Consider the following 71,861-nt stretch of genomic DNA (forward strand, 5'->3'; position numbering starts at 1 on the left):
GCCCAGATTGTCCTGTAGTGTGAATGAGTGGTACAAAGTTCCAATGTTAACGATCTGCTCAGCAATCGTAGGGGACGCCCTGATTTATTTCAAACATGTTTTATTTTTAGTATCTAAAATCTTGATGATTACAAAATAAAAGTCGTGCACGACAACAATATAATCATCATATTATGCAACCTCTAATTCTCTTTGCAAAATGCACGCCTACAGTCCTCGTCACCTCATCCACCTGTGAGTCCATATACGCCAGCGTTTCTTTTTTAGGTTTCGGTATACAGGATGCCACAGATTATCACTTTTCTGAAGCATTGTATTCAGATAGCTACAATTGTATCAACTTTCCTTTATCCTACAGCAACTTCCACTTCCTTCTCTTTCACCAGCCGTCCCGTGAAATGAAACTTTGTACTCATAATGATAATAATACATTAGTTTTATATAGTGCTTTTCTAAATACCCAAAGAGGCTTTGACAAAAAACAAACAAAAAAAAGACAACAACCAATAAACAAAACAAAAACGATCAATGTAAGGGGGGATTATGGGAGTTAGTGATTGTAGGCAGTGTTGAAGAGATGAGTTTTTAGAGATTTCTTGAAGGACGCAAGTGTTGGGGAGTCTCAAATGTTTTTGGGAGAAAGTTCCAGAGGGTGAGAGCAGCAACAGAGAAGGCCCTGTCCACCCAGGACCGATAGTTTGTCCTGCAGGGGGGGGGGGACAGGAGGTTTGCATCGGCAGATCTGAGGGTGCGGGTTGGGGTTATCCAGTGGAGAAACTCAGACAGGAAGGGGTGGAGACAGGTTATGGAGGGTTTTGTGGGTGAGGATGAGGAGTGTGAAGTAGATACGCAGGGGGATGGGGAGCCAGTGGAGGTTGTGAAGGATGAGGATGATGTGGTCTCTGGTGCAGGAGTGTGTAAGGAGACGAGCAGCAGAGTTCTGAAAGTGTTGACGTTTCTTGAGTAATTTTGATGATGATCTGTAGAGGAGACCGTTTAAATAGTGTAGTCTGGAGGTGATGAATGCGTGGTTGAGGGTCTCTGCAGCTGTCGATGAACAGTCTGTTCATCACCCAAACTTTGGGTGGAGGTGTGCAATGTTTCAAAAATTAGAAGAAAGCTGTTTTGGTGATTTGTTTGGTGTTTGTCAAAGGAGAGGGTTCGGTCAAAGAGGTTACGGATGTGGTGGGAACGGAGCACTGCTGAGTCATCGATGGTGAGGGAGAAGTTGTTGGTGGATTTGATGATGGATTTGGGGCCGATCATGATAACTCCTGATTTATCGCAGTTCAGTTTGAGAAAGTTGGTTTGGTGCCAGGATTTTATTTCAGTGAAGCAGTCGGTGAGGATTGAGTGAGTGGCAGTAGTGATGGTTTTGGTGGCGATGTGGAGCTGGATGCCATTGGCAAAGCAGTGAAACTGGAGTTCATGGCGACGGATGATGCGACCAAGAGGGAGCATGAACAGTACATGATGAATAGGAGGGTCAGAGAACTGAACCTTGGGGAACACCTTGGGAGAGAGGAGCGGTGGGGGATTTACAGTGGTTTATGCTGATGAATTGTGTCTGCGGAAAGGTATGATTTGAGCCAGGAGAGAGCAGTGCCGGTTTTCTTAAAAGTGGTTTCAAGGTGGGAAAAAAGGATGAAGTGGTTGATGGTGTCAAACGCTACGCTTAGGTCCAATAGGAAAAGGATGTTTCCGGAATCAGAGAGAAGAAGGTTGTTCGTGATTTTGAGGAGAGCTGTTTCTATGCTGTGGTGGGGACGGAAACCAGATTGGAATGATTCATGGATGGCAGGCCTTGACAGGACTGGTAGGGATGGGGTCCAGAAGGCAGATGGAGGTTTTTATTCCTGTCATGAGGTCTTGGAGCTCTGCAGGGGAGACGGGGGGGGGGGGGGGGGGGAACTGAGACATGGATTGACAGGTTAAGGGGGGGCAGTTCAAAAGAAGGTGGCACAGATAAAGGAGGGACTGGGTTGTTGTAGATGGAGGTGCATTTGTTTGCTGTGAAGGATTGGGAGCCATTGTCTAGACTAGAGGGTTAAGGAGCCTGTTGATTGTGGAGAATAATGACCTAGTAGGTGGATCAGAGGTGGGAGAGGGCATCTTTGGGAAAAGTTGGAAGTGGTCTGTCTATGCTTGGGCGTGTACATTGAGTCAAGTTCCAAGAGTCTTTCCAGTTGAAGGGTGATCATGTGGTAGAGGTCTGGAGTGAACCAAGGAGCAGAGTGGGTGAAGTAGATTGTTTTGGTTTTAGTTGGTGTGAGCTGGTCAAGGTAGGTGGAATGAGTGCAGTCGTATTAGTAAGTGAGGTCAGAGGGAGCGATAAGGTCAGGGGGAGGGGAGGCAGACATTTTGTCCATAAGGGCAGATGACAGGGCAGAAGGAGCGACAGTGTTGAGTTTGACTTTTTGTTTTGGTGGGGGATAGGAATGTCAATGTTCAAGGTAATAGCGAGGTGGTCAGAAATGGTGAGATCTGTACCTGAGATGTGATTCATGGAGAGACCAGTGGAACAGACTATAGATCCAGAATTTGACCACAGTTGTGGGTGGGGAAGTTGACATGTTGAGTGAAGCTGAAGCAGTTCAGTATTTCAGTTAATTCAGTGGTCATCGTCAACATTATTAACAATTAACAATTGTCGATGCTCCATCTCAATTTTAACTCATACAGTGTGAGCTCTCAGGTCAGGTTGTGTCTGACAATTGGGTAAGGTCTGGTCTTGTGTTGTAAACCATTCAGTTGTACAATGTGAGCTGACATGCCACCCTTTTGATCAGGGAAACATAGTACAGTGTGAGCCAGACTTAAATGTGTGTGCTAATAATAAAGTGACTTACCTCAAGCTCTCAGTGCATCACTGTATCCCAATTTGGTATCTTTTATCTAACCATGACCATGTCCACGGATCTCTCTTTGGCCACTTTTTTCTTTTTTGGTCTATGCACATTAATACCACAATAGCAAGAGCTTGCCTTCTGCTAGCGTGGCAACCTCAATTCAGTTAAGCTGACGATGCATGTTGACTTGTCTTGCAGCCTTCCCTGTGTACCTCATTGCACAAAGTACATGTGGTGTCAACATTACTAGATCTAGACAATTATGGGAGGACTGCTCCAAAGGTTCTCCCTCACCTAACCATTCACAGCTTGAGACTATCCCTCTCAGACCAGAGGGGGGGGAAGGGGATTTTCTGAGGTAAGACATGACGAAAAAAAACAATGCGGAATTAGAAGACACTATAGTCCACTACACAACTCTATAATTACAATATTTGCCTTTATATCAATGCTATGTGTCGTCAAATGGAATGACAACATAAGGGGGAAGCGGAGAACAAAATGACGAACAACAAACATAATGCAGATGCGGATCTTACATTTATGTGAACAGAAATCGTAGTGGTCACATGCAGACACTATGCGCAATGCAGCAGTAGCAGTGTAGAAACTTCACTCCCCCTCCTATTGGCTCAAGGTGAATTATCCAGAGAATATGCTGCTGTATTCTCATATCAGCCCACTCGGAGATTTAGCGAAAAAAATAGTAGGGGTCTGGCATGAAAATGTGGCTGTTTGCGTTCCCATATACAGCCCCTCCGGGTAATCTCCAGAGTTTGTTTCAGGAGATTTCCGTATGTGTGAAAAGGGTTTGAGAGTTTCTTTGTTTATGCTTTTTACAGCTGTCCAGATCGATCATTTGCTCTGCGTACGTGTAGCATAGCCCTGCTGTTGATGAGCTACCGTTCACTGTCTAATATTAGCTGCTCTACATAAACATTCATTATTTATTCTGGTAAACGTTTTCTCATCTCTCGCTCACTCCATTTTCTTTTTCTCTACCTCACTCTCTGTTCCTCCAAGAAAGTGTGCTCATCTCTCCAGAGACCCACCTGATGTTTCTGACAGAAGGTGAGCACAAGAGACAAGTTGTACTCTCAAAGATATTGTTTTCACTTTGCCATACCATGTGCTACACACACACACACACACACACACACACACACACACCTACACACACACACACACCTACACACACACACACACACACACACACACACACACACACACACACACACACACACACACACACACACACACACACACACACACACACACACACACAGTACGCACACACATTCCTCTGCCTTGCTTCATTCTTTAAAGCCTTGAACAGACACCATCCAAACCACCAAATGACTGATCTGTTGCTTTTGTGCTGCATTCAAACCGCAACAAGTGGTCAAACATCCTCACAAAGAGACACAAAACATAAACTTTGTGTACACACATTACCTCACCAACTGGATATCTGGTTTGTTGCTGAGGATGCCTCAAAGTCCATATGAATCACAGATGTTTTACCTATTGAAGCAAACAAGGTGAATGACTGTCTCTTACATTGTGCCACGGACAAATATTCAGGATGTGGTATCACTTACCTGAATCTGCATCAACACTTTTCATAGTTCTATGAACAGACGGAGAAAGGGGCTGAAACAGATGGAGAAATTGAAAGGGAACATTGATGAGGAAGTAAAGATGAGGCAAAATGTGAGAAGAACAACATGATAATGATAAAGTTAGAGAGCTTGAGAGCAACTATCAGAGGGTGAAAGAGCAATGTATGAGCTAACCCACCCCCACCCCTTTATTACAGACAAAGCAAATGTACCAAAGACCTCTGTTGGGGATTTGAAAATGCTGCTAATGTGGCCTGAGGTGGCTAAACATACTGTACAGTATTAGCAGACATCACTTCTGGGAAGCTGCACTTCCATCTGACATGTTTTTTTCAGACTTTTTAGGTCGACCTAAAGTTGACTCAAGCGACATCACTTGAGGACATTTATCAGAATTTGCTCACCTGTACCATTGAGGACACAGAGGAGCTTTCATGGGTGTTTTACATTTGTATGCGAGTGTGTTTATAGCACTCACCAAGATCTGAAATAACTTTAAATAAAGTTTAAAGTTTTCTTTTAAATTGTGCTAACACATTTCAGCAAGGCTCAACATGATTTCGGCCACTTTTCTTGTCTCCCAGTACAGTTTTTGACATTGAAATATGGTGGCAATTAAAGTGAAGGTATGTTTCAGCAGAAGTATTTTGTAATACATTGAAATGAAGGGAGCATATTTGGCTCACACTGTCATATTGTGGCCATGACAGCAGTGAGTGGATTTCCTGCAGAGATTTCTTAAACTATGATCTTGTACCAAAACAGCTCCTGTCATGCAACTAAACTCCCCTGCAAGAGAAATACTCTTTGCCCAGTTAAAATATCTTTTTTTTATTGTCTGTCAGAACAAGTCCATCACTGTGGCAGCTCAGTGTTATTTGAGAACAGTTCATTGCACAATACTGTGTTTGCCTCCACAGTAAAACTCAGCCAACGTATGGAGAGGCTAAAACCTGGCACAGTCCCACACATCACTGAATGCTGATTGTAGAGTTATTGCAGACTGTCTATCTCTCCCAAAGACAACGATGTGAGGACATAAAGAAGTTCAAGAGCCAACAGTGTTTGTAAAAAGCAGCCAAATCCAGGTTGAGGATTTCAGATCAGATTAACAGACATCCTACTGCAGCCTCCAAGGGAAACGAGCTCTGCTGTGATGAGGAGACATATCCAGTCCCACAGAGCCCGGCCAAAGAAAACGTGGAGAATGAGAGAGGATGCACAGTGAGTGGAGGACATATATAAAGAGAAAAGACGGGTAGGAAGGAGAGAAGGAAGGAATGTTGTCCAACTGACAATTAATCTCTTGGCACAATGTAATAACAGCAGTGCCTCAAGATGACAAATAAGTATTTATTGTACAAGTACAATTGTATGCAAATGATTGTTTAAATTAGCACTACACATCATTTTCTTAATACACAATCCTCCTTTTAAATATATAAAGGTTTTAATTATGAGAAATTAAATGTATTCAAAAAAACTATACATTTCAGGCATGATCTAAAGTCAAATGCTGATGCTGTTAACAGGCTATACTGCATATAAAGTTGCTAGTGATGGCTATAACTTCTGTTTATATGCACAATTAAAAGGAATAGAAAACACAGTCAAACAAAACACAACAACTATAGTAATAAAAACAATGGCAGGAGCACACTTTTTTAGGTTGTGCTTCTGCTTTACATCAGGACATAAAAGGTGACATTAAGATGAACAGATAAGATCATGTGTGGAGCAATGTAAACATGAACGTTACGAGTAATACTCTCAAACCCTGACATAAATGAAACGTGGGGGAATTTGCAGGCACCTTAACATGGTTGAATATAATGTTCTAAAATGCTTGCATATTTAGTACAGCTTATAAACAGACATTGAAATACCCTTTAATAGTCTACAGCGGTTAGTGTATTGTGTGACTCGTAGAAGCTTTAGTCCTTGATGCAGAGGCCATCGGTTCTTATCTGACCTCAGCTCTTTGATGCATGTCATTCCTCACTCTCGCCTCGCAAAATTTGTCTCCGTCTCTCTCCAGCTGTCCAATCCAATAAATGCAAAAATTCCATTTCATAATGACAGGCAATTCAATGAATTCAAATTGTCTTTTCTTTATTTTTGAGGACATTTTATGAAAAGCCCATACTTTGTTTAAAGTTTTTCAAAAGAAACATTTACTACCTTTTTTTCCAAATGATTTCCTCCATGCCAAGCTATCCTGCCTGGACTCTTACCTTTAGTGGTCATTGTCAACATTTCGGTAACCTTTAGCTATTTTTGTGCTTTGGAAAGTTTTGGAAATGCTGTGAGTCTAAGTTCTGCGCAAAGTTTGATATCATCTCCTATCATCCACATCATCCTTTCATTTTATTTTCCACAGAATTCTTAAAGGTTGATCGGCCATAAAAAATAATTGTTGTAATGAATGTTTTAACTTTGTACGCTGTCCCTGCAGGCTCTCTATCCAGACTTTGTGGTTAAGTGATACTAAGCAGCTCTTGGCATGAGTGTGACTCCGCGATTAGTGCCCCTTTAAACACTTATAATTCACAGCCTATGAAAATATTATCAGAGAGGGCCAGCTCTATGCCTGAGGGGTCAGGAGGTTGTTTTAATGCTACCATGGGCTCTGTGTGTTGAACTGTTTGAGCTCACAGCATTAAGGTTGTCTTAAATCACTTCCAGTGGGCTGAGAATGTTATAAAAAGCAAGATATAAAATGGAAGATATAATCATGTGTGTGGAGCTGCATAAACATGAAAATTAAGGATAATACTCAGGCTATTAAAACCCTGACATAGCTGGAACATATGGAAATTATTTTCAAAGTTTGAGTTGAAATGACAAACGGTTTGTTTTTCTAATGTTGTGTATAAGGAAAGCTTGAAATCTCATATGTTCACATCTGCACACACCCACACACACCTCCACTCAGAACTAAATTTCCTGTTAAGTAGAAGTAGGAGGTGAATATGAAAGATTTGTCATTTGGCTAGCAGCTCATTTCAGCTCACAGTTTATATCAGGAAGTCTCAATATCAATAAATACTTTTTTTCTCGCTTCACAGGTGTTTTCCCTTTCCGAGACAAAATCCATGCACGGTGTGTAGAGAAATGAGGAAAAATAACAAAATAATCGCAAATAAAAAAAGCATCAAATATCACTTTAAATTGCAATGGTTTTACATCCTATCATTATTCATAGCAGATAAAAAAAGATACAAAACATTTGCAGACTTTTAGCCCATTTTATAATCTATAGAAATGTTATAAAAGTCCAACCATTATAGCTTAATTCAACTGTCTCTTTTTTCTTGAAATCTCATTAATGTCACATATTTTCTGTTTTAAGTTTTCTTTGAAAGTGTGTAAAGATTCAAATGACAGACGATGTGATATTTGAAATGCAGAGTAAGAAGATTGACCTATTGGATTGCACAGAATACAGAGTGGATTAAAGGGTCTACCTTTAAGTGTGTTGAGACAGTATGAAACCCTGTATGTAACTTACTTAACATTTACATTAATTTAATGGCTGGTTATTTTATTTAATGGCAGCAATCACAGACTTTGGGGGTCTTTTCCAACCCAAACTATATGCAGGGATGAGAAAATGAAGAGTTACTTTGGCATCTGCAAAGCATGGGTCTACTTCTTTATATGGGCTTTGTTACTGTGCTTACATTCTCATCCATATTAGACTCAATTAAGTGAACAAACAACAAATGACCCACAATTAATACTGCCTGTCACAACTGCATTGTATAGTGCAAGTTCGCCCCCTGCTGCTCAAAAATTTAATGGCATGTTAGTTAAAGTATCTCACTGTGCTGTGTCACTGTGACTGTAAAATAAATCTAAGTGGCCTGATTAGTCAAGTTGTAAAGAAATGAATGTGAAGACAATGGATTTTAACATCACCCAGAGCAACACAATGTACAGTATTGTGCTCAGACTGCTTTCTCTACAAATTGCTGTAGGCTATTTGCTTGTTTGAATACTTAAAAGAATGTTTCCATGGATAAATAAAAATGTGTCCAGGGAATTTGGAATCACAAAGTAAGAGTTTCACTTTGAGGGTCATCACAAACCTAAATCTAACAGCCTAAACCATGCAAACAGTCTATGGTTTAAATCAGAGGCCCAAAGAGATGGCAACAATGACTGGAATTGAATTGGAATGAATGGGAATGACTGTGACCTAAATACCCTTATGTGACATCCAAATAAGCAGTGAGTAGGCTATAATATTCTTTTTCTCTAGTCTTTGACTAAAACTGCTTTATATGTATGGCTGTTCATACACATACAAGTTGCGGGCTTCTACTTCCGCCACATCTCGGGTTTTCTTACTAAGTTCAGCGAACAAGAATCTGATGCTCTGGTTTTCTTCATCGAAAAGCTTTGCTCCTCTGTCTTTCTGCTTTAAGCTCAACAGCAAACTTCTCCGGCTGACTTTTTCCGCCTCGTTTGCTTCCTCATTCTCTTGACAGTTTCTGGAGACTGAGCTGATTGTTAAGCTCTTCTAGTGCTTTCAAAAAAGCCTTCTCCTTTTCAAAGGAAATTTGTTAATTTCCTCTGTCTTTAAATGGAGGGCTTCCTGTTCAGCCCTTAGATTAAAAATGAGCTGCTGGTCCTCCAACAACCTGTTTTGGACTGCATTTCCTTCTCAAGTTTTAAGTTAAGTAAATGAAACTTAAGTGTGAGAGCTGGGACCTCAGTATCATACTTAAAGCTGATGTTTTTGTAATCTATTTTAAGATCGTGAAACTCTCCTTGTAGGTCTCTGCTCTTCTCCTTCTCCTGTTGCTCATGACATCTGCATTTGACTGTATGTTCAAAGGTCATAATGTTGCCAATAGGTTAAGGCCTTTAATGCTAATTTATACCCAAAAAAATGGCAGACGCTTCATCATGCCATTCTGCGCTGAAGAGCAATACCAGCAACAGCTTTTTGTAGGACTTGAACAAGTCACGTTCTAATACAGGACATGTCAGGGGGGCCTGATCTGGGGCTTTTGATCAAAACTGCATCATGCTTTAAAATTTGTATAAGACCATTTATGTAAACTGGCTACTTAAAGGCATAAACCATTAATTGAATACGCTATGTCGTGCACAGATCATCATGTACAATCTAAAGAAATGTTATTCTTCAATTGTTGATTTTTTTGTCTATATCATGTTTAATTGTGCTGTTCTGAATTCAATAAGCATCCAACCAGAGTATAGTTCCCCAAAAAATGTGTACATTTTGCCACTCGATATGGCCAGTGGACAAGAGAGACAAGATGTGCAGTGATCTCTGGATTTTTTTCATTTCTGTAATGTTTTTATTTATTTTTTGTATTTAATTTCATTTCTGTAAGCTTCTTTGTTTTATAGATTCAAAATACAACAGAGGTGCTGAAAAAAAACGGGGAAAATTGTGAATGAGAATTGGGAGACCCTCAGTCTAACGCAGACTTATTGTCAAAAAGACAGTTATACATTTTCACTTTCTTTGAGTTCCACAATTTTCAAGGAACATTTTGTTTGAAGTGCCAGTGATGAAGGCCAATTCATTTTGACCTCCTTGAAGGTTTTAGAGGTGTAGTAGTGTTGTGATGCTTTATTACTTTTTGTGAGGAAATGTGCCGTTCTTGACGAATAAACAGCCATAATGGTGCGCAGATCGTGGGTTTGTCCAGAAGATGGCGCTAAAGCTCAGTTTCTGAATTTGAGTCAACACAAGGCTATTGTCAAAGATGCTTGCAGTCAAAAGATACTCCAACAAAATACTTTTTACCACGCTTTATACAACATACAAAGAATAATTGAAACAAATAGCTTAATTACAAATTCTGATGCATGAACGCCGATTTTATCCTAATCTAGACATAGACAAAATGTGTGCATGACCTGAATTATTGTCAAAGATTTTTAAAGATATTTCGTTTTTTGTTCATCTAGATAGATAGATAGATAGATAGATAGATAGATACTTTATTGATCCCGAGGGAAATTCAAGCCTTCTCAATTATTCATTCAATTATGAATAAATCAAAAAAATGCTAGATAGATAGATAGGCCTGCGTTAGAATGCGGAAATGAAACACCAATCAGAGATGACGAAAGACGGGATGTGCTGTATGGTCCAACTCTTCCCCTCGGCCATTGAACTGCACTGCAGGGATTTCCCATGTTGTAGAAATACGCATCATTCCTCACGTAGCCTTGATGTCAGTTTGTCACGTGACGTGTTGTGACGACGAGAGGAGAGGTGAAAAAAGAGGAACAGAATGAAGGCTATTGACAATATAAAAAACACATGTTCAGATAAAACTAACAATTCGTATCACATATATATTTAAATGCTAAGGATCATGTACGTCGGACACTTGTTTCATACACATGTAGGCTTCTAAAGTCATAAAGTTCAATGGTTTGCTGCAGAACACTTAAGACTATGAGATCATGACATGTTAGTTTCATGACTTCTTACATAACGATGGTGCAGCTAAACACAAACGCGCGCACACACACACACACACACACACACACACACACACACACACTCGCCCCTATACATCCATAGGGGATCCAGTCTGCAGTCCTCTAAAGATCGATGCACAATGAATGCCTGCTTATAAAACAGGCCTGTGTAAAGCATGCAACCAAATATGGTAGGCTACCCCAACATGTAAAAACAGACTAGAACACATATTCAATAAATAGTCTAGCCCCCCTTTAAAATAAGGTTGTTTTGCAACAGACACACAGTCGGCTACGTTTCCCCTCTAGGCGAGTTCATTACATCTGACACGTGACTTACTCTGTTAATGGTGGGAATGAGACAAAATGCTTCATCACTTCCACGTTGGCATCCTGCCAGTTTCTTTCTAGCCCTTTTCACTTCGGTTTCAGAAATGTTTTATGTTCTTCTCTGTCTTTTCCTTTAGTGATAAATAAAGCTCTCGTGTGTTTGATGTAGCCTATGATTTGTGAAAAATAAAGAAAACACAAGGGGTTCATCCCCCTGGTTACTATGGTAGCCGTTTGGAGGCCGTGACCAGTCCCTCGTCCCGAATGGAGACCAGCAGCAAAGGATGACATGACGTCACGTCACTAGGGCGACCGGGCTCCCGGAGGCACGTGACTTGTATAAAAGCGGAAGGCGGCTCCATAGACTGCGCACACAGACTCAAGCAGCATCAGCCTAGAGGTAAGCCGAAAGACCGTTTTACCCTTCACTGTAGAGATGCCTTTGTAACCTCAAGGTAACATGGACTCGTAATATTGTCAAACTGAAGACGTTTAATGTATTTTATATGAACTAGACATCACAATAGTCAAAGGTATTAGTTTATTTGATGGTGCAAAAATGTAGGCCTGTCTCTCATCAACTTGGATAATAAAATTGAGCTAACAGACTTTTATTCGCTCCATTATCTCATTCTTACCACTCAATTGTTCGTTTGTTTATTAGATAGGTAATACAGAAAGCCGTCCAAAAAAACACAAGTCCTTACCATCGTGTAAAATGAACTTGTAAAGGTTATGCCGTATACTCTGCATCGTATTGATCCGTTTAATGTAGCATACAAGCGCACGATGTGTGAGTAGTTTTAGCTCAAAGCGCAATGAGCGAGTTTAAGATGTAAAATAAACTCTTTCCACAGCATTCACGCTTTAACAGCACAGGAAGAGACAGTCGAGGATGGGAGGGGATGAAGCCCGGAGAGAGAGAGAGAGAGGCTGGTCGTTGTGTAATCTCTCTGTCGGAGGAAACGAGCACTAAATCAATCAGCTAATGCCGAAATCTAGTCACTCGTACACTCAGCGGATTAAACAAAATGCATTACTATAAGAAAAGGTGCACATGAAAGTGACGGCCCATTCATTCATTTGTGCAGGCAACGTGACGTTAGCAGCTCCCACTGCTGCATCTTTGCGGAAGTGGATTAGTCTCCGTGTTATGTAACACCACGAAAATATACATTTTACTGTCTATTTTATGGACATAATACTAAATCGTAACACATAAGGATACAAGTTTGAAAGAACAAGGGTTTCACAATAAAACATATTGTGATACTGTCTTTGTACTCGGTGTACTATAATGAAGTCGATATTTTACGGGGATTATGTGTGTCCGTGAACGCAGCGGAGGTGAAGCTACGTGCAGCCCCTGCTCTTCATCATGAAGTCTGTGGTCGTTGCAACACCAGATTACAGAGATGATGTGTTGTCTCGTAATGACGGGAAGAAGAGGATGTAGCAACGCAAGGAACCGGAACGCTTCTAACCTTGGCCGTGTGTGTGTGTGTGTGTGTGTGTGTGTGTGATGAGGACGGATGAAACAGTGGCGTGTCCCTGTGCTGCGTTTAGAGGACACACACGGTGCAGTGTCGCATGATTCTGCCGCAGTTTGACTCCAAACTCGACAGACCTGTTGATGCGGTTTGAAAAGAGGCCTGCTCTCTTAAAGTGACGATACGACACAGCAGACGTTCATCTCCATATAAACAAGAAAATCAGCCATGCACTTATCATACATTTAAAACAGTGAACATGCAGCTGGTCAAGCTTCTTTTTAGGAGGCTTATTTCCTTGCAAAACCTCACATTAAAAAACAACAGCTACTGTAGGAATATCCATATCCCATATACTCTCGTTTGTTATTACTATTAATTAATAACATGTCATAATAAAGGCCCACATATTACTGGCTTAGTATATCATGGAGGTTGCATTTTTCCTTACAGCTCTGTTCATTCATCTTGAATAGGCGTGGCACATGCAGGTGCAGCCATGTCTGGCCTTGTTGAAGGTCATCCCTCTGTCAAAGGAAGGTCACAGCAGGCCCAGAGCTGCTGTAGTGATGCTAACGTGCTGCTAATCTTCATCCCTCAAACATCATCATAAAAAACGGACAAAAGGGTTTCACATGTTGTACTCATGGAAGGGGGCTTACACCTTTTTTTTATTTCATCAATAGATAACTGAAGGTCACAAAGAAAAGGCCCAGTGATGCTAAAAAGATGCTAAGTATTCAGTCAAGGCGGTGATTGTTGGCAAAAGTAAAGTGTTAAGAAAATGTGAACTGACAGTGAATGCAGATAGATTACATGGTAAAATTGCTCCTTTGCTCCTCAGTAGTTTTGTCAATACATCCTGGGTATTTTAAATCTTCACTAGATTCCTTACATAAGAGGGCTGAACTATCTTGACATGTCACTCATGATTACTTTGACTTTTTTTAGCTCTTGTTGGAGCTGCAGATTGAGGTGTATAAGCCAGTTGTCTGAAATGTAAATGTCAGTGACTGCTTAAGCAACACGTTCACCTTTGCTGTTTAAGGAGCAAGATAATAGTCAATGAGATTAGCTAGAGCACATTAGCAACACACGGGTCATGTGATTCCATCTGAACAAACTGGAGCCGAGTGAGTCAGAGAATTAAAGAGACATGGACATGCTCTACATTTCCTCAATCTTATGGGTTCCACTGTTACATGCAGATACGTTTAAAACCTCTCACTGCTGGTGAGCCATCACACAAAAAGTGACATTTGTCACAGTTTTCCACATGAAGATTGTGTGGTTGTTTCAGTGTGTATGTGTGAGGATATTGCGGTGCAGCTTGTTTCTCAAGCAGCCATCTTGTCCAGGATGTGTGCAAGAGAGAGAGAGAGGGGACTCAGGAGGAGTGACTCAGCACTCTGCACCTAACGGTAGTTTGATGAAATAAACCACACGCAAAAAGGAGGAAAAACACAACCAGTACACCAAAGACCACTAGTCAAATAATGAAGCAGCTATTTAAAGGTGTTTGCATAGCAAACAAAGTGTAAAAGTACTGTAACTGTAGCCTGAGAGGAGAGGAAGTGACTGACAGGCTCAGCCTTAGGAAATATCTGACTGCTGACACAAACTCAAATATTAGGACTACAAGGACTCTCTCTCTGTGTGTGTGTGTGTGTGTGTGTGTGTGTGTGTGTGTGTGTGTGTGTGTGTGTGTGTGTGTGTGTGTGTGTGTGTGTGTGTGTGTGTGTGTGTGTGTGTGTGTGTGTGTGTGTGTGTGTGTGTGTGTGTGTGTGTGTGTGTGTGTGTGTGTGTGTGTGTGTGATTACCTCTGCAGACGGGTCACATGCCTTCTTTCCCTCCTATTGAGTTCTCTGCAGTTTGATACAGCACACCCTTAACTAATTCATGTGCGTGCAGTGTGTTTGTGTGTACACGATAGTCTGCATGAACACCAAACATCCTGACATGTCTACATTTCTCTGGGGGGAGGGGGGCTTTTCACAATCAAAGTGTCTGATAGAAACAGTGAACTTCTTCACCGTCTGCCGCTGTCAGCAGGACGCCATGTCTGCTGCTGAGCTGGACACACAGGGCGTGTTGTTGTGTGTGTGTGTGTGTGTGTGTGTGTGTGTCTGAGTAGTGATGTGATGGTGTTGGACATTTGACTGGCGAGTTCACGGCTGCAAAGTGACGCTGTCTAAAAAATGAGTCTGTCTTAAGAGGGGAGGTGGGTGTAGTGTTCAGGGAAAAGATGAGCAGAAGAAAAGCTGCAGACAACACAGAAAGTAATACTTCCATCAGTGTGAGCAGTTTAGAGTATTAAAGTGACGTGTATCGTTCCGTCTTATATTTGATTGACACAGGCGGGCAAACAAGGGAACACATTACCTTATTGCATGGTTTGTCTGGCCTGTAGCCAATCAGTTAAATGCAGAGGAAAAACACTGAAGAGAGGGAGGGTGTGACTAAAAGCTGGAGGCCGAGCTGAAAGGAAGGAGGGGGGGAGTGGCAAAGTGTGCAGGAAAAGAGAAGGCCGAGTCAGGAAGTTCATTCATTCACTGATACATTTCCAACAAATGCGTACCAGAGCGCCTTAAAGACTGCGAATGAGTCCAAACCTTCCATCATGGGAGGATTTCTTTCTCAAGTTGTAGTTGAACTTCTCATACTCGGATGAGTAGCATCACTCACACGATCCTAGCCAAAGGCTTGACAGATTACAGAGAAGAGATGAAGCCGCGCTTGTGTGGCAAATTGTCGGTGCTTGACACCTGAGGAAGTGTTGTGGCAGAAGTGAAATGCTTTGTCATGCGCTCCTCTCCTCTGGCCATGTTTGGCCTACTTTATAGTTTTAATGCCCTGAATTTTGAGTTTCGACTTCCTGATGCTGCCTGTTGTCTTTTGTCTTTTTTTTTAATTTATTTTTTTAAGTCGTCTGGTTTTGAGTTATTTTTCCTCTAGTGGTGTCCCTTTAGGGCACACACATGCAGACCCCCCCCCCCCTGTGTCTAGGTTCCGAGATGAAAATGGGTCACAGCTCAGAGGGAGGGTGGGCTCGTGCTAAATGAGGGGGGGTCTGGGCAGACAAAGACTGGCAAGGACAGACAAAGAGGGAGCAGGAGGCAGGGTGCTGAATTTGAAGGATTATTTTTGTGAAATGGGAAGAAGAGGAGGGGGCATGATGTGACGCTCACAGAGCCGAACAAGTTCTGAGCAGATGGTTCAACAGAGCGAAAGACGAGTAGGTAGAGTATGCTAGTGGCTAGATGGATATGTGAACATGTCCTCAATAGAAACTGGCTCACTAGTTCCTTTGTCTAACCAATCAGAAGAGCTGAACGCTGCACCACCCTCAGAAATATGAGAAAACAACTCGTTACCTTGAAGTTCCCTTTAACACAAATAATGCTGTAGGTGCTGTTTGCTCTGTTCGAGGTAAATGTGACTCTTAGCAGTAGTGAAGGTAGAGAGGAGAATGTGAAAGTCTCTGCTCCACTTTATACGTCTGTCCAGTCTTTGGGCTGTTTAATGAGGGTCGGCAGATGACAACATGCAACTCTTTGGTCTGCTCAGCACAATGCTGCTTTTGTGAGCGGCAGTGCTGATTGGGTTACAGTGAAGAGGCAGAAGTGTGATGGAGGACGGAGAAGAGCTGTTTGTGTTAGAGTCGACCTTTGAGTCCATCCAATGAAATGGGGTTCAAAAAGCACCTAAATGTTCTAGCCACAGAAACGATTGTGAGGCAGGGATGTGAACAGACATGTGAGAAGGTTATGTTGCATTAAATGAGGGAGACCGTGCTTTACAACTGTACTTGACACATTTTTACACGTCAAAACTACACAGCAGAGCCTTGTGATGCACGGCAGACTTAATACGAGCAGCAAGGCCAGCACAGTTAAAGCATTACTAACTCAACTTAAAGAGTCGTGCACACTTGAATTCAACCAGAACATTTCCATCAAGGTCAGTGGTTAGTGTTCATCTCAATACACACACACACACACACACACACACACACACACACACACACACACACACACACACACACACACACACACACACACACACACACACACACACACACACACACACACACACACACACACACACACACAAATGACATATACCCAAAGATCATTTCCAAAGTTTAATATGCGTACCTAAAAGAGAAAATATTCACTTTTATGAAGCTGGAATCATTTGTACTGAATTATTACTCAATCATCGATGATGAAACGATTTTGACATTCATTGAGTAGGTATGTTTTTTTATATCACAGTCCTTGTTAAATTCGTCCATGTTCAGCTCCACATAGGTCAAGTCCCTGGTTTTGTATCTTTAAAGTAGTGGTCCAGTCCTCTGTTTACTGAGTGGTACAGCAGCCATTTACTGCTCCAACACCCAGGACGACCGTAGATCACAGAAGATAACAAGAAAAGTGGAAAGGAGAGTTAAAGAGAAGGTGATTGAAATAAAGAAGAAAACTCTCTCTCGCTCTCTCACTCACTCGCTCTCCCTCCCCCTCCATTGATGACCTTGTGTTAGAGAGAGTAACAGAAGGATACAAAATGCCCTTCCCTGATGGGAGCAAGTAATGGGTACGCAGACAAAACGAGGGTCCAAACAAAGAAATGTGGACATTGGATACCAGAGAGTAGGGTTACAGAGGGGTGGAAAGTTTCTGGTAAATTTCCGGAAACCTTCCATGGGAAGATAAGCTTTGGAGTTTTCATGGGAATTAACTGGAAATTGAGGGTCATTTTATTGAACTGTATCATATTCATGCTTACATGTAAACATTTAGTTTTGTCCTGAGCAGACATGCATGCTAAATCAGACAATGAAGACACATTTCAACAGGTTTTCATCACATTTTATTAGCCCATAATATCATCCAAACAGACTTCCCATTATGTTTTACACAGGCTGAAAAGTGTGGCCTTAATAGTGCAGGGTTAGAGTTCTAGAAATCCTCTGTGCATGTGATGGAGGAACCGCATGAAGTCTGACTGTTCATCAAGGTTATGCTAAAATACATTTTCCCGAGCTATATTTAAGTTCCCTATCAAGGGCCAACTTTAATTAACGAGTTTCCAACTTTGAAAATTCACAGGATAGTGGCAGACTGTTCAAATCATCGAGTGTGATTGATAATAACGAAGACTGGATGGTCACTCAACTGGAAAGTAAACGCTCATGTACAGGCGTCAAAACAATAACACACTCAGATGACACGCTGTTTAGATCTCGTCATATCGGCTCATATCTGCAATATAACGACAGTCACTGCATTATGCTGATAATATTGACAGGTTGATTAATCAGTCAGGTTTTAGTCTATTTTAAGTGCTCCCACAATGCATTTCTACAGATCAACAGCCTGCCCTGCTCCCTGCTGAGACACACGCTATAGGACACACGCATACACACAAAACAGATTAGGAGATTACAGTAGTCTAATATGACAACCAACCAGTCTCAAGGACAATCGGAGTTACCTTTACGTACTCTGGCCAGCAACTGTCTCACAACACACACACACACACACACACACACACACACACACACACACACACACACACACACACACACACACACACACACACACAGGTTACCTAAGCTACTCAGAAAATCATGAATGCTCTACGTTTTAAGGATATTCTTTCCCAAACACAGTCAGTGAAAGGATGGAGGGCAGAGATGAAGGAAAGGACGAGAGGTAGAGGAGATTAGAGCCGTATTGTAGGAGGAGAACGAGGGGAGGTCGGACTGATGGTTGTTTTTTGTGCCAATGAGAGGGCAGCTGGGGGAAAAGAGGCCACATAGTTGAATTAAAGCCAGGCTGCGTCTCTCTTCATGCAGACAAGTCTCTATTTGTCTGCATACCTACCCGCTCTCCCCCCCTTCTTATCCCATTGTTTTCTAAACAAGTCGCTGCGTGATGCAACCCCTCCTTTACTCCTGCTGCAGAAACACTCGACGTGTTATTTCACAGCCTGTATTTACTGGTTACAGCATCAACAGAAACACACCCATCACACTAACTTCATGAACATGGCGCTGTATTGTACCCCTCTGGTGTTTAGTTTCAGCTTGGAGTGCTCATGGCTCACACCGCCTCGGTCGACAGCTTTTCACGTTAATGTCGGATGACTTCAGATCTTCCAGCAAATCAGAAGTAGTCAAAGTGTCATCAGAGTCTTCTCAGACACATAACTGCATCACTAAATAATCCTGGGATGTCATGATATCATCGATCATAACTCGATCTTCATTTATTAGCTGAAGTTTCTCTAATGTCGTTTTTCTCTCTCTTTTTTTTCTTCCAGGTTCCTCAGTCCCACTCAAGCAGCAGCAGACATGTCAGACCTTTGTGTTGGAATCAACGGGTGAGTTTGAAACACAAACGCATGCGAACAGGATGGTTCGGACCGAGTGATGAGGATCAGGATATTCTGTCATTGATGCATACATTTTTAAACCAGCGATGGACCAAAACGTTTGTGGTTTAAAGACATTAAGAGGGGGTTAAAATGAATTTAAACGGGGTATTTAAACAGTTCAGAGGGTCATGAATCATTATTACGTCTGTGACGAGAGGAAGTAGAGTTTTGATGCTTTATCACAGGAGTCATGTGAGGTCTCGGGGGCGCTTCAACATCCTGCTGAAGTTTCCCAGCATCTTCCCCAAACAGCTGTTATAAACGTCTCTTTTGTTCTCTCTCTCTCTCTCTCTCTTTCTCTCTCTCTCTCTCTCTCTAACTCTACAGCTTTGGCCGTATTGGCCGTCTTGTCTTGAGGGCTTGCCTCCAGAAAGGCATCAAGGTTGTGGCCATCAACGACCCCTTCATTGACTTACAATACATGGTGAGACAAAGTTTTCAGCGGAGCCTCTGTGTGTGAGCAAAGTGAATAACTTAGGTGATGAGCAGTAAACGATGAATACTTGCAGAGTTTTGCTGACCACATTTGGCCGAAGTACTTGAAGTAGTTTAGTCCACCGGGCTCCAAAGAGACCACGGTGTCAAGAAAGTGACGATGACGTTTTCATTTGTTTGTGATGAAACAACCAGAAGCCACGTGTCCTTTTTAAAGCCCTGCCGTCATATTCCAGGTCTACATGTTCAAGTATGACTCCACCCATGGCCGTTACCACGGCGAAGTCAGCATGGAGGATGGCAAGCTCATGGTTGACGGAAATGCCATCTCTGTCTTCCAGTGGTGAGTGACGATCAGCTTGTTTGTGGCTGCACACCGTATGTGACAGATCAGCATAGAGTGAGGATAAAAACAGTCGAATCAATACAACGTCAACGATAAAAAAGAGTGATTGTCTTCGTAGCTCTGGCTCTGATACCAGCATGACAGTTTCAATGCACTGATCTGATGCTGGTGTTTATAAGCTCCTCAGAACTCGACGCGTTTGTTTTCCTACACAACATTAGTGTGCAATAAAATATCTACCAGCTTACTGTAGCCTCTGACATAGATAAAGTCGATCAACAAACAACAACACCAACGTGGGGCTACTGTAGTATGAACGGTGACGTGGGTCAGAGCTGGAAAAGTGTCAGCCATCTTTTGTCTTAAAAATCGCCCTCGCTCTTTGAACATTATTATTACTCGTTTAAAGGATGTTTTTAAAATAGAGATTATTAAGAGATGTCAAAATGCTAAATGAAGCGCTTTCATTTTCAAAATCACAATCTGTTTGGATGTTTTTGTGTCCTTAGTTTAACAGCCAAAAGTCAAGTCTAGCTCTCAAAGTCAATATAAGGAAGAAAAAAAAAAGGCACCTACCGATCTGTAGTTTAAACATTTACAGACTTAATTTTCTGTTTAACATTTTGAAAAACAATAAATCAATTCTAAAGAAACAGAAAGTTCCTCATAGACACTTAAAAGCTAACTTGATCTCCCAGTTTGGAATAGTTGATCTCAAACCCGGTCGATGAAACTAAGCATTCTGCTGCATTGGACCTCACCCCGTGGCGGCCCCTCCATTGTCCCCATTGTAGTTCTCACGGTTGTTTTAATCCATTGAGTTACGGGCCTCCTCTCTGCAAAGGCAACACCAACACCAAGGGAGGGTTATAGAAGAGACGTTCCTGTTTCTCTGTCAGCAGGGATTTGAGTGTGCGCTGGTTTCACTCCTGTTTTTGCTAACTACTGTTTTTTTGGTGGAGCTCCTAACCTCAAGATCCTGAAGTGTAAATTAGAAAATGAACTTCTGTCCATCACGAGCTTGTCATTACCCAGACATGTTTTGCACACAACCCTTAAAAGCACATACTGTCTGTACGGGGACGTGCTCGCTCTGTTGTGCTCCTGTAATATTTAGGTCTCACATGTGTGACTGACAATGTTCCTTCTCTGACCGCAGCATGAAGCCAGCAGAGATCCCCTGGGGTAATAGTGGTGCCAAATACGTCGTCGAGTCCACTGGAGTCTTCCTCAGTTTGGAGAAGGCCTCAGTATGTAAAGCCATACACACACTGACATTCAAAGAAACAAAAACGCACAACCTGTTTGTTTAACCTGTTTTTTTGTTGTTGTTGTTTTTTTTTTCTCCAACAGTTTCACCTCAGTGGCGGAGCAGAGCGCGTGGTTGTGTCAGCCCCCTCACCGGATGCCCCCATGTTCGTCATGGGAGTTAACGAGGAGAACTACAACCCCTCCTCCATGAAAATTGTCAGGTATTGAAATTCGAGCCCCTTATTTGCTCTCACTCTTCAACTGTGACATTAACTGTGACATCCAGATTCAAATGGAGCAGGCGTAACGCAACGACACACACTTACGTACGGGTCAGATGGAGTCATTTTGAAGTGGATGTGTTTTGGTTTTTCAGCAATGCCTCCTGCACCACCAACTGCCTGGCCCCCCTGGCCAAAGTCATCCATGATAACTTTGGCATTGAGGAGGCTCTCATGGTGAGTGGCAGTAAACATCTTTGCCTCATCTTTGTAGATTTGTGAGTGAAATTTGAACGTTGGAGAAGTGAAACCATTCTATGACATATTTTCTGAACGAAATACACAAACTTGACTTAACGAAAACAAAACCAAAAAAAAGGGTCCCTGGAACACTGTTTGGAGCTAAAAAGCTACCAGGAGAGTAACTGTTTCACTGCCTCCTCCCCCCCCCCCCCTTTCATTTCACTTTATCTTTAAACAGTGTTCCAGGGATCACATCTTCCTCCGAGGACAGTTTTTAGAGTTATGAACATATGCCATAGAATCTGTACATTTCTCTACCAAAACTACACAGCACACCTTTAAAGTAAGATCATTGTCATGTCAAAAGCATTACATTTTTGTCTTATATTAATCATGGATGTTTGCTGATATCCCCCTCCCCCCTGTAGACCACAGTCCATGCCTACACAGCCACCCAGAAGACAGTGGACGGTCCCAGTGCCAAGGCCTGGCGCGACGGCCGCGGTGCCCACCAGAACATCATCCCAGCCTCCACTGGTGCAGCCAAGGCTGTGGGCAAAGTCATCCCTGAACTCAACGGGTGAGAAGAAACACATGTTATCAGTAAGATTACCAGGCAGACAGCGGCAAGGAGGTTCAACAAATGTAAAGACAAAATGTCCAACATGCCTCCTTTGTCTGTCCCCTCTCTGCAGGAAGCTGACTGGCATGGCGTTCAGGGTGCCCGTGAGTGACGTGTCAGTTGTGGACCTGACATGCCGCCTGTCCAAGCCTGCATCCTACGCAGATATCAAGGCAGCCTGCAAGAAGGCTGCAGACGGGCCCATGAAGGGAGTGCTGGGTTACACCGAGGACCAGGTAACACACAAGTGCATTTCACAAATCAGTTCAAATATTTCAACATAAAGCTGTGAGTAAGCAGGAACAGGACGGGTAGAAGAAAGGAGGTTGATGCTATTTGTGTAGGCATAACAAGTAAAAGAAATGGAAAGACCTGGTGGCTAGTGGTTAATCTCATAGACTGTATACAGAAATGAGCCTTCTAAGCAGCTGCTCAGATTCAACTTATACAACTCATCAGAATTTTTGTAATTAGTATTTTAAGGCTTAGCTGTGTTTGGCTTCACTTCACTTTTACTGAATTGTGCATTTGTGTTGCGCAGGTGGTGTCCTCTGACTTCATCGGTGACACCCACTCCTCCATCTTTGATGCTGGCGCTGGCATCTCCCTTAACGACAACTTTGTCAAACTCATTTCCTGGTCAGTTTTTTTTAAGGTCTTGATCAGTTCCACATTTAAAAAAAACAAAAAAAACAAGAAGTGATGTTAATCTTAATCCATTCCCATCTTCTTTTTCCTCCCTCTCTCTCTCTCCAGGTATGATAATGAGTTTGGCTACAGCCACCGTGTCGCCGACCTGCTGCTGTACATGTACTCCAAGGAGTAGATACTTCCTGCCACAAAAGGAAGTCAAGAAAGGGACCACCCCCTCCTCTCCCTCCTCCCTTGTCTTTTACTCACAGGCCCCTTACCATAGCCAAGTCATAGCATCACAGTCCTTAGCTCTACTACAGTTGATGTAGTCAGCAGCAACAGTGTGTTTGAGTGTTCTGAGTTAATCTGTTTTTTCCTTTAAGACAGGATAATCACTAGGTGACAGTATTTGTGTCCGTGTGCCCCCTCTCCACTGCCACTTTAGATGTGTCGTTATGGCTCATTACCATGGTAACTACTGTATCCATCTTCCTGTTGGTGTGTTTTAGAGGCTTAATCATCAGTGGACAGAGGCAGCTGAGAGGCAGAGCTACTGTGACCTATGAGCAAAGAGATAAAGAATAAAACTTGAAAAAACCTCATTGTGTCTTGTTTGATTATTTTTATCGTCTGGGAAAAGCCCAGAAACTCCACAAAAAGTTGATCCCGAAACCCAAAATAGAACAAGCGGAAAACCTCAAGATGAAGAGAGAAAAAATGAGATTGATTTGACTTTGAATAATAATGAAATTATCAAGAATAACTGTGAATCTTTATCAGTTAAAAAAACAGGATCTGTTTTTCCCACCACCATAACGAAGTTGAATCGGCATAGTTGTACTAAAGCTGGCTTCCTTTATCATGTATCTTGGTCCTCGTCTTCCCTTTGCCACAATTCAGTGTACTTGAAATGTGAATTTAGTTTAGGCACACAATAGAGGAACCTGAAAAGTTTACATTTCCCTTTTTCTCCTCTATTTTTGTCACTTCACCTCCCAAGATTCAAATGAATCATTAAACGTGTAAGGGTTGAGAAAATGTCTACGATTTGATAAGTTAAAGTAAGGAAGCAGAAAAAGTGAAAAGGAAGAATATTTGGCTTCAAATAGTCAAATGAAAACCTTGATTATTTATTTTTTTCATTTTCATTTTTTCTCCAATACCTTGGAATCAGGGAAAGGGTTTCCTCCTGTTGGTGGAGTCCAGCATGTGATTGTGAGCTGGACATGTTCGTGGCAGAGGGGTGGACCCCTAGCGTCCTCTTAAAGGTACTGCAGCAAAAGGAATGCAGGTTGATTACTTCCTCTTTGTGAAACGACCGTGCCACCTACTGTTTCACTGAACATACTGCATTAGGCTCACCGTTTACAGTATGATGGAGATATGGGCTAGATCTAAAGTTTTAGGTGGAAAATACATTACAGTGTCAAATGAGCTTGCATTAGAGGACTGAAAACTAAAATATATCAAGGTGTAGACAGTCTGCTTAAAGACTTACTTTACTTTAAACTTGTGTTGAATGCTGATAAAACGAAACTAAAACAGAGTCTGTGTCTCAATACAAATATCTGGGATTTGTAATTGATGATTCTTGCTTCACATTCAGTGATTGGTAAAAGATTTCAAGTTAAAATGAGTTTTATTTTAGAAACAAGTCTTAATTTTCAGTTAGGGACAAAGACTTGTTGCTGCCAACTTCATGTCTGTGCTGGACTATGGCGATACCATTTGCATGCGCAAATCCTTGTGATGTGCTGGATGCTGTCTAGCATGGGGCACTGAGGTTTATTACAAATCATAAAGCCCTTACTCACCACTGCTTCTTGTATGTCTGGGTTGGTTGGTCTGCATGTAGACTAAACCACTGATGTATTTTTATCTATAAGGGTACTCTCGGTCTGCTTCCACCCTGCCTATGTAGCTACATACTTCAGTATTGGAAGTTACAACCTATAAAGGCCGCATTGAATTGGGAAAAAGGGCTTTCAAGTATGCAGCTCTGTCTCCTTTGAATTGGTTGCAAAATAGTCTAAATGCTCTGGAGATGGTTTCCTTGGAGGTTTTTAAAGGGCTTAATCATCTAAAGGCCGGCATATCTGGCTGTAGATGTTTTTACTGACTCTTACTGCCCTTTTTTGATCCCTTGTTTTTGATGATTTATGACACACTTTGATGAATGTTTCTGATATTTTGTGATTATTTATGTTTGGTATTGTTATTATGATTGTTTTATCTCTGAAACCCAGTAAAGTGTGCTGCTGCCTGTTATAGAGATTTTAAATTTCAATAAGACTTGGTTAAATAAGTATGAAAAACAACAACAAAAACCCATCCAGACTGAAGTCATCTGCTCCATTTTGAAGACAAAAACATACATTTACATAAAGTGTTTAATGGGTGATATGTTGCTGTGGTTAAGGTGGTTTAATGACAGAGGACAAATACACATGTTGTGATCTGCATCTCCTGACTTAAAAAGATTTAAATCTGTTTATTTGCATTCAGCTTAATTTCACCATCAGAGCGGAGACACTTTGAATGTAGAGCATTTGAATCAGGCTTCACGCAAAGTTATTGATCCTGACCTTCACTGCACATGACTGAATTTGTGTCCACTTGATTTTTCTTTTTTAAAAACTAAATCAGGTGTTTTTATATAGAGCACAATAACAAAACATAGACTGCAGCCAAGCAAACCATTCCATTTTTCATGAGTTTCTGAACAAACTGGATGACTGTTTCTGCAATGCGATCATGAAGTTCTTGTAATATTAATAAACTTCCCAATATATTTTCTGATAGTTATCCTAGGCTGATTGCAAGTGTTTATCCATAATTTGATCAGACATTATGCAGAAAACATTGAAATGTAGATATGATCTCTGTCATCAGATAATCACTAAAGGCTATGTATTTAATTTATAATTCATTTTTCAAAAAATGTGTGACAGAGGTTTGCCAGTTTCAAAAACATCAGATGAGAATTTTAAAAAACAATCTAGCTTTGGCGCTTGTTTGCTTGTGTCTTATGTGAGGTCAGAGGCTGTAATCCTGCAAGCTGAGGGCCTGTCATCTATAGTTCTCTGGGTTTCTTTCCTGTATTTCTCCAATTTATCTCTCTTTTCTACTGTCCTCTCTAATAAAGGCACACAAGCCCCAAAATAAATGAAAACAATGACTCTGATCTTGTGAGAGGAGGTGATTAAATGGCTCAGGTGTTTCTTTGTGGGAGTGATCAGGCATGCAGCCTCTATAAGTGCAGAGCTACAGCTCCCCTCTCAACTCATTGTGACTACAGGAGCCCTCATGATGGAGAAAAAAAGCTGTCAGCTCATAATCACCTCAATGCTCACAGCTGCTTTGTGCCTTGAAGCAGTCGTCTTACGACAAGATGTGTTTGTCCTTGCACCAAAATCCTGGCCTTCGGCCAGAGAGGAATGCAGGCTAAAATATGTGGACCTGATCCCTGCGGAGGTAGCATTTCAATTAGGGATGCTTTCAACTTTGGCTTCCTATTCACCAAAAGTCTTGGTTGGTAATTACAGGATCCTCGTCAATAATGAGAAAACCTGGAAGCGCATAAGTCTTAGGTGAATATCCAGTTTGAAACTGTCTTCATGGTGATTACATTTCTTGACTAAATGAAGTCAAATACAGTTGATAAGATATTCTTAATGTGTTTTTCAGGAGTGGTGGAGAGGAGACGCTCTGGAAGCCAACTTCTACAGATGATGAATGTGCAATTTTGTTTCCGAGTAGTGGTTTTGTGACAGGCATTCCATGCACCGCAAGTCATCCTTTTGCCTGTCTTGGAGACAACCTGGTGCTGGTCAAGGAGAACAAGACATGGGAGGAAGCACTGCAGCACTGCCATGACATGGAGACCAAATGTGACAGCTGGAAGCCATGCTTCGGGTTCTTGACTCTAAAACACGACGACTACAACTATGTCAGAGACAGGATCTACGATGCAGACACAGATGAGGTTTGAGAGTGGCAATAATCGAGAAGAATCGAAAGAGATGCAGTTTATTTCACAGTTTGACACAGGAGACATTTTCTTAACCAAAGTGTCATGCTCCCTGCTCCCGAGTTTAGTTTGAGTTTTGGTTTAAAGACAGAATAAAATTGAGATAAATTTGCTTTAAAAATTGTTATCCTTTACTTCACAAAACTTGTATATATGATTTCATTCTTTGGTTGACAAATCTTTTTTCATTAATGACTGATTTGGGAAGTAAACCCGGGATTCTTTGCTCTGGGACGACAGCAGTAAGTATTGCCGTGAAAAATGTAATCTTAATTTAGTTTGATTTATTTTTCAGCTACCTAGTTTCAACTGAAACGTTTTTGTAAATTGAAAAACTTTATGTAAGGTTGAGAGGAAAAATATTAACTCAAACTATTAAACTGATCATGACTATTGTTGCTGTGATTAATTACATTTTTTTTGGTGTTAGATAATATGACAAGTTTTTTTTTTGTTTATTGCCTGAAATTTTTTATTTTTTGTTTAAATGTCAAATAAACAAAAAGGAGAAGCCACATTTATAGATGGTCCCTCTAAGAGACATCAAACTGAGTCAGAGTCCATCAGAAAACAAGTCTCAGAGATATGAATGTTTGCCTTGTATGTCTCAGGTGTGGACGGGGCTGCGCTTCCTAGGAGGACACTGGTTTTGGCTCGATGGAGAGAAGGTGGAGGACGAGGAGCAGCTGCCTCGCTGCCCGTCCCAGAGGAAACACTGTGGGACATTGTCCAAATTTGATACCAATAAATGGATCACCAGGGACTGCTCTGAAAAAAGAAACTTCATCTGTGTCAAAAACCTAGACTAAAACTAACAACACTGAATGTGGTAAAAGTCTACTCTTTTTCACTTTATATAATTAAACTTATCTTTAAAGTAAAGAAAGAGAAGTTCTGAACTTGTGGTCCGATATTACAAAGAGAAACATCTTATGGAATAGGCAGCAAAATAATTCAACTTTTAATTCCTTCATAGATGTTATTTTAAAATCTATTTATCCTTTTTTATTCAAAGAATGCAAAAATACATTCATTTTTATTTCCACTGCCATTTTAAATAACACATTAACATTTAAATGACATTTTTATGCATAAAAGACATCAAACTTTTATGTCTTTGGTCTCCGTAGCAACATCAAACTGCAGTCGGTATTATATGGATACAAGTCTAAGCTCACGAAGATAAAACAGTTAAGGTTTGCTTTCTGTTTCTCAGGTGTGGACGGGCCTGCGCCTCCTGATGGCAAGAAGATTTTTACTACATAGTGTCACTGATTTTAGGAAGCTGTCCTCGAGACACCGTGGGAACATGATAAAAGACAACACACCTATCTGAAATAGGAAAAATATGTAAATGACATGTGTGAAGTGACATTTTTCTAGCTGTTATTTCAGAAGCTCAACTGATGTTTGTTTTGTTTATTAAGACAAGATATAACCATAAAGGCAGTACAGTAGTTTATGATATTTCTTCAGTTTTTATCTTGCATAAGAGTTACATCCATCAAGTCATTACATAGACACTGAAAATAATGGATCAATTAAATAGCACCTTAGTCTTATAGTAATCTTAGAGTTTTTACAGATTTGTTAAATTTTCCTTTTTAAAACATATTTTTAAGTGTGTGAACCGCCTTGCTCAAGAATCAATCTGACAGCAACAATACAACAAAGACTGTAATCAGAACAAGGGCTACATCCGGTGAAAACTGTAGAGCAACAAAACTGTATTTGCTGATATTAAATTACCGGCTTAGTAAGAGGAAGACATGTGTTGAACACATGACCATCTAAAATGAGAAAACACAGAGTTCAAGGTTCATTAAAGACACATGTCAATCAGTGGCTGAAACTGAAGCACTACTGCGAGCACTGACTCTTAAAATCCTCATTTGACTGTTTAGCCTCATATTGCGCTCTCATTTGTTTGTATTATAATATCTGTATTTGTATAGTATCACTGTCTCTGTATTTCCATATGTCTAAGGCTTCTCTTTTAATCCTAAAACCTATCAGGGGTGGCAAATGAGCCACAGCGAGAAACTTGTATGCACGGCATCTACTTTGTATTTCATAAAGCCACGCTTGTTGTGTATCCCTGTTAAATAAAAGAAGGTTTTGGTTTATTGAGGCTGTTTAATTTGTAGTGTAACAGACAGAACTCTTTCTATAATTTATAATGTTTTTCTGTCCTTACAATATTTCCAAAAGTAGAGGATTCAATATTAAGAAAAACATATTTTTGCCAAAGATTGAAAACCACACAAAATGGGGCTTCAGAACCTGATTTACCTTTATTAAAAAATGAACAAAGAAAAAACAACAATTGTGACACAATTCAACATTTGAATTAAAAAGGTATTCAAAGTGGACCTTTCTTGTTGTTCTTCAGATTGAGCAGACTACCTATAGCTATACTTTAAACCCTTAAATTGTATAAATTACAAATATTTTGGTCTCAGTAATCATTTATTAATCTGATTTAAAAACAAAAAACAAAAACAAAATTTAGATAAATTGTAGAAATGTCTCTTTTATGGCTTTTAACTCCAAGAAAAGAAACATTTAGTTTCAAAATAAGAGGCAAAGCTCCCCATCTTGTGGTGACTTTCGTTCCCCCTGTGGAAAACCACTTTAAGGATCTTGTTCTGTCCGTGTAAGTGAACTTTTTTTTCAAAGTAACAATTTATTAATCATTAAAAGTGTTTGTCATGGCAAACATAAAAACACATTATTTCTTTGACTAGTGGTATTCCCTCTGTCTGACCCCTACCCTGCAGCAACTGTTTCAGGCATTAATCATCACAATAAAACTAATCAATTGTATCGCGAATGGCAACGTTTGCTTTTAAGAATAATAAAGAGGCATTTGTGTTCATTTCATTCTGCTTTAAAGCCAAAGGAAAACTCCTGACAGGATCTTTAAAGGATCGTGTGGTTTTAAGCATCTCACCGTTATTATACCTGCAGCAACAAGTTTGCATTTTACCTGAGACCATGCTCATTTCTCTCGGGCCGTTTTGTGGAGCACACACAGAACAACATTGTTAGTAGATGTTTGTGATTTGAAATGGGTCAGAGTAATTGTCATGTAGATGTTGTTTTAATTTAAAAGTTAAGGTGATAAGTCATTTACAATCAACATTAAGAGTGGAAAGTGAAAACTTAGCTTTGAGCCTGCTCTGCCTTTGTACAAAAACACAGTGAGGTATTTAATGGTAAATGAGTCATGTTTTGTAGTTGTAAAGATGTGGTTTAAAAGATGGTGGACAGAAAAACATCATCATCCCTTACTTCAGCAAATGTTGGCCGGCTATTTGCATCAAGCCTGATTTCCCCTCGAAGAATGGAGATACTTTGAGTACATTTGAATCAAGCTTGAGTGAGTGAGTGAGTGAGTGAGTGAGTGAGTAAGTGAGTGAGTGAGTGAGTGAGGGCCATTCCTTCATCCTCCATTGTGGTTCAAGTTCTCCTGAATCAGTACTTTAGTGGAGGATTGATACAAATATACATTTAAAAGTTATTTTACAACATCAAACACATTGCTGATGAAATCAATGACTACATGTTGACAGATAAAACAAATTACAGACCAGATTAGATGATAAAAATAAAAAAAGATTTATGCTGGTTTATGTTTTTCAGCTTTTCTTGATTTAAAACTATTTATCGATACAGTCAGTCAGTCACTTCTGATAACTCGTCTATCCTCCTCCCTCTGAAAGAAAAGGTGACGATAAGCTGTGATGTGATGCATCATCAGGTTGAGCAAGTAGGAAAAAAATAGGGCCTTTTTAAATGTTAAAAGTTTTCTTGGCTTCTTTTGTTATATTAACAATAACCTTCAAATTACATGACATAAAATACATTTTCATTTCTTCTCATTATTATCTTCAACTTTTCTTCCTGACTCATTTCAGGTAGCAGACTGCCACCCGAAGTGAGTCAGGAAGAAACTACGACAAGAACTACAACATAAATCAGGGAACACTAATGACACATGAGAACTTCAGATTGCAACAAGAATAATGAACACAAGAACGTAGAAGGACACAAGGATACAAAATGACAAAATAACACAGGAAACATTAAAGACTAAACTAGGAGACACTAAGATAACACACAAGAGAAACAAGCAACACCAGGGAAGAAAGAGAAAAATTAAAAGAAGAAACTCTAACACTAAAAATATTCAAAACCAGATTAGACTAAATCATGACACCTTTCTCAAACCAGTATGTTTGGATTCTGCCTGTTTGAAAGAAGACTTTGACTTATTTCTAACATTTAGATTTGTTTAATAATATGCTACTGTACACTGTAGGCCTGCCACAATATGCTGGAAATAGATTGTGGGCATATTCATATATGTATCATAACAACACCTACAAAAAAGCCTCATGGACGTATAATACTATTTGTAAACTCAATAGGAAATTTGCCAATTTTTAAAAGAAAATTACCTTTCCAGGGTTCTCCTCGATGAACTTTTCCAAGGAGCTTCATCTCATACTGGGAAGAACTTTGTCTTTGGCGTGTTTGCATAATGCTCTAAATAAACAGAAAAATGAGGTGGACACAAATCCAGTGATGTGTGGTGAAGGGAAGGGGTCTGTTCTCTGAATCTGAGAGGCAGATTCAAATTTTCTAGATATTCAAAATGTCTCCATGCTTAATGGGGAAATCAGGCTACAGGCAAATGACCATATTTAAATATTTGTATTAAGATGAAATATGCATATTGTTGCCATCTTTCTAAACACTCTTAACCTCAACAACAGAAAAATATAATTCAGGGAACATTATGTAGGTTGTCAGTACTGTGATACAAAAATCAGTTTCTTGCAAAACTTCAAAGCAAAAAACTAAGACATGTGGCTGTAAAGTCCTTTTTTCTTTTGCCTTTAAAAAGAGGGTGAATATTAAGAATTAGATGATATTTTAATTTCACTCTACCACCAAGAGACAGAAAAATGCACTTCAATATGTTAATATTACTCCATCCATGCGAGGGCTTTTTATGATGAAAGTTTAATATTGACCTTAATGGCGGTAATACTGTCAGCTAGGAACAGATACAAAGAAACATCTTTTCTTAAAATGTTCTCACATTTAGATACCAAAATAAAACTGAACAATTATGCATAGCCTGGTTTGTAGTAGTAACAGATTTTGTTTTAAAATGGAAACCCACAAGGTTGGAAATTGTGTTAATATGATATTGTTTCTTTGAATCGGAATAACTAAAAACATTTTCATGTCATTGTATAAATGAATATTGGGGTCCATTTGTCAAAAATATATATATAAAAAAACTGTTTAAAATCAAAAAAACAAGTTTAAGATGTTAAACTCTGTAACTGCCAAAGAACAAAGGAGGACTTGAACTCCCATGCTTGAAAATGAATGATCTGCAAAATTCACAATCTCGTGTTATTGGTGCACTTCTGTAAGATGAACAAATGTGCTCTAGATGAATATAGATGCTCAAGACAATCTTTAAGCTTTGAAAATCAAATCCAGTGTACTGAAAATATGAAACACAAGTAAAGATGTATGATGATAAATATGTTGCAGAAGGTTAAACAGTTTAAAACAATTAAATGGTATAAGATTCAATGACAATAATACAATAAAATATACAGAGGCTGATATCTTCAGACTGGGCGGCAGGGGTTTGGGCCTGACTTGTGGCTCCTTTCCTGCATGTTATTCCTTATTCTCTCTCTTTAATTTGTGACTCTATCCACTGCCCTGTCTCTCCAATAAAGGCATTCAACAAAGCCACACAAAGAAATGATGATATTGTTGGTAAGGGAGAGGTGGTCACCTGGACCAGGTGAGGTGTGTCTATGTGGGAGTGAGCAGGTGAGCAGCTGCTAAAAAGGCAGAGTGACAGCTCCTGAATTGACTTGTTGTAAAGACAGTCATGAGGAACAAAAGCCGCCCTCAGCTCACCATCTACCTCCTGCTCATGGCCGCTGTGTACCTTAAAGCATACACCTTAAGAAGAAGATTTTCAGTTATGAAAATAAAGAAAAATTGGACTGATGCCAGACAGAACTGCAGGCAGGATAATATTGACCTGCTTCCTTTGAACTTTTTAAGCGATCCTCTGGTTTCACGTTTGACAAACCTTAATATCAAAGAAGTTTGGATTGGTGCACACAAAGACCCACAGAATCCCTCAGCCTGGAAGATCATAAGTCTGAGGTAAGTCGTGTTGGAAATTATCTTTGTGCTGAGTCAATATCTTGAAAAAATGAAGTTAAATACAGTTGCAAAGCTAATTCATTTGTTTTATCAGGAGAGGCTGCGATATGACAACCTGGGCACCAAGTCATCCAGAAGACTGTGCACTTGTTAATAACACAGGACAGGTAAAAGGCAGCACATGCTCCACCGAGCATTCTTCTGCCTGCCTTAGAGATAACCTGGTGCTGGTGAAGGAGAACAAGACATGGGAGGAAGCACTGCAGCACTGCCATGACATGGAACGCCCGCGTGACAGCGGGGGGCTGTGTAAGCTCACCTACGGACTCTTGACCCTAAGACACAAAGACTACAACTATGTCAGAAACAGGATCTGCACTGCAGACACAGATGAGGTACAGTGTGAAAGTGGCATTAGCAAACAATAATCACATTTTAATTGTCTTTAAAGAACAAAATAACTTAAAAGTTTTGGTTTGTGAGATGTTAAAGGCATGCTTTCTGTGACAGTTTGTCACAGAAAGCATGTGATTAACCAAAGAGTTATGCCATGTGAATTTGAGATGTTAAATTGAGACAAAACAAGAAAAATTACTCGTCAGTTTAACTTGTACTTCCTGTCCTCCACTTCGCTAAACTTGTATTTTTGATTAGTTGTTTGGTCGACAATAATTCCTTTTCATTTATGGCTGAATCAGGATGTAAACCAGGGATCCTTTTCTCTGATACATTTGTGTAAATTAAAAAACTTCATGAAAGGTTGAGAGGAAAAACATTAACTCAAACTACTAATCTGATAATGAATAATGTTACTATGATTAATGACTTTTTTGGTGTTAGATAATATGAGAAGTTTTTTTTTTTTTTTTTTGCCCGAGATTTTAAGTGTCAAATAAACAAAAAGGAGAAGCCACATTTATAGATGGTCCCTCTAAGAAACATCAAACTAAGTCAGAGTCCATCAGAAAACAAGTCTCAGAGATATGAATGTTTGCCTTGTATGTCTCAGGTGTGGACGGGGCTGCGCTTCCTAGGAGGAGAATGGTTTTGGCTCGATGGAGAGAAGGTGGAGGACGAGGAGCAGCTGCCTCGCTGTCCGTCCCAGAGGAAACACTGCGGGACATTGTCCAAATTTGATACCAATAAATGGATCACGAGGGACTGCTCTGAAAAAAGAAACTTCATCTGTGCCAAAATTAAAAACCTAGAAGAAGAATAACAACTTGAAGTTTGATGGATAGACAAAAAGATGAAAATTTAAAGCATTCCATGTTCAATTGTTGAGGCCGGTTTCAACTTAGTTCGCAGACTGACAATACTCCATATTCTTGCATGATTATGTCTGATGTTATTCTTATATTTTTAACATAGAAACATATTAGATGCTCAAGACTGTATCTTAGTTGCTTATTGTAACCAAAGTGTTAGATAGATTATTATACAAAGAGAGTGAGGATGCCATTTGACCTATGTAATTTAATTAAAAACATGATTTATGAATTGAGTTAAAACATTAACTTTTAATAACCTGTAACCATAACCATTTTTACAAAGCTGCTTCATGTGCTTCATATACAAAAAGAGTATGTGTAATTTGAGTGAGTTCTTCATTTTTAGTATGAGCAGCCTAATAAAGGTTTTCTTCACTTGACTGAGACATTTCTGTTCTAAGTAAGCTCGATATAGTAGAAACAGCATTTTTTGTTGTGTTTTTTGAGTCTAAGAAAATGAAACGTATAGGCCTTGTGTGAATTATTTCCTTTGACATATGGAAATTGAATGACTTAAGTTTAACACTTTAAACAAGTAGCCTAATGGCATCCCTCTTGCTATGATAGCTATGCTGTGATGCTATGAAGACGAAAATATATTTTTTTGGATTCCAATAGGTTCCTTCGCACTGGTCAGCGCTTCGGGCCCTAAAAATGTTCAGTTCCTACCGGTGATTTCGTCGGAGGCATTTGTGAGTTACACCAAGGTGACTTCCGGTCGTCATTCAAGCAGAGAACAGCACGGCCGTCTTTTCACAGATCTCCTTAACAACAGTAAGTGTTTACTTTGACATGTTGTACTTTTTTCATGTGGTTGAAAACGAAATGGAGTAAATCTCGTTTTATAAAACACAACAACCTTATATCTGTGCTGGCTGTTTATAGAGTCCACACCGAGTGAGTGACATGTTAAAGCACATTTAAACTTAATTAATGTTGGTTTTAAAAAGCCTCTTATGACGATTTGGCTTTTTAAACAATTAAACACAGGACATAATGGTGACCGCGTTACTATTTCTGCAGTAAATGATCTTATTCAACCTTTTCCACCCATGTAGCTCCACCATGCAGCAGTAACTTCCGGTAACCATTTAAAACTGATCTAATAAATACACGTTATTTGAGTAAATGATCAAATATATCAGCTTCACATCATTAAATGTGTCTACTGATAAGAGCTAGAACATGAACACAAAAATACGGATTATTAGAAAATAGATTGATTTAGACAACAGATACCTGATTTAAGGTTTTGCTGCTTTCCTCTCCTTTTCATATAATTGTTAAATTTACATTTAAAAGCCTTTGTGCTGTTTTTGTGAGGGATAGTGTTTTTTTCAGCCAATGAGACATTTAGACATACAACCCTGAAGAGCACTGCAAAAAGATGCTTTCATTCCTTCCATTAGTTATAGATTTTTATATGAGTAACATGAATATTTGTTTTCATTGTTTATCACAGTTTGCTCTATTTTCCCATTTAAAAAAAAAAAAAAATATATATAATAATAATAATAATAATAATATATATATATATATATATATATATATAAAATAAAAACTGTTAAAGATAACCAATGAAGACAGTATAATGCAACACAATGAATAGTTTATGTTTGAACAACAGAATACAAATGTTTTACCTCAGGACGAGTTCAGATATCTTTACTAATAATTTAGATCTCTCGCGTGTCTCCGCTGCTCGTTTACACATCTCATCACATCTCTCCATGTTTGGTGGAGAGAAAAAAAATCAAGCAGTTGGACTTCAGTAGAATGAGGTGTTTCTTTGTTGAAATTGAACAGGCACTGAAATAGAAAGACTCCCGTACATGTAGAGATGATCAGTCTTGTGTCAAAATGAGCCATTATGATAAGTGAAAATAATGTGGTGATCTGTAAAGTTGTTTATTTATCCGTTTCCCTGCAGGCATCTCTCTCTGTGACCTGGCATCATGACGCTGTTTCACTTCGGGAACTGCTTTGCTCTGGCCTATTTTCCTTACTTTATAACATACAAGTGCAGCGGCCTGTAAGTGTCTGTGATGTGGATCAGGATGTGTCTTCAGTATGGGTTGTTAGATAGATAGATAGATAGATAGATATGTTATTGATCCTGAGAGAAATTCAAGTTAATGATGTTTGACTGTCAGATATCCATCAGCCAATCTAAACTAGTAAATAGTAGTTAAAATAAACTGTTCAGCTGAGTTTTATATCTCTGTTTATACAGACATGTTTCTTTTGTACTCCTCTGCTGTACTAATGTGGAGAGAGATTAAGAAGTCGGTCAATAATCTGCTTAGTAATGGACGAGGTTTGAGAGGGGGTCTACATAATCCTCTCAGAACTGTGAAGTGCGCACTTTAAAGGAGTCACACTTTTGCTTTACTACTTGAACTCTTTGTTTCTGTTGCTGTTTTTGCACCTGAGACGTTAAGAAAGACCCCTCAGCATTCTGTTCAGACCACCTGGTTTTATTGAGAACATGTTGTGCTCTGTGCTTCTTTGAAAGTCCTGTCCTTAAAGTGTGTGTGTGTGTGTGTGTGTGTGTGTGTGTGTGTGTGTGTGTGTGTGTGTGTGTGTGTGTGTGTGTGTGTGTGTGTGTGTGTGTGTGTGTGTGTGTGTGTGTGTGTGTGTGTGTGTGTGTGTGTGTGTGTGTGTGTGTGTGTGTGTGTGTGTGTGTGTGTGTGTGTGTGTGTGTGTGTGTGTGTGTGTGTGTGTGTGTGTGTGTGTGTGTGTGTGTGTGTGTGTGTGTGTGTGTGTGTGTGTGTGTGTGTGTGTGTGTGTGTGTGTGTGTGTGTGTGTGTGTGTGTGTGTGTGTGTGTGTGTGTGTGTGTGTGTGTGTGTGTGTGTGTGTGTGTGTGTGTGTGTGTGTGTGTGTGTGTGTGTGTGGTCATTCTTTAGCTCAGAGTATAACGCCTTCTGGAGATGTGTCCAGGCTGGAGCAACGTACTTGTTTGTTCAGCTCTGTAAGGTGAGAGCGTTTTCTATTCGTTAAAAAACATCTGTCATCATTTTGAAGCTCAGTGCCTAATCATTTATTTGCAATGATAATGCAAAATCAGGTCTTTTAACCAAGCAAATAATGTCTGAGCTTCACAGATGTCACTCATCTTGGGATATAGGTTGTTTTATATTATTATTATTTTTCTTTTAGCACTTCAATGCAAAACAGCGTTTTCTTCTGTGTTTCAGATGCTGTTCTTAGCTACTTTCTTCCCGACATGGGAAGTAGGAGCGGGCGTTTATGATTTCGTAGGGGTGAGTGTTGAATCTTCATTACAGTGACAACATGATATGGAAAGATCAGTGTTCCCCCCCCAAACTTTCAGATTTGAGCTCGTATAAATGCAAAAACAAAAGAAGCAAATAAAATACCCCTGAAGCCGAGGAGGTTTTAAAGTGTGCGTTTGTCGTCCAGGAATTCATGAAAGCAACAGTAGACCTGGCAGACTTGCTGGGCCTCCATCTCGTGATGTCTCGTAACGCTGGTAAAGGAGAGTACAAGATCATGGTGGCTGCGATGGGCTGGGCGACAGCAGAACTTGTGATGTCCAGGTAAACAGGGGACACTGTTCATGCAGATGAAACATGTTTAGTTTAAGGACGCACTCACACTTGGCAAAGTTGCTCAGTACTGTGTTGAATCATTTTAGTTTAGCCCTTGACCTGAAGTCACACTGCTCCAGGACTAACCGGGCCTGAGCTCTTGTACAAAATATCATCAAACACACGCATGGCTTTACGTAGTCATGACGCATGCTTAGTTTACAACACAGTCGTTTTTGTGTTTGTAACTTTGTAATTTTTGTACTTACGTTTTGAAACCATATTCTTTTGTTGACACTTTATCATTGGTTATATTTTAATATATCTGCACTGTTCATTTGCTGCCCTGTGTGCATTTGAATTGCCCCCCAGGGTCAAATAAAGTGTTTTGAATTGAATTGAACTGAGGCGGAGGACAAAAAAAGGAAGCATAGTCATGTCCGCCTCTGTACATTGGAAAACAAGACAGAGTGTATGACTGCGTTAACTGTCATTTTAGTCGGATACATCTATAACACTCAGGAACATCTGGATAGTGGAAGGCTAGAATTGGTCATAGGCTGATTAATCTCCACGTTGCATTGATGTCCTGGTGCTCATGCATTAGTAACTGCACCGTGTCAAAGCGCAACTCTTCCAGCCATGCCAGGGCCAAGGAAGTGTACCATGCTTAGGCACGGTTTGGGAGCATCACTCATCACACTAAAGCTCACAGTCTGAGTCCTGTTGTGTTTCTACAGGTGTCTTCCTCTGTGGGTGGGAGCTAGAGGGATCGAGTTTGACTGGAAATACATTCAGATGAGCTTTGACTCCAACATTAGTTTGGTGAGTATCTGTCCTCCTCTACTGTTTCACTGCTTCACTCCATCTGACCTCACATTTCATATCTTCTGCCATCTACTGAAATTAGAACCACGAGACGATCATTTCTGGTCTGTGCTTCAGATGTATGTTGAAATATTGTCGTTCTGTCTTTCTTTACCTCTGTGAGGGCTTTGAAGTATGAGACGGGAGTGTGTAAAGCCATGAATTAAAGTTAGTATTTCTGTCTTTGTAGATCCATTATATCGCCATGGCAGCAGTGGTGTGGATGTTCACCAGATACGACCTTCCCAAGAGCTTCAGACTCCCTGTTACTGTGCTGCTGGCTCTCTGTGTCTACAAGTCCTTCTTAATGGAGTGAGTCTGACATGCGGTTACATGCATACACACACACACACACACATACACACGCTAAACATTAACATTAGTACAGGTATCCTGATTGTTTGGAATCAAACAAAGACAATACAACACGGCAGTAATTGAACTGAGGTCACCATGATGGACTTTGTTGAAGGAGAATGGTTTTTGTTCCAATACGCAGGTAGAGGGTATGGTGAGGGACGGTGTAGTTTCCAGATCTGTTTGAGTGGTCACATCTTTAAGAGCAAAGTGTAATTTAAGGTGCAGAAATTCTAATTTACAGACAGATCACTTGATCCAGGGTTGACTGACAAGGTGGCTGCACTTCACTTTGTAAACCACAGGGGGGCACTAGTTACATGAGTGAAAATAATCAATAACCCCAGCCCATGGAAGTGGGCGGGGACATATATGGTAAGACTGGCTCCATCTGGTGGATGAGCACAAGAGGAAGCGACATATATGAAACTGTTATTTTTATAGACAATAATAAACCTGTTACAACATTTGAAAAATAAATAAATGTCATGGCTTAGTGTAGTCTGTTTGTTCATTATTATGCAGTCATTATTGTTGCTGTGTAATCAGAAAAAATATGTATCCTGCTTTAACAATGTACATTTTATAAACAGGCTGACCTTTATTTAGACTTAGACTGAACTTTATTGATCCTTTTGGGATGACTCCCTCAAGGAAATTTAGGTTCCAGCAGCATATACAATAAAAATAAAAACAATAAAAATGTAGCAGGTAACAAAAGGTAACAATGTAAAGAATAATATAGCATAAATAATATAACACTCTTCCGTTGGAAAAAAATATACAAAAAATATGTATGGAAGAAGCAGAAAAAAAATATACAAAAAAAGGCAATGATTATTATTGCGATTATTGCACTTGGTTGAGATTAGAATCAAGCAAAGAGACTGAGTAATTAACAGAACGTTTAGAGTAAAATACATCCAATGGTAGGTGAGGGATACTTTCCCGTAGAACAAAATAATAATGTATATCTAACACTTGTTGTATTTACAGTCTGTTGCCTTCTTATTTGTTTTCCTTTTTACTTTTTGAAAGAGTAATCAAACATGTTTGTCTTTACCAATGAAAGATATTAAGGGTTTCTGATGTTCTGAATTTGAGAAAAAAAAAAAAGAAAAAAAAAAAGAGGGACCAATGAGATGACCAGCTGACCATTTGGTTGAGTTTGTATTCATTCATGTAGTTTGGTGTAGCAATAGTTTCTGTTTATTTACACAAGGTATGATGAAACTTTACGCTCATCATTTGATGAAATAGACAGTGTTCATCTGTGACAGTTCGAGCTGAGAGATGTATCTTTAAATAAACTCACTCTGACCGGTGTGAGAACAGTTCACTGTTGTTCTGTCACATAGTTGTTGACTTATTCCTCCGTGTTTTTTTTGCAGGTTGTTTGTCCACGTCTTCCTGCTGGGCAGCTGGACCGTCCTGCTGGTGAAAGCTGTGCTGACCGGTGCCATCTCTCTCTGCTCACTGTTTCTCTTTGTCACTCTGGTCCACAGCAACTAAGTAACACTCAGCACCCTGCATACGTCTCTTTGGTCCAGACTGAACCTGGGGTTTGTCATAAAATCATTAATTGACTCCTGAGGTCTTTTGAGTCTTTATACAACTTCCCAACACCAAAGACTCACACTTGTTTGTGTTTGGTAATTGGACTGGTTGAACAAACCAGTCCAACCAACAAGCTGCCAACTCCTGAACCAACCAGTTTGTCTGGTTTGTTGTCAGTCCTCTAAACTGTGATGTTTTTTAAGAGTGGATTTTATATCAGTAGGACCACAAATGAACTGAGACTTCAGATAACTTAATTCTTTTCTATGTGTTGTCTAATGAGCCAGTGGAGGTGATTAGATTAAAAAGAACATTTATTAGAGATAAATAACAGTGATATTTCCTTTTATAGTAAACTGTTTCCACAAATGTTTATTTATATCAAACAGGTAGTTATTAACAAGTAGTTCAAATATGACTGTAGCAAGATTGTTATTATTATTGAAGAAATATTAAAAAATTCCTGAGTGCAGTTCTCATTAGGGTAATAATGAGATCCTCTCTGCATTAAAAGTACAACTTGTGGAGTCATAAGCATCTTTGATTTTGACGTTTGATTAATAAATATGTTTTTGTCTAATCTCAGTCCCAGAGGTTTTATTGTTGAGGCCATGTGCTGTCTAACTCCTGCTGTAGGTCTTTAACCTTTATTTGTGTAATGCCAACTCAAAACAAACATTAACTGAAAGTCTTTACTTTTTTCCACATTATGTTAAAAGATAACATATTTAGATATATTATGAACGCGTATAATCAATTAGGTAGATTGTAAAATAAAATGTCTTGTGAATCCTAAACCTTTTTGAAGCTGCTTTCTTGTGATAAATGAAACTATCTATTCATGAGTATTGTCCCTAGCCTTCACCACAATGCTACGTTTCAAATTGTCCAAACAAGCTGTCCATTATCAATGATACTCTAACAATTTGGATCTCATCTCTTGTTTTTTTTGTTATTTTTCTTTGCATACTTATTATAATTCAGTGACATCCTAATATGGTATTTTTAACTTCAAGTTATTTGTTGTGTTGACATACTGAACCTCGATGTTATCTTCATTTTGCATGAAAGGTGAAAGTCTTAAAAGGAGAAAGAATCAAGCCTCTAGTTTTTATTTTTGAACTGATCCCGGGTGTCAGCCATCAGAATAACATTTTCTAAATGTCTTTTTTCTCTCACTGCACTCCACTTAAGTCTTTGGTTGCTCAGAGTTGTTACCAGCCTCTTTTCTCTTTTAATGAGAGTCACAAATAAAGCAGAATTTGGAGATAAAGAAAATAAAAATAATGTCCAGATATAGACTGGTCTCCTTGAGGACAAGGAGAAGACAATGGAAACGGATCAAGTGTCAAACCATATGTGATGATTGCATCACATATGGTTTGGGGCACGTAAATTACATCAGTGTTTAGTTCAAGGACACTTTTTCAAAACTTTTTCTAAAAGGTTTTCTTCCTCCTTTTAAAAACATGTAATTATCTTGGTAATTTAATCTTTGGTGCCGATCTGGGAAAAATGTATGTGCTGCATTCATGGTGTTCTTCTTTTGTGGGAAACGAGCTAACTTGTAGGCTACTCGAGGTAGACTTCATTGTAGTCCGCTATCATAAAACACAATTACAAAATGAGTCTGAAAATAAAATAAAACTTAAATGTGAGCTCTTATATTTAAAAGATCATCTTTCAGTTTCACTATTTTGTTTGGGCGTGTATGTTGTGAAGTTGCAATTTTCCTACGTATCTGAACGCCGCAGAAGTGAGATCTCTTTCCGTGTTTGCATACTGAAAGGCACTTGGATTCAATTATCCTCGAAACACCATGTCTTCTGATGAGATGTATCTGCTGTACCATGGACTTCTGCTTCCTAAAGAGACTCACTCCTTGGAAAGTCTAAAGTTTGCGCAGGACTTTACGTTTAAAGACGATGATGTCATAGCTGTCGTGTATCCGAAGTCAGGTCAGTGTTCAGTTTGGGTTTGGTACAAGTTGCATGGTGATTTAAAAAAAAAAAAGTTCTCATTTTACTTTTAACTTGGTTCTTACTTTTCTGTTCTGTCTGTCAGTCAGTCAGCATGTCGGTGGTGTGCCAGCAGTTGCAGAAATGTTTCTGCTTCTTCCTTCGGTCTTTGCAGAGTGTCTGACAGCTCAGTATGGCTGATATCTGTAAAGGAGCTTATCAGCCTTTTTTCCTGAGCAAAGTGTCTGCGGACGGTGCACAGATTTGTTGTTCATCTACTATTAAGTCTTGTCAGTAAACATGACCCTGTAAAGTAACTATACTTGTCATCGTAACTCCATAACTTTCCTGAGAGTCATAGTTTTAATGATCATCCAAAATGATAATGAAGGAATCCTGAAAGTGTTCCCTGTAGACTGCTACATTGCAAATTCGGTTCACCTTTGATTATGCATGAATGTAGAGTTAATTTGGGGAAACACCTGGCTCATGGGTGTGAAGGGTTTCAGCTGTTTTAATTTTGTCTTAAATGGCAACTTTAAAGTCAGACTTTGTTTCTGTATCTCTGTGTTCTTAGCTTGGCCTAATAATAGAAATTATTACTGCTGTTTTATGCCTCTCTGCAGGGACTGTCTGGATGCAGGAAATCCTTCCTCTGGTGCTCAATGGAGGAGATCTGACCCCCATAAAAAGCATCCCTAACTGGGACAGGGTCCCCTGGCTGGAGGAGAAAAGACTAGAAGTGGTTGTAGATAAGATGGCTTCTCCTCGGGCGATGGTCTCACATTTTCCTTACTACCTCATACCCCCGTCATTCCACACCTCCAAGGCCAAGGTAGCTGGGCGGAGGCTTCACTTATTGGTTCATATATCATCCCAGAAAATGTTGTTTATTTTGAAGAAATGGTTTATCAGAGGAGCTCATGGATTTGTTTTATTTCATTTAAAGTAGACATATCACAAGTCACACCTGTCTTTTTGCTGTAGGTGATCTACGTGATGAGGAACCCCAAAGACGTCTTGGTGTCTTCGTATTTCTTTCATCAAATGGCAGGATTCCTTCCAGATCCAGGAACATTTGATGAGTTCATGAACACATTCCTGGAGGGAAGAGGTCAGAATTCCCATCCCACCCAAATGAAACTCTGATAAATGTAAAAATGTAAAAGCAGTAGAATATTGTAGGGCTGGATATTCATCAGTTTATTTTCTACTTTGTATTTTAATGATTATGATGTGTAGATAATCAAGATAAAATGTTCAGATTTGCTATATTATTCCTGCTTTCCATTTAATGAGAGAGCCGTCGGTTATTATCATGTGGACGAGCACTTTCAGAAAGGCTGTTGTTGGTTTAGATCAGCTCAAGCTTTGATGACAAGTTATTGTGTCTTGATTTCAGTATTAACAAAATGATTACATTATAATTCTAACCACAATCAACCTCCCCCAATTTATTTTAGTCGTTGCTTTTTCCAACGTAGACAAATGGCTGAATGTATTCTGTTTGATTTTGTCCGTGTTTTCTGCAGTGCTGTTTGGAAAATGGACCGAACATTTGAAGAGCTGGAAACACTCCGAACTGGGAGACCGAATCATGTTCATCACATATGAAGAAATGGTTCAGGTAAAACACACAAATAGCTGGTTGAAAATGCTCTGGTTTGTTGACCATACTGTCACCTATTTGGAAGCTGCTTCAGACCCTAGCCTTCCTATTGGCTGATTGAACAGTCCATGGTTGTGTCCTTTTCTAGCGTGCACACAGTCACAGCCCTGTTTCCACCGAGCGGTTCGGCTCGGTTCGTCTCAGTACGCCGTGCATTTTCCGGCCTTTCCATAGATTAATCCCGGGAAAGATTTAAAAAAAACGATCCATACCATCCCACTTTTTGGGACCCTTCCGTTGGGGTGCCAAGAATGTCGAGCCGACCCGAAAAGGTGGAGCTAAACACTGCAGTTCGTTGATTGGGTGAAATAATCGTTACTTCCCGTGTTACGTCAGTAAACAAAACTCCCCCGTGTTTAAACCATTGACTGTAATACACAGCTGATTGTTTACATCTGTATTTCTCCTCGCCGCACACAGCCTTCTCTGAAACAAAGCTTGATATGATTTTTGTAATAAAGAGTCACATGTCAGTGACAGAGTGGATGAACTGCTGGATGTCTTTCAGCGTTGGTTTTGTTTGTGTTGCGTTTTTCTCCTTTGTTGAATTTATTAGTTAGCAGTAAGCTGTTGGCGGTTAGCTGCTATCATGTGACACTATTTACATAGCAGCTATCGTCATGCGGCTTACATGCCGCCTACCAAATAGGGCATGGGTGGCTGTGGAAACGCAAACGGGATCGGGCTTAATCGAACCAAACTGTACCGATCCGTACTGGACTGCTGTGTGGAGACGGAGCTATAGTTACCCATGTCACATGCTCCCTCTGTCATTAGCTCTTTGTGGAGCGGGATTCTGACAGTTACTGTAAAAAATACACAGTTCATGTCAAACAAAAAACAATTCGAATAAACAAAGAACTCATTCTTCAATAAAAATCAGTTAATCAGTTAGCTTGTTAGTTGTATTATGAGCAACAGGCTTGAAGTTCTTCAGAGAAAGACAGTTGCATAAAGACGGACAGCTTTTGCTTCACTCTATTGAAAGAACATTTGTGCCTTCCAGGACCTTCCAGCAGCTCTCAGGAGGATGTCAGATTTCCTGGGTCGGGATCTGAGTGAGGAAACCATCCAGAAGATATCACAGCATTGTTCCTTTAAGACCATGAAGACCAACAACATGTCTAACTTCTCCCTGGTTCCCAAGAAGTACCTGGACAACGAAAAATCTCCATTCCTAAGAAAAGGTATGGCCCCAAAGTCCTCAACTTTTGTCACCCATTCAGTTCGGTACAACCACCTAGTTGACCTGTTAATAACCATTACTTATCAAGAGTTAGACACAAGCAGATAGCAATATGATGCGTTTACTTAATTGTTCTTTCTGATTGAGGATGCATGTTTTTGTCTTTAGAAAGTAAATGAATAGGCTTTACAGAAAACACAAAAAGGGAATAACCAGGTGAATGAAGGGGGGATACATTTTAAAAAGCTAGAACCAAGATATAAATACGTTCTGTTTTTATAGCCTCCGTATCAACTAACAAACACATCAGAACTGACTTTACACTTCAAAGTATAAATATGATATCTGTCCAGAAACATTCAAACTAGATGTATCTGAATTTGAAAATCTAAGTTTTCCATACATTCTAATGTTGATGATTTTGTTGATATTATGTGAGTGTCATGGTGTGTTTGTGTGTTAGGTGTTGTAGGAGACTGGAAAAACCATTTCAGCTCAGAGCAGCTGGCCAGATTCAAGTCAGTCATTCACACAGAGCTGGAGAATGAGAGCTTCACTCTGCCCTGGAGTCTGGACTAAGCTACACGCAGGTGTTGGTGCAGATTAGTTTTGATAAGTATCGTTTAATATTTCATAGTTTGTAACTACTAATGATTACTTTGTAAAATAATTGTGTAGCTCGTGTTATGTACGTGTTTCAGTTACTCTTTGGTTTGAAGGTCCCATTCTTGTGGACACTGAAAGGAATCATTTTGAAATTGAATCCGAGCATCCATTACACATTTTTGAACATGTAAAAAAGAGATGAAAACAAATTACTTTAATTGACACATTGGAAAATGAGGGGGAAGAAGTCGAAACTTATTACATACACAGAAACAACCTCATTATTACAGTCTAAATGTATGTTCAACCCTTCAATCCTCAATATCAACACATAAACTCATCAATGTTATTCTAATCGAAGTACAAACAAGTGATGTTAAAGTTTACAACGTATACTGTACTTTAGGATAAACTGATGCGCAGATCAGTGGTCAAGGTCATTCTGATCTTTTCTGTTGGAAACACAAAATTGTGAAGCGACTTGACTGGCTGAAGGAAACAAAATTTAAGTAGAAAACAATTTAAATCAAAGAAACTCTGTATTACTCATCCATATTTTACCTTCGTTTTCTTTCTGTGCTTCAGTTTGACTTGAGTCCTTTGATGACTTTTAATAATTCAGCTGTTGTATTAATAGTTTTGTTATTAAAGCATTCGACTCCTGTTTGGCTGTAATGGTACGTGGAGTCACACCTGTTTAAAACCAACAGTTAGATAAAAAAAAAACTTTTATAGACTGCAGTGATAGCATTGAAGAGTGATTAGAAAAGAGCAGTGAGGGCATGTAGACGCACTATTTAGAGGAAGACAAATGACTTTGAAATCTTTTTAACTACTTAGAGTGAATTCCATTCGAAAATGATATTTAGCTCGTTGCAGACATCTGAAACATTTTGATGACCGAGCCATAAACCTCAATGTTTTCTCCACCAGAAACAGGATTCTGAGATGACCTTTAAAGTTGAATGCTATTTTTATTTTAATATTTGATCCTTTTTTGGTATCCAGTCTTATCATGCTAATGATTGGTTGAGTCTTACTGATCTCATGACCCTCTCCATTATCTGATTACCTGGAAATAAGAGTTGGTTTTATATTTTGTATTAAATTTATATTATCTGGTCTACCTTGCTCTTTTTTTCTCTTCATGCTTCTGCTCTATATACCTTTGAATTGATGCAAAGCAGTTTTAGCTCATAAGAATTGTTGTTAATATCCCGAGTAATCAGCACTTCCTGGATATGACTGGGGATAGGGAGGAGGGGAAAGAAGGTGGAAAGGATAAAGAGAATACTAAAAAAAAAAAAATTGAAATGTCAAATTACAATTATTATATTAAACTATGAGTGTTGTTTTTAATTTTTTTAAACATTTTTTTTAACCAAGAATGCAATGTGTTATGTGTTTTCATTCCTTTTAGGACCTTTGTATCTTATATCTTATCTTACCTCATGTCAGTGCTTGTTAGCCTACACAATAGGACGAAACATCTGTCGTGATTAAGAAATACTCTCATCTATCGGATAAGGTTTCAAAGACACTGAAGTTTGTCGTCACAATGTTAGCAGAACTCTGTACTGTTGTCAGGACCCTTAATGGTTTTTAGTTGGGTATCACCATCCTTGTCTTTAGAAGCTTTAATCACTTATTGTGTTGTTCATACTTGAAGAAACCATTGAACCTGATGCCAACAATGCAGGCACCCTAACATGATTCATAGAAGCTGCAGTAGTCCAGCTGCTATTTATTTATTTGTTTATTTTTTTCAGTTTTTAAGAAAGAAGGTCGGCAGAGTCATTCCCTTTTTAAACCTGCTGAGAAACAAAGGTGAGCTATGTTGCTAAGCTTGAGCTGTCTGGACAAAGGGCGGGTACAGCTCCATTAGGCAGAGATGTAAAATGATTTAGTAATTCCACCTCGCTTTTCACTGCTCAGTCATTGAAGTTCCTTTGTTCGGCTTTGCTCACACAGCAGCTGAAAAGCAAATGCTTGAAAAATGTGGCCTTTTTCTGCAGACAAGTTCAGACCAGTCTGTCCGCAGACAATCTGACATGCACGAAGCAGTAAGAGATGTTAAAGAGCAAGGCCTTCTACTCAGACTATGGACAAAATAGAAGTCCACTATCCTGTTCTCTGTCGTCTGGATGTGAATACAAGCAGTCCTGCATTGAGATAAAACATACATCTGAAGAGTAAATAGAGTTTACTTAACAGTCAAGAAAATGAAGGTAAAGACACTCTCTAATCTTAGAATGTAATAATAATAATAATAATGAAATAATATACTGTGTTGGTGTGAGTTTGTCTTAAATCCTAAATTACAGACCTGAAATCTCAGGAATGCAAAAAAAAAAAAAAAAAAACTGACACTAAACTGAAGGGAAGCGTTTTGTAAACTTCTACAACAGACCACTATATAAACCAATAATTTATGTTACTGGTAATATATGTATCAGTATGAATACAAACATACCATCATAACCTTGAATAATTTTATTTTACAGTATTCTTTTGTCGAATGTGTCAGTGCTCTCGATCTGTACGATACAATAGACTTTGTTCTCCCCTTGCTGACTTTTTTCCTGCACTCAAAGTTCTGCCAAACATTTAGCTACTTTCACTTCAATACATACAAACACAAAAACAGGTCCACATAAACAAAATATACATACCAATGCAAAACATCATACTGTATATGACACCTAACCTATTTTGCACAGGATCAGCAAAAACAGCATGCCAGATAAGATAACAAAAGGTAAGAAAATATGAAAACCCAAAGGAACACCTTCTAGCCCTAAATGTTGCTATACAGAACAGGCTTTAAAGCAGAGACATTGCTTATTGTTTAAAGTTCCTTTTGTTTTTGTACGAGAAAAAAAAACATACCAGGAGACTAAATGCCAACATGTCCAGATGTGCCTTCACGCTGCATACAACAAACATACACAGAACACATCAATTCAGAAAGTCTGTGTCCTGCGGAGCTCATGTGATATTTTTAAATGTGAGGTATAAGCATCACTCCACACATGCTGAAGTTGAAATGTTGCAGTAGATCACGGCCAGTAGATGGCAGCAAAGATCTCTATTTTTGCACAAACTGTTCAGCTTTACGAGTTAAAGGGATACTTCACCCATTTGCATGAAGCTTTGTATCATTAGAAACATGGTAGTAGTGTTGAATGGTCATGAATCCAGCCCTGGAAGTTTTCTTCATGTGATGAAATATGACGCTTTTTGCATCACATGAAGAAAACTTTCAAGCAAAGAAAAACACATTTTTCTCGTCTCAAGGCAAAATGAGGGTTGGATTCATGACCATTCAACACTACTACCATGTTTCTAATGATACACAGCTTCATGTAAATGGATGAAGTATCCCTTTAATCCCACACAACATACTAATACAGCCACTTTATGAAGTGTTCAGTACAACCACTGACTCTATAGATAAAGAAACCAGTTTGTTCTGAAACCATTTGAAACTTGTGCCGTCTACTGTGTAATTCACATATTCATAAAAAAAAATCTTTAGGAATTAGGTCACAGTATAACGATTATTCACTATTGATGGAGGATATGTTACATGTTTAACCAACCTGTTGTTTTTTCTTACTTTTAATTACAGCTGACTTAAACTTAATTTGGGCAAGAATGACAACACGCTAAATAAAATAATACCACCATAACTCTACAAACATTTGATTACTTTGTGATTTGTTTTACAAAAAATACTTTAACTTAAAGTCAAGAAAATGAAGTTAAAAACAGTCTCTAACTTTTCAGTTAGATTTGGATTTATTTATTTATTTAATTATGAACATTATTAAAGGGGAAATACTGATTTTACACTCTTTAATTCTCCAGACATGCTACTCACACAGGCCTGAATCACACACATCCATTCATGGCAAAATGTTAGAGTGCGGGGGCAGTCTGAGCTGGTGGGGCTTCGGTGCCCTGCTCAAGTGCAACTTGTCAGGGCTCGAGGAGTTGTCTGTCACGTCTCCAGCTACCAGACCAACTTCCATTTTTCGGTCTGCATTGGGACTTGAACCGGCGATCCGCCATTTCCCAATGCAAGTCCTGACTGACTGGGCTACTGCTGCCATTTTCATCAATGTCATATACCTTAAAACTGATGAGAAAAAAAAAACCAATGAAAAAAATGACTACTCAAATATTTGCATTTTTAAAATACACATTTATCATGTTTACACTGTTTATCCCACAAACTGAATGTCCACGACCTACAGGACAGATAAGGGACAAATTAACATTATTACCAGGCTTCTCCTTAAACATATATTTTCTAAAACATAACGTCATACAAAATAGTTGTGGAAAATAACCAGATTGAAAGAATTAAAACTATTGCATAGTTAAATCATTAATGTACATGATAGATAGATAGATAGATAGATAGATAGATAGATAGATAGATAGATAGATAGATAGATAGATGTAACATGTGTTGAAAACTCCTGGGTTAAGAAATGTTTATTTGGTTAATTATTGTACATGTGGTGTATCTAGCTCCTGCATGTGTGTGTGTTGGTGTATCCCTCCCATCCTCCCGACTCACCATTCCCCCGAGTTCTGACACTACTTCAATTACTCGGTGGCCTTTTGTGCCCAGGGATGGTTTCTGTCTGGTGTGTTTGAGTGTGTGTATCTGTTGAGGCAGACGATGTGGTGCCTGCTCTAGGACACCCACCTCGCTGCCGCCTTGTGTCCACTGGTCCTGCCCTGGGCTGCCCACAGGATGCTGTCCTGCTTTGATGCCCTCTTCTCATCAACAGACCGTAGACATTCACACAAGATAGTCAATAACTCTACAGAAGATCCTGTAATCTGTCTGAAGTCTGTCAAACGTAGTCAGCAAGGCTTCTAAAGAACCTGCACTTCCTTTTCTGCAGGCAATGCCTACATTTATCCGATGAAGCTTCAGACAGCCAAATGTTTTTGATCAGTTTCAATGTTTGGAATAGTCTGCTAAGATCTTCTGTCAAATGAAGCTTCGTTTCTTTAACTTTTCTTATCAAGAAACCAGTGAAACAGTTCTTGGAGGATGCTGCTTTGAAAATCCGGATCCAGATAAACAACAATTCGGAGTTCTAGACATGCAAGGACTGCATAAGGACTTCCCTTAACCACAATGTCTGAGAAAGTCAGCTCCAACCTTTCATCAACTGGGGAGTTGTTGGTAAAATTATATTATACATAGATTGAGCTACCACCAGCTGTTTAGCTTAATATTGAATTAGGCTAACTGGCTCTGACTAACAGTTGCATCTTTACTGTGCAGACATAAATGTGTCTGAACAAACACAAGTTTGGGGGCAAAATCATTTGGAGCTTTTCCTGCTGACTTTATAGGCAATAAACTCTACCTCCTCCATATAAATACATTTGAACACTGGACAAGTTTTTTTTTCCCCTCACAGAACATTCTGTCTTATCTTTGAATGCTGATTTATTTCAAGATGTCCACTAATCTAAGATGTTTTTGCTGTTAAAGTTCAACGTTTGCTTTGACAGTAAGTGTGCAGCTGTAGCTCCAAATGGCCCTGTATGTCAGCAACATTTGCCGGGAGTTATTTGGCTTCACTTTTGTACATTTGGGGGAGTTGGAGATGCTTCTCCAATCTCTATGTGAAGTTTACAGTCTCAGCAATATGTTGATGTGTTTCTCATTTAATTCATGGCAAAAGAGTGTTTTATTGAGCTCCTCTAAGTATAAGGAAAAGGTGTTTTGTTTTTAGTCTTGCTTTACCATAAAGGACTGAAACTACCCATATTATCAGTCGGAATCAATTACTCAACATTTGCTCTCTGAAGCAACCTTTTCTATCCATTGTGTTTCGGTATCACATGCATGGCTAAGTTGTGCTGGATGTCCTTGCAAGATATATTCTGTCTGCTGTCAGCTCTCCCCAGGGTCGTATATTCTGCTACATCAGTAGCTAGAACAACTGATAACATACAGTAGAGTGCAGCATCTAAACATCCTCTCCTTTCTTTATGGAGAACACAGAACTGTCATCAGGGGTGCTAATGCATGCCAATTCCCAGTCATACTTCTTAGACAGTACATGGCTATAGGAGTTCACATGTGTTGTGTTTAATTGTTGGGTATAGATTCTGCAAAATATTCACTTTTTTGTCTCGCTTTATTCTTAAAGTAATCAAATCAAATAAAAACAAATACTCGACCCATTACACTTATTCATTGATGTTTCAATGTGGGAAAACATATCCAGGTTTTATTATATAGGGACACACAGGTCCCTTTAATATAACTTCATCTCTGTCTTTAATTAATAGAACAACATCACAGCTCATGAAAAAACATGTTCCTTGATGACTATAAACAGTTATAGGTATAAATCCAGCCATTCAAACGGGTAGCTGGCATTTAAAGACATTTAATTGACCTACATTTAACACACACACACACACACACACACACACACACACACACACACACACACACACACACACACACACACACACACACACACACACACACACACACACACACACACACACACACACACACACACACACACACACACACACACCCACACACCCACACACCCACAAGCAAGCAACACAGTTCAGTCACGCCCCACCCAGGGTGTCTGCACGGTTCCGGGCTGGAGGGCAATTAGCAGTAATGGCAGGAAGCTAGTTAGTGTTATCTACTGCCATGGCTGCCTGCAAAGGCTCTGACAGACCCTGGACCAGTCACGTAGAGACACAGACAGTCAGACAGAATGCCTAGCAGGGAGTGAAGGAAGAAGAGGGGGAGGAAGGGTCAAAAGCCCCCCAGCATATGGCCTCAGAGCACATTCATTCCCCTGAGTGGAAACAGGACTGTTTTAGGTCTCATATTTATAACATACAATGTTGAGCAGTTTTTCAGAAGATAGAGCACATCTTCAAATTCTGGCTCTTCCTATCCCAGTCATACATTGTCTTAGGGCAAAATAGCACACCCAGAGTTTATAAGCTCTGTGATTAAATGTTATCACCCTCACTAGATTTTTTTAGTCAGTTGAACTTATACACATTTTTTATTACGTTGAAGCTGTAACACAGCTGTCTGCCACTAGCTGGTGCTGTAACTGTAATGACTACTGCCATATGTACCACATTAATGCTCTACTACCTGGATGTAAACCAGCACAGTGGACGGGTAGTGTGGAGTGGTTTGGCAGTATTGCGATTTATAAAATGGAACTATATTAACTCTGTCAGGTTAAACTGGCATATAACCACTAGACTAGAGAAAATAATAACTAGTAGCTTGTGGATGTTAAATGAGAGCCGAATGCTGAATTGACAAAACCTACAGACCTACTGATCCTGTGTTTTTTTGTTTTGTTTTTTTCATTTTAAATGAATTGTGCTCAATGTTGACTGTTTGCTGAAAGTTTTTTTTTCCTTTAAACTAGTCAATAAGTCTCAATTTAAGTTTGCGTTTTATCCACACTAAAATGTGTCCCTTTGGAACATCACCAGTATTTATTAATAATAAATACAAGAAAGGCTTAAGTAGTTCACATCTTTTTTAATTTAACACACTGATAACTTAATTTGGTTCAATACAATCTGCTTTCTTTTTTTGTGATCAGGAAAACAGCCAAAGAAAATACAGTTTTAACAAGCTATTAATCAGCTCTATATAAACCGACTCAAATTAATCTTGAAATTTATGTTTATCATAATATGTGTTTTAGGAAAATCCAAAAATGATACTATAACAAACGGCTACTATTGTTCCTGGTGGCAGTGACAATGTCCATGTATTGTTTCAGCAGCATGTCTCTCATCCTGTATACACAATACACGGCAGGGTGGGTCTGTTTTGGGGGTTTTTTTGTTTTGTTTTAGGATGGGGCTATGCTACAGGGATCATGGTTTAAGTAGTGCTGCAGAGCATGAGCGGCTGTGATTACAAAGGCCAAGAAAACTGAACAAAATAAACAACACAAATCCCTGAATGAGGCTACCACACAACACGTCACGTAGGATTGCCCAGGTCCAGGTCACATGTCAGACGAGTACATTGATGTTGGCATTAAGGGTCCACTATGATTTTATTTACATGTCACATCAGCAATTATCATTCAGCAAGTCCCTTCATTTTGAATAGTCTTAGAGGATTCTATAGGAAAAGACTGTAAGATTTATAAGGATTTAGCACATGTGATGCTCATGACTAAATGTATTGTGCCAGCAGGAGGTGAGAAAAACCTGCAACATGAATAAAACCATCCAACACTGTAATAACAATATAATTAATAGCTAATCAAATGAACATCAAACAAAGGGCTTGGGCATTGCTGATGAGACAAAGGGTGCTACAAGTTCAACAAGGATACTGCAATTTCAAATGGAAGAATGTCCACACACACATTTTTTTTAAATTAAAGAATCGACTAAATATCCATTACAATGCAGGGTCAATGCATGAAACCACTGCATGAACCCTAAATATACTTTCTACTACCTAAATGAGAATGGTGGGTATTATTACCCAAATCTCCAGAGAAACTAAAAGCATATAGGTCAGGATGTTATGTTAGCTAACATTGAACTACAAAGAAAAGTAGCCTATGTAGCCTATAGGCTACATGTATTAATGAACTTATTTTGCTGGTGGAATCCATGGCTTCTCTACACTGGCTTTAGACAGCCAACATTTCTGGTTTTCACTTGCTGCTGCAAAATGATTGTGTAGAAAAGTGGCATCATTTATCTTTTCATGAACCATCCCATGCTCTGTGTTGAAAAATGTGTATGAAAATAGTTGAAAAATGGTCTTTGGCAATCTGAACTAATTTCTGTCGTGGTTTGGTTTTTGTTCTGTATTTGATCTTGTTTTAGTTCATTGTTTCCCTCGTGTTCTGTGTATGTATGTTCTTAGTGTGGTTTACTTTAGTCCCTAGTGTGTTTTCCTGTATCCTTGTGTTCTTCTATGTTGCCTGTTAGTTTATTTCCTGTCTTGTGTTTTAAGTCTAGTCTTTAGTGTTTCCTGTTTTATTTTGTAGATCTGGTTTTGGTGGTGGTGTCAGTGTCTGGTTTTACTTTGTACTTGTCCTCAGTGTTCTGGTCTTGTGTTCTTTGTTCCTTGTGTTTCCCGCCTTTGTGATTACCCTGATGTTCCTCACCTGTCTCGTTAGTATCACCTGTGTCTGATTACCCCATGTCTATATAGTCTCTGTGTTTGCCTGAGTTTCTTGTTGGTTCATTGTATTGTCATGGTCATTGTCTCGTGTTCCTGGAATGTGTTGCTTCTCCCTGCTCCCTGTGTTTTCTCCTCGTGGCCTTTTTGGATTTCCTTTGTTTTTGCCTTTTGGAACGTTTTGGATTTTTCCTTGTAAGTTTTTGTTTTTGCCTTTTTGTTAAAATAAATAATTAGTTATTCTGCACTTGGGTCCTCCTCTCCCTGTTTCCTACCCAAAACGTGACAAATTTCACCCTTTTCTTTTTATCCAACAGTCAATACGGAAATCCTGTTTGGTGCTCACTGGGATATTAGAAAACAGGACTTGAATCCTGGTATTTTAGGCCTTGATGATGACAATCAATTGTAAGTCCTGTCCAGATAACCGTAAGTGACATTTAAACTAAAATGGGGGAAATTGAAAGATAACATGCTCTGACAAAGTCAAACTGTTGAAGCCACAAGGGCTCTGTGTTTGTGACAGTCAAATAGACACAAGCTTAAAAATAAACTGAAGAGGAATTGAATATCAGGGGTCTTTATCATTCATGATTGAGACCGCACTTCAGTGTAGTACAACGTTAAAGCAACTGCTGCACATTTAGTACACACAGAAGCCTTTTAGTTTGCACTACACAATTCAATGACTTCCTCATACCAAAGATTGGGCTCAACTTGGCCCAGAGTAGCATAGAGAAGATGTGTACCTCGTGTCTTTATGTGTAACTGTACAAACCTCTCCTTTTCCCCGCATCAACTCCCCAAGGCAACGGCTCAACAACACAAAAGTTCTCAGCCAACACTGAGATAAGACATCTCAAAGTAATGCAGCATAGAGAACTTACGTGCTGGTTTGCCCAACACTGGGACACTGAATCTATAAACCCGTCCAGTAGAGGATCTGGTCCTGCTGACTGACTGATGTTAAGCTTACATAAGTAAAACACCAGATAAACATTCATTCATAAAATCTAGCTCAGTTTGTCTCCTTCTCTCAACATCTGGCTGAAAGTCCAAAGCACAGTAGCTATTCCAGGCAGTCAGTTTTAATGATGTCTGCTAAATGAGAGGCCGCATGTGTTTGGAAGAAAACATCCTGAAGGAAGTTTTAGTAACATATCAGCTGGTTCCAAACTGCTGGCTGCAGTGTTTAGACATGAATTCAGTCACTCATGTGATGGCATGCAAAATAAACTTCAAGTCAAATAAACAGGGCTCCTTTCTGGTAAAATACTGTTTGTATAGCTGAACAGAAGAGAAGTCAACAACTTCCCCGGAATTCAAAATGTGAATGAAAACTTCCACTATTTTGTAAAACATACATTATTTACAGAATAATTTAGTAAACAGAACTGAAATGAAAGATGAATCTTGCATAGACAAGTTCACTGGTTTAAGTCCCATATAAGGAAGGAAAGTTCATGAGTCTGAAAGTATCCACAAGCATTACAGTTCAGAGCACACAGAATCAGACAGTCTCTTCAGGTTTTCTGCTTTGTCTACAGAGGACAGTTGATTAGTCCAAGCACAAATATAGAGATGAAATACCAGCCTGCCGTCTTCCTACTATTGTTGTTGCTGATTGTATTTTGAATTTCAGTGACATAAGAGTTGATTTCTTCTCTAAATTTAGCACTTTCCACTCGGGATAGTCATCCTGAAATTGTGTCACACATTTTGAAAATGGGTAACATGACAATGAAATGTGTCAACTAATATTACATGAGTAGTAGACTTGAGGTATCTGATATTTACTTAACTTTGATATCAAACGTATTTTCCTGAAAATAAAATTACAAGTACATAAAGTTAATAAAAGAAAGTTTAAACTTCAATTCACCTTACAGAACTGTTACTTTCAGAAGAACAATGTCTTCACAAAGACCTTACCCCGCACAGACACTACTAACCTCTGATCTCTACCCCCACCCGGATTTACAAGCCGTGAACTGGTTACCTACCTCCACTCCTGTCCTCAAAGCTGTGAACTAGTGGTTTGATGCACTACTCCACTTTATTCTGTTTATAATGTTTACACCGGTCTGTTGCACTACTCCACTTATTTGTATCCATCATAGCACTATGGTCACACTTTATTCTTCAGTATTCATCTTGTTTACACAGAGCTAGTATATATTTAGACTGCTGTTTTCCTGCCATGCACCACTATCATTTTATTATTTAGTATCTGCATATAGCTTTATAGTTATATATTATATTTATATTTATTACTGCACTATTGTTCTGTTACGTCTGTTCATTACATATAGGTATCATGTCTGATCACATCTTAGTCCGATCACTGTCCACTTATATCTTTTTCTGCACTACAGTTCTGTTTATACCTGTTTCAACAGTCTACTGCATGTTTACATCATATACGCCTGTTCACGTCTGCTTTCATCTGAGACATGCATGTTTTTCTACATCTCACGTCGACGCTTAGTTTTAATTTTTCAGTTTCGATTCACTTAAAGCATAAAAATCCATGCATTATTAAGTAAAAAGTATTATAAAATCATAAGAGCACCACATTTTTGCCATTTTAATTTAAACATTGATGATTCTTAGGAGTAAATACATGTATGGGGATAAAAGAATACCCCAATGAACACAAACCCTGATTTTAATGTTGATATTACATGTAGAAAATTGTTTCAATTTTTCAACTAGTTAAAATACATTTATAATATCAACATGTCAAAAAAACACGATTTGCTCTTTTCAGTTTGATGAATTGATCAATTTACTGATGAAAGATTTCTCCAAAGTTATTTTGCAGCCCCAACTCCCATTAAGGCAAAGGCATGTCATCAACGTATTGATTTTTTATAGAGAAGGTTAAAGACATTGTAAGAGGAGCTGAATTAAACATTCACTACAGAAGAAGACCACACGTGGAGGTTCAGCTTTGACAGAATATGATCCAAGCCAAGCTTCCTTGACAGCTGGTGTGATTAACAAGACTTTGGTGGTTGATGGTGGGATGCTGCATACTTGTATAAACGCAGTGTTGGGAAGAATTAAACATGGCACAATCTTTAAAAACAACAAACAATCTTTTTTTCCTCAATATACACTGTAAAAAAGCCAACTTGTATTTTTTGGCCTAAAATAGTCATTTATGCTGGTAAAACGTTCTCCTTGAGGCGCAAGGAAATCGTGGAGCTCCAGCCGATGGTGTCAGAGGCTCTGGAACGGTGGCCTGCCTTGTTTTGTGAGTCAGAGGTAAGCAGGTGAAAAGAGTAGAAGAGTTATGTTTATTACAATGCCTATTTTAACATGTTAAATTTTTCAACAGATTAGGGAAGAGTTTTATCGTATCACAAACAAGAACACCTGCAGGCTCCTGAGACTGTATCGGGCGAGGAAGACTGCTTTTTCATCTGAGATGGATAAGCTTCTTAGCAGCCTGGATCAAGAGGTGATTCTAGATGTAGTAATTTAATAGCTCTGAACATTATGCATAAAAAAAGGAATTTTGCTGTCTAGTGACTAGCCCTCAGACTAAATGCACAAGTATCTAAGGGACTGACACAATAGCACAGATAAGCAAACCATTTCAGGAAGTGGTTGATCAAAGACATAAAATTACTGACCTATAGTGGCCTTTTCTTGTTTAAAAAAAGGGTATCTTAATCTTTAAAAAAAAGATCTTGCTTGACAGTGGGCCCAAGTTGAAAAATGCCAAATTACCCTTTTAAAAGGAGTAAACTTTTGATGTGCAAGTTGTCAACTCTACTGATGTTAATTACATCGTGTAATGTTTCATGCAACTCTTTGTTTCTGACATCACTACACATCGACAAACTGCAGCATTAAAGGGCCTTCCCTTGTATCTCCGTGACAGTCAGGAAAAGCTCTTCAGGAACTGTCTTGTGAGTGGTTATAAATCAAAATTGTAAATGTTATTATACTGTATTTATAGTGCTTAACATTGACTTCAACCATTATCTCTCTGTCCTCCTTGTTCTCTTCCTCTTTCCCGATATCCAGAGTGTCTTCAATAGTTTTACTGACTATGATTTGATTTAGCCTAATTGATGCCAGTAGATGTGTATGGGGTTTCCATGTTTGGTTGTGGGGTATGAGAAGGAAATAGTTACTGTCAAACTCATAATTAATTCGATTTGGGAAAAAAAAAAAGTTTATCCAATAATTCCAGTTATTTTAGAGTAATAGCTTATTCTGATTGACAGTATTTAAATCTAATGTCTCGCAATTCATGTTTCGGTCTTTTCCTGTCTGTCAACACAAGGACACTGACCCAGAAGAGGAGCAGGCGAAGGGCCTCATTGTGGGTATCCTCACTGTGTTGGAGGATAATAACAACACAGCTCCTCAAAGTGTTGCGAGTGTTTCTGTTGTTGTGGAAGAAGAGATTGTCCTTCAAGATCTCCCTGACCTGCCAACTGCTTTCGCTTACCTCTTTGGACTGATCTATGCTTTAAACCTAAAGTACCCAAAAGATCTCAGGTACACATTTGAAACTGTTCAGAAGGTTTTCATGGAACTTGGTACAGACCTCTCTGCAAGGGTCAGATCCCTCAAGAACAAACTCCTTCAGTGAATCCACAAGTTAACTGACAACGTTGGATCTGAAATGTTGACCTGAAAGTTCAGTTTTATCCAGCCAACACCATGTTAATTTACTCATGCTGTTTCTCACTCTCAAGTCTTATGTACACTCTCCAACTGTTCCATTTGTGTCGCACTTTTATTGGACTTTTATCAAACATGGTAAATGTTAAGATTAAGCAGTGTTACAAAAAAGAATTTGCTGATTTAATTTGAGATGAGAAGTTACAGTGCTTTGTATCCTTGTTAACAGATTTATGGGATTCATAGTTGTGTATCATACTGGTTCTATATGGTCTTGTACAAATGACTCATGCTTGATATTTTGAAATCGGAAGTTACGGTGCTTTGTATCCTTGTTAACAGATTTATTGAATTCATAGTTGTGTATCATACTGGTTCTGTATGGTCTTACGTGAATCATGTTTGATCTGTTATTCAATCTCAAAGTTTAAAAGCATACGATGTAGCACAAGTTGACTGTTAGGACTGGGACAATTGGGTCTCATCAGTTTGCATTTACTTGGCCCTGTTGAAAGGGATTGGATGCTGATGCTGTTTAAATTAAACGGATGTTTTGAATTTACTGTATATGTTGCATCTGCAATTATTACTAATATTTGATTACACGTTATTAGTAAAATTACATTATAAAATATTGTGCAATCTTACATTTATTATTCTACTATACTAATTTAAGTGGATTCTGTGTAAGGGTTAAAAGTTAATACAATGTAAAATGATAAGTTAGTCCAATTCATGGTAGAGTTGGCAGAAGCAAGGATTAAAAGTTACAACAATGTAAAATTATAAGTTAGTACAATTTACAGCTAGGTTGACAAAAATCTGAATTCAGAGTTGAGCAAACTCAAAAGCAAAACTTTAAATATTTAGTTTAATTGCCTAACTTAAAATTTTATCGAAGTTTGTTGCCTTGAAATTTTGAGTTCACCCAGCTTTTCTTTATGAGATAAGACTTGAAAATGACCATATGTGAATATGTGATTGGCCTGATGATAGCAGTAGATTTTCTGGTAAAATCTGGCTTGAGCGAAGATGAATAATCATTGTCTTCAACCAACCAATCAACTTTGAATATCTTTAATTAAAAACAAATTTTAAACTTAAAGTAAGTCAAGCATGTTAAGCAATTCAATGATAAACTAACGCGATACTTACACAACGTTCCTTTTTCTTATTTGCTCCACAGCAACGATGCAATCCAGCTGGAGTTAGAACGACAGGCGGCCATATCTTTAAGAATGAATAGAATAGAAAGCCTTTATTGTCATTATACAATTATACAACAAAATTATTTGGCTTCACCTTAAAGTGCACAGAGCTGAAAAACAAAGACACCAAAGAAGAATATAGAAAATGTATTTATTTAAGATGTGCTATGTATGGTAGGACTTGTTTACAGTTAGCAGCAGAATAAATTTGAATGGATATAGCAGAAATATCAAATAAATATTTGCACAGTACAAAATGTAAACTATTTCAGAAGTATAAAATATAGATATTGCACAGTATTAAATGTAAATTATTGTGTAAAATACATTTTGCACCTTATGAAATGTACACTGTACCAGAAATATGAAATAAATATTGCACCATATGAAATGTAAACCACAGCAGAAATATAAAATCTCAATATTTGCAAAATATAAAATGTAAACTATAGTAGAATATAAAATATAAATATTGCACAGTATGAGATGTAAACCATAGCACAAATCTAAATATAGCACAGTATGAAGTAGACTATAGGTGAAATATACCATGTAAGTAAACTATTGCAGAAATATAAAAGTATAAATATTGAACAGTTTGAAATGTAAACTGTTGCACAGACATTAAAAGATATAGCACAGAATGTAGAAAGTTGCAGAAATGTAAGACTAACAATGCACTGTATCAAATATAAACTATAGCATGGAAACAGATGTAGACTGAATAAAGATTAATGTTATATGGTCTTATTTATTGTCATTTTGTAGTTGCTATCAAAACTCTACAGCTAGCATTTTCATTCAACTTGTGGTGAATAATAATGAGAAATGAATTACCTTGAAAATCAATGCACTCTAATGACAAGTAAATGTCCCTTTTTTGTTATTTTCTTTTAAATATACTTTATTAATCCCTGACGGCGAAATTTTGGTTTGCATGTTATTTTTTAGTGACATGCTTCTTACACACATAGGCCTGAATCACACACATGCACAAACAGGACCTGGGGACATGGATTAGAGATGTCCCCCACTGGAAGCGCCCCCTGTGCTGGTGGGGGTTTGGTGTGTAAAGGGTTAAAAATGTGTATATAATTCATTGAAGGTATTGTGTTAAGTTAAATGAGTTAAAAAGAGACCCCAATATATTTTTTTTGTCTAAAACAGGTATGTTAAGCCATATTTAAGTGCACTGGATTCATATGTTATTGCGATTCTAGCTCAGGTCACTAGAGGGCGCATAGCGCTTGCAAGGGGCATTATACCCAAAAGAGGCAAGTGCTGCAGAATAAATCCTGCAGCCGAGCTGAACGCAGCTAAACTTCGTTGCCTTTTTGTATTCATATACAGGTGGGTTAATTGTCCGCAAAACCACAAGCATGAATGTCAATATAATGACCAAGAGTGTTGTGAATGCTGTCGGTAAGAATATGTTTGTAGTTGAGTGTGTAACGGTTGCATGAAATAGATTAAAGTTTTACACTAGCGTGCTAGGCTAGCGCACCTGAAGCTAGCGCATGGTAACATTGAAGAGCACGTGAGCTTACAAAGACATTTAATGGGGGTTGTTTTGTTCAAGTAACGATATAGAAATCACAGAGAGCTGTACGTTTCATGTTATGTTTAATGAATGGAGGTTTATATAAACTTTATGGATGTGATTTATGTGTGAATATCTGTTAAGACATATGTGTATGGTCTTATGTGATGATGTAATGCTAGTTAAGTGTTTTGTTTAAAATGTCTGTAGAATAAATCCTGCAGCCGAGCTGAACGCAGCTAAACTTCGTTGCCTTTTTGTATTCATATACAGGATTTATTGAAACTCTCCTCCCTGGCACCCCTAGGCCAGGTTGGGGGAGCAACAATTTTGGGGGCTCGTCCGGGATTAGCTCCTTTTTCCTGATGGCAGCTAATCCTAAAGATATGAACCTGACATCAAGACTCCAAATCAACGTGCTGCAAAACTGACTTCTGAGGTAACACGATGTCTGTGTTACAAGAACTACGAAGAGGAATCCAGAGACAGCTTCATCAGCTGATCCGCTCTGCTAACACTGATGTGCTCTACAAGTTGGCGACTTCGATCAAGGGTGAGATGAAGGAAGATTTTCCAGGGGATGATGCAACAGATGTAGAACTCTATGACTTTATTGTAGACTTTCTGAAAAGTAGCGAATTGGAAAGTCAAGAGGACGAAGGCATGAGCCGCCTGTTGGTCTTCAATGATCTCATCACTGAATTGCAGCTGCCTGCAGAGCATCTTGAGTTAATGGCAGAGACGAGACAAGTAGAGGAACCTTCAGTGGCTAGTGTGACTGCAGACAACTCACCAGGTGTAGCCGGTAAAGTAACTGATGTGATAAAGGTTTCAGATATCACTTCTTTACTGACTCGTAGAGAGTTCAGAATACACAGTGGCCAGATTTCAGACTCAGACTCAGATGTAAGCTATAGTTTACTGTGTAGGCAGATTGATGAAGGACTAGCTGAGAATTTCACAGAGGCAGAGATAATTCGCACAGTCCTAAAGATCATAAGGCCTGGTAACTTTAAAGATATGTTGATGACCAAAGACAGCTTAAGTGTAGCTGAGCTTAAGCGTTTCCTTAGAGCACACTTAAGAGACAAGAGTAGTGCAGAGTTATTTCAAGAACTTAGCAATGCAAAACAGCAGGACAGAGAAAGCCCACAGCAGTTTATGTATAGGTTAATGGGCTTGAAACAGCGAGTACTATTGGCTTCACAACAAGGTAGCGCAGAGTTTAAGTACGACAGTAAGCTTGTCCATGGAGTGTTTCTTCACTCACTGTATCAGGGAATAAGTGAGAAGTATGCATATGTTAGACGAGACCTTAAACCTCTCATTACTAACACAAGTGTCACTGATGATTTTATCTTAGAGATTATGACAAGGTCAGTTAGTGAAGAGGTTGAGAGACAGACACGCTTAGGTCAGATATACAAAACTAAGAACGTCTCTGTCAATGCCACACAAAAACAAGAGAAACAACATGCAGTGCAGCCTCCAGCGGAAGCTCAGGCCAGCGTTCTCCAAACACAAGCTGAAGTCAAGGCAAACCGCACAGCTATCCATGAACTGACAGCACATGTCTCTGCTTTAGCAAAGACTCTAGAAAGGGCTCTCACCCCAGCAACCAGTGCACCAACAATGTCCCAGATCAACTTGGCGACAACTTTGGAGCCATCCAAGCCAGCCACAAGGGGGAGATGCAAGTCGTGCATAGCTCAAGGAAACGCCAACTGCTGCCACTGCTTCAAGTGTGGTAAGGAAGGACACAGAGCTGTTGGTTGCCTGTCGAAGCCTAAGATGTCGGGAAACCTGATGAGGTCACTGGGGAGGGACCACCAGTGACCGAACAACGACCGGCGTCCCCTGTCACAGTATCCAGCCATCAATCCACATCACAAGCTAATGTTCAGATGCCAGTTAGACACAGAGTAAGGCAAGGAAATCGTGTAGCGAAGCTGATAGGCAAGAGATGTACGCTTACTTGTTATCTCAATGATGTGCAGATAAACATGTTACTTGATAGTGGAGCTCAGGTTTCTATACTCGGAAAATCTTGGCTAGAAAGAACTTCTTCCAGATGATCCACTCAGAATCACAGCAGCGAATGGGACTAATGTGCCTTATGAGGGATGGGCTGAACTACTAGTCGAAGTCAAAAGTGTCAGACATGGTAATGTCAGCATTAACGTACCCATGTTAGTGAGTCAAAGCTGTGTGAGCGGTCCATTACTAGGTTTTAATGTGATCGAGGAAATCATCTTAGAGAGCCTTGAGAAGCCAGGAAGTGTCAGTCTAAGTGACTTACTTGCAGAGGCATTAAAGTTACACAGAGAGACAGCTAAGACTATCGTTTCTGTAATACGTGAAGCTCCAGTTGAAGTGAAGCCTAGACATGACTCAGTAAAACTAGGTAAGAGAGGTCTCAAAATTTCAAGCAGCCAGATATGTGAAGTGAAATGTCGTGTGAGGTCATTACCACAGGGAGGCACAATGTTATTTGAACCAACATTAGAGAGTGTCGTGCCTGAGGGGCTAGAACTTTTCCCTGCCTTAGTTGATGTGCCCTCTGGTGGCTCAAAAACTGTTAAAATACCAGTTTCAAACCCAACCAAACATGACATCTTCCTACCACCGAGAACAGTTTTAGGCTGTATAGAAGAAATTATAGACAGCAAACCAGTATGTTTCGTTCAACCTTCACAAAAGTCAGAGCAGTCTAAATGTGATACACACGTGTATACTGCACAGGTTAACTCGAATAACATCAGTGAAGGGACAGACAGCTCAGCCGAGCCACACACACAAGAAAAGTGGCACCCCCCTGTCAATCTAGAACATCTCAATCAACAGCAGCAGGACATTGTGCGCCAGATGCTTTTTGAGGAGTCTGACGTCTTTGCCAGAGGGGAAGGAGACATAGGTTGTATCCCCAAACTACAACTAGAGATTAAGGTGGCAGACAACAACCCTGTTCAAAAATGCTATAACTCTATACCAAAGCCACTTTACAAGGAAGTGAAAGACTATGTGCAAAACCTCTTAGATAGAGGGTGGATCCGCAAATCTGTGTCTTCTTACTCCTCCCCAGTGGTCTGCGTCCGCAAAAAGGATCAGAGTCTCAGGCTGTGTGTCGACTTCAGAGGGCTGAACCAAAAGACTGTTCCAGATCGCCATCCTTTGCCACGAATTCAAGACTTGCTTGACAGTCTGGGGGGCAACACATGGTTCTCCATACTCGATCAAGGCAGTGCATACCACCAAGGTTTTGTGAGTGAAGAATCAAGACACCTCACAGCTTTTAGCACACCGTGGGGGTTGTACGAGTGGATACGAATCCCATTCGGATTGACAAATGCACCTGCAGCTTTCCAGAGGTGTATTGAGGGTGTGCTGGAAGGCATTCGAGACGAATGCTGTGCTCCATATCTTGACGATGTACTGTGTTACTCAACCAGTTTTGAAGATCACATCAACCACCTCAAACAAGTACTAAGTCGTATCAGAGAACATGGCATCAAACTGAGACCGACCAAGTGTGAGTTGTTTAAAAGAGAGGTTCGTTACCTTGGCCGTCTAGTGTCTGGAGAAGGAGTCAGAATTGACCCACAGGACTTGGCTGCAGTTATGGCACTTAAAGAGAAAGAGCCTCGCACAGTTGGAGATGTCAAGTCTCTGCTGGGGTTTCTGGGATACTACCGCTCCTTTATCCAAGATTTTTCTCGACTTGCCAAGCCACTGTTTGAACTTCTACAGAAACCCACTGACACAGATGAGAGCAAAACTCAAAAAGAGAAAAGTAAGACTAAAAGTAAAGCCAGAGAGAAAGACAAAGGACAGCTTCCATCAAAAACACCCATCACATGGACAACAGAACACAAGGATGTCGTTGCAAAGCTGTTGGATATGTTGATTAATCCGCCAATCCTCGCTTATCCAAACTTTGACCTTCCTTTCATTTTGCACACTGATGCATCCAATGATGGTTTAGGGGCAGTCTTATACCAGCGTCAGAACAACAAGTTAAGAGTCATCGGTTACGGGTCACGGACTTTAACACCTGCTGAGAGAAATTACCACCTCCACTCCAGTAAACTTGAGTTTTTGGCTCTCAAGTGGGCCATATGTGACAAGTTTCGTGACTATTTGTATCATGCATCAACATTTACAGTCTATACGGATAACAACCCTTTGACTTATGTCCTCAGTACTGCCAGATTGAATGCTGTTGGACACAGATGGGTCGGTGAACTGGCTGACTTTCACTTCGACATAAAGTACAGACCAGGGAAGATGAACTCGGATGCTGACACACTCTCAAGGTACCCAGTGAAACTACAAGATGGTATGAAAGAACACACAGAGACATTGACACCTAGTAGTTGATAGTTTCTGCTGTATGGCAAGGCAGCAAAGCTGTTCAAGAAAGTGATGTGCCTTGGGTTGCAGCATTGCATATTGCTGGTGAGGATACAGATGTTGTGTCACAAGAGACTGTTTCCATTACACCTCAAAACATCTGTGCAGCACAGCAAGCAGACCCCGCAATCAAGGAAATTGTGTCTTTAAAAATGCAAAAGTGGACTCCAAACGAAAAGGACAAAAGAAACATGACTAAAGACACAAAAAGACTCCTGTACGAGTGGAATAAGCTTCATGTGGAAGATGGAATTCTGTATCGAAAAACGGAGCAAAACAAGCAGCTTGTCCTCCCTGAAAAGTTGAAATCCATGGCATTAAAGGCTCTACATAATGACATGGGACATGTGGGTGCAGAGAAAGTAACTCATCTCGCTCGTGAGAGGTTTTATTGGCCAAATATGCAGCATGAGATAGAGGACTATGTAAACAAAAGATGTGTCTGCATTAAACAGAAACGTCCAAACCTTCCACAGAGAGCACCAATGGGACACATTTCCACAAGCAGTCCGTTCGAGCTTGTATGTATTGATTACCTCTACCTGGAGCAAAGTCAAGGTTATGAGTACATTCTTGTTGTTGTTGATCACTTCACGCGCTTTGCACAAGCGTACCCAACAAGAAACAAATCTGGAAAAACAGCAGCTGAAAAGATATTTCAGGATTTTATTCCTCGGTTTGGATTTCCTGAAAAGCTCCACCACGATCAAGGGAAAGAATTTGAGAACAGTTTGTTTAGCAGGTTGCAGCAGCTGGCTGGTATCGGTCACTCCAGAACCACACCGTACCACCCCCAAGGTAACCCTGTAGAGAGACTGAATCGTACACTCCTGCAGATGATGCGCACCCTTGAAGAGGAAAAAAAGAGTCAGTGGAAGGATCACCTTCCCCATGTTGTGCACGCCTACAACTGCACAAGGCATGATGCTACTGGCTTTTCCCCTTTCTTTCTCTTATATGGCAGACCACCACGCTTACCTGTTGACTTACTGTTCCCACCAAGAAAAGAACCAGACACACCTGATCGACACACATATGCACAGAAATGGGAGAAGAGGATGCGTTCTGCATATGACCTCGCAGCAAAGAACAGTGAAACATCTTCAGCAAGAGGCAAGAGGCAGTATGACAAGGCAGTCAGAGGTGTGGTGCTTCAGCCAGGCGACAGAGTGCTTGTAAAAAATCTTTCAGAGAGAGGAGGACCTGGCAAGTTGAGAGCTTACTGGGAGCAAGTTGTACACCGGGTGGTAGAAAGAGTTGACAATGGACCAGTTTACAAAGTACAACCTGAAAAGGGACCAAAAAGACTTCGAGTGCTCCACAGAAACCTACTCCTGCCAGTTAATGAACTCCCCCTGGAAGAAACACTTACTGCACAAAGTCAGAAAGGAAAGAAAACAGTTAAGAAACAGAAACAGACTGTTACCGATGCTCAAGATGACAACATGGACAGCTCTGATGAGGAGTATACTTACCAACAGATCCCATTCTACAGGTTAGTTACAACTCAACAGAAAGACAACAATCACACAGTGCACCATTCTAAGAATAATCAAAATCTAAGTGCCAAAGCCTGTGAGTTTCGCCCTGCTGCCAGAGATGAATCCAACATCCAGGATATCGGGGAGACTCCAACACCAGCACAGGATGGAGTTCTTGAGGATGGTACACAGGAGGAAGTCCAGCATGACACACTACAAGGAGAGACACTGCAACATGACGTAATGGGGACAGATGAGGAACACCCAGGAGAGCCAGAGACAGTGAGGAGATCCCAGCGGGGACACAGACCAAGAGAGGTGTTCACTTATGGCACACTGGGACATCCATCGTATCAACAGTGGAACACAGGGGTAAACTCACTACTGCCAAGCTTTCCTGTCACAGGACACCTTAATGCTGTGCCTATTTCATACTTTGCACTTCAACGTCCGTACTACTATGACTGCTTTATTCAGGCACATTGACATTTTGTAGACTCAAGTACATTTTCCTGTCTATAGACAAATGTCAGGAGACATTTAATAAGGTCGGGGAGAGTGTAAAGGGTTAAAAATGTGTATATAATTCATTGAAGGTATTGTGTTAAGTTAAATGAGTTAAAAAGAGACCCCAATATATTTTTTTGTCTAAAACAGGTATGTTAAGCCATATTTAAGTGCACTGGATTCATATGTTATTGCGATTCTAGCTCAGGTCACTAGAGGGCGCATAGCGCTTGCAAGGGGCATTATACCCAAAAGAGGCAAGTGCTGCAGAATAAATCCTGCAGCCGAGCTGAACGCAGCTAAACTTCGTTGCCTTTTTGTATTCATATACAGGTGGGTTAATTGTCCGCAAAACCACAAGCATGAATGTCAATATAATGACCAAGAGTGTTGTGAATGCTGTCGGTAAGAATATGTTTGTAGTTGAGTGTGTAACGGTTGCATGAAATAGATTAAAGTTTTACACTAGCGTGCTAGGCTAGCGCACCTGAAGCTAGCGCACGGTAACATTGAAGAGCTCGTGAGCTTACAAAGACATTTAATGGGGGTTGTTTTGTTCAAGTAACGATATAGAAATCACAGAGAGCTGTACGTTTCATGTTATGTTTAATGAATGGAGGTTTATATAAACTTTATGGATGTGATTTATGTGTGAATATCTGTTAAGACATATGTGTATGGTCTTATGTGATGATGTAATGCTAGTTAAGTGTTTTGTTTAAAATGTCTGTAGAATAAATCCTGCAGCCGAGCTGAACGCAGCTAAACTTCGTTGCCTTTTTGTATTCATATACAGGATTTATTGAAACTCTCCTCCCTGGCACCCCTAGGCCAGGTCGGGGGAGCAACAGGTGCCTTGCTAAAAGGCCCCTTGGCAGTGCTCGAAAGATGGTTTGACACCTCTCCAGCTACCGTGCTCCCTTTTGCTGCATTCTCACACTCTGATGATGTGATGTAATATCTATAGCTGGATCTGCCAGAGTGGGTTTTAAATTTTCACTTAATGTTCAGATTGAAGATTTGATAAGACTGAATGGCGACGTTAAGGATTGTTTAGACTACCCTGCGGTTTGATGAGGGACATGGCTACAACTCAAAAATGATCACTTAGTGGTACCACACTTCCTCCCACTCCCACAACCCAAACCAAATCCATTAACAATTTCCTCTGCTCATCCTCTGTGTGCATTGGGCTAATACTAGGATTCCTACATCTGTTTCCAAAGTTTCTTGGATGTGAAATTACTGACTTTGCTGAGGGTAAACCAGGCAGACACTTAGCTGGAGGCCATGTTTACCACCTGACTGTGTTTTCTACTCATCCACTATGGGCTTCCTGTTCAGCACAAGAGGCCATGAATAGAGGAGCACAGAGCAGGAAACAGCACAGCTGACTTACATTGTTATGATTATTAGCTGGAGACATGTGGAGGTGAAGGGGGTCCAGTTAAAGTATTTGTTTATTCATTGTTTATGTGACAACAATGGTGTGTGTAAACAGAGGTTTAGATGACCTCAAGGCACCCTTTACTGATGTCTATGTGTATAATTACAAGCAGGATAAATATAGCAAGCAGCTTGATGTCCCTTTCAGTGAAATATAAAGTTTACGAGAGATCAGACAAAAAGGAGAGTATTCTTACATTAAAAGTCCGATCTTCTGCTATTTTAGTACCCTTGATGATGTGACTTTGGGGCTAATGATAGCTGAGACAGGTTGAAGACAGTAAAATTGTATTCGCAAAACACAATGTGTTCATACCATTTTCTGTCTTAATTGTGGGTGATGTCTGCCTTTACAGGATAGGACAGCTGAAGAGAGACAGAGCAGAGGATAACAAACAGCAAAGGTCTGTGCTTAAGCCTCTGTACATTGGGGGCTTGTCTTGACTTCGAGGCTATCCAACCCTGGAAACCTCTTCATGAAGATTGTGGTTGTTTACAGAGTTTTTCAGGTTTGTTTTTAAATCATGGCCTGTTATTACTTTGCTGTAAAGACTAACTGAATGCAATAAACAAAGGGTAAACAAAGAGCAGAATTCAAACAATAGTTTTTAATTATTTGCTTTCTGCAAGTAGACTCATGATAAAAAACTATTCACTAATTCTGTAGTCTTATCAACAACGTATTAATACATTTTTCTCATGGACAGAAGTACTCGTAGGGCAATTAACAAATACCATACCTTTATATTAATGATATAATTCAATTCCTCCTGTGGACTCACCACCCGCAGAGGAAGTCGTAGGGGTCGGGTGCAATGTGGATCGGGCGGCAGTCGACGGCGGGGGCCTTGGCGACCCGATCCCCGGACGCAGTTTCTGGCGTTTGGGACATGGAACGTCACCTCACTGGGGGGGAAGGAGCCTGAGCTTGTGCAGGAGGTTGAGAGGTACCGGCTAGATATAGTCGGGCTCACCTCCACGCACTGCTTGGGCTCTGGAACCCAGCTCCTCGAGAGGGGCTGGACTCTCTACTTCTCTGGAGTTGCCCGCGGTGAGAGGCGGCGGTGGGCTTGCTCATAGCCCCACAGCTCAGCCGCTAGATGTTGGAGTTCACTCCGGTGAACGAGAGGGTCGTGTCCCTGCGCCTTCGGGTAGGGGACAGCTCTCTCACTGTCATCTCGGCCTACGGCCCGAATGGCAGTGTGG

General features: G+C 39.7%; 4 protein-coding genes across 4 annotated transcripts; all 4 read left to right on the forward strand.

Annotated features, from left to right (window-relative positions):
• The first annotated feature begins 11,573 nt into the window (after nt 1-11,573).
• On the forward strand, nt 11,574-23,559 carry gapdhs (glyceraldehyde-3-phosphate dehydrogenase, spermatogenic). The gene is made up of 11 exons (XM_079343038.1): nt 11,574-11,675; nt 19,093-19,152; nt 19,534-19,630; nt 19,878-19,984; nt 21,147-21,237; nt 21,341-21,459; nt 21,615-21,696; nt 22,131-22,282; nt 22,398-22,560; nt 22,866-22,963; nt 23,081-23,559. Exons 2-11 carry the CDS (start codon nt 19,124-19,126, stop codon nt 23,148-23,150), a joined length of 1,008 nt encoding a protein of 335 aa, XP_079199164.1. The 5' UTR covers nt 11,574-11,675; nt 19,093-19,123; the 3' UTR covers nt 23,151-23,559.
• A 2,582-nt stretch (nt 23,560-26,141) lies between these two features.
• Nucleotides 26,142-28,308, forward strand: LOC306823481 (uncharacterized protein). Its single transcript, XM_079343040.1, has 4 exons — nt 26,142-26,547; nt 26,645-26,942; nt 27,599-27,816; nt 28,204-28,308. Exons 1-3 carry the CDS (start codon nt 26,264-26,266, stop codon nt 27,794-27,796), a joined length of 780 nt encoding a protein of 259 aa, XP_079199166.1. The 5' UTR covers nt 26,142-26,263; the 3' UTR covers nt 27,797-27,816; nt 28,204-28,308.
• A 6,821-nt stretch (nt 28,309-35,129) lies between these two features.
• On the forward strand, nt 35,130-41,384 carry tmem147 (transmembrane protein 147). The gene is made up of 8 exons (XM_079345139.1): nt 35,130-35,245; nt 36,402-36,503; nt 37,379-37,448; nt 37,670-37,735; nt 37,896-38,032; nt 38,764-38,848; nt 39,081-39,202; nt 40,639-41,384. The coding sequence occupies exons 2-8, from the start codon at nt 36,427-36,429 to the stop codon at nt 40,757-40,759; spliced, it is 678 nt and encodes a 225-aa protein (XP_079201265.1). The 5' UTR covers nt 35,130-35,245; nt 36,402-36,426; the 3' UTR covers nt 40,760-41,384.
• Nucleotides 41,385-42,525: 1,141 nt separating this feature from the next.
• On the forward strand, nt 42,526-47,347 carry LOC306823312 (sulfotransferase 2B1-like). The gene is made up of 6 exons (XM_079342769.1): nt 42,526-42,762; nt 43,389-43,597; nt 43,750-43,876; nt 44,295-44,389; nt 45,438-45,618; nt 46,081-47,347. The coding sequence occupies exons 1-6, from the start codon at nt 42,624-42,626 to the stop codon at nt 46,194-46,196; spliced, it is 867 nt and encodes a 288-aa protein (XP_079198895.1). The 5' UTR covers nt 42,526-42,623; the 3' UTR covers nt 46,197-47,347.
• Nucleotides 47,348-71,861: the final 24,514 nt, after the last annotated feature.

Source organism: Symphodus melops (assembly GCF_947650265.1).
Source record: "Symphodus melops genome assembly, chromosome: 5".
Taxonomy (NCBI): Eukaryota; Metazoa; Chordata; class Actinopteri; order Labriformes; family Labridae; genus Symphodus; species Symphodus melops.

Excerpts from the sequence above, each read along its gene's own strand:
- gapdhs (XM_079343038.1), top strand. The coding sequence starts at position 19,124 with ATGTCAGACCTTTGTGTTGGAATCAACGG. Across the intron at positions 19,631-19,877 it reads TCATTGACTTACAATACATG|GTCTACATGTTCAAGTATGA; the intron begins GTGAGACAAAGT and ends GTCATATTCCAG. Across the intron at positions 22,561-22,865 it reads TGGGTTACACCGAGGACCAG|GTGGTGTCCTCTGACTTCAT; the intron begins GTAACACACAAG and ends TGTGTTGCGCAG.
- LOC306823481 (XM_079343040.1), top strand. The coding sequence starts at position 26,264 with ATGATGGAGAAAAAAAGCTGTCAGCTCATAATCACCTCAATGCTCACA. Across the intron at positions 26,548-26,644 it reads TGGAAGCGCATAAGTCTTAG|GAGTGGTGGAGAGGAGACGC; the intron begins GTGAATATCCAG and ends TGTGTTTTTCAG. Across the intron at positions 26,943-27,598 it reads ACGATGCAGACACAGATGAG|GTGTGGACGGGGCTGCGCTT; the intron begins GTTTGAGAGTGG and ends TGTATGTCTCAG.
- tmem147 (XM_079345139.1), top strand. The coding sequence starts at position 36,427 with ATGACGCTGTTTCACTTCGGGAACTGCTTTGCTCTGGCCTATTTTCCT. Across the intron at positions 36,504-37,378 it reads ACATACAAGTGCAGCGGCCT|CTCAGAGTATAACGCCTTCT; the intron begins GTAAGTGTCTGT and ends GTCATTCTTTAG. Across the intron at positions 38,033-38,763 it reads GCAGAACTTGTGATGTCCAG|GTGTCTTCCTCTGTGGGTGG; the intron begins GTAAACAGGGGA and ends GTGTTTCTACAG.
- LOC306823312 (XM_079342769.1), top strand. The coding sequence starts at position 42,624 with ATGTCTTCTGATGAGATGTATCTGCTGTACCATGGACTTCTGCTTCCT. Across the intron at positions 42,763-43,388 it reads TGTCGTGTATCCGAAGTCAG|GGACTGTCTGGATGCAGGAA; the intron begins GTCAGTGTTCAG and ends GCCTCTCTGCAG. Across the intron at positions 45,619-46,080 it reads ATCTCCATTCCTAAGAAAAG|GTGTTGTAGGAGACTGGAAA; the intron begins GTATGGCCCCAA and ends TTTGTGTGTTAG.